The sequence below is a fragment of the Neopsephotus bourkii genome, unplaced genomic scaffold (assembly GCF_033783945.1).
Source record: "Neopsephotus bourkii isolate Nb327-2 ecotype Australia unplaced genomic scaffold, CSIRO-AGI_Nbou_v1 NB_1375, whole genome shotgun sequence".
Lineage (NCBI taxonomy): Eukaryota > Metazoa > Chordata > Aves > Psittaciformes > Psittacidae > Neopsephotus > Neopsephotus bourkii.
The window spans coordinates 450,146-522,234 of NW_026901854.1; the positions used below are offsets into that span (position 1 = coordinate 450,146).

The following is a 72,089-nucleotide window of genomic DNA, read 5'->3' on the forward strand; positions in this document are numbered from 1 at the left end:
ATTCAAACCTGTGAACACAGGGAGCTTTTTAGTACAGCAAGTGAAATCATTACTAATTCCCCACTGCCAGAACACATACCTCACTTTGTGTGTGAGCACAGCCTCTCATGTAGTTTTTTCTTTCACAGTAAGATCTGGTAAAAAGCTGCTTCACTAGGTTTTAAAGCCCACTGGAGGTGCTGCACATTAACTGAGAAGACTGATCAACCCATACAGTATTAAAAAGACATTTGTAGACTCATTTAATCAATAATGTACAGTATTAGTGTGCAATTTAGATCAAGAGAAGACAGCTGTAGGACTATGATGCATCAGCTAATGAAAATCAGAGTGTGATTCACTTAAGTAGAGAGGCCAAGAGGCAGCTCCTAAGCTGTAGTGGGAATAGTGATGGTAGCATGCACTCCTGAGTCTCTGAGGTCATACCCCAGAGGAGGATTTCTCCCACAGCAGAGGTCTGAGTGAGCTGTCTCTCATGCAGCATCCTTTCCAATGAGTATAAGCAAGAAATCTTCTGAGCCACAAAGGCACCAGGTTTCTAAAAGAGCCAGACAAGATGACAAAATCTGACCTTGAAACGTTTCAGAAGTTGACAGCCACCTGGGATATGTTGACATACACATGAGCCTGATCTGAAATCCTGTTTGATTTCAAGACTCAAGAAAGAAGGATTTCTTTGTGAAAAGGAGCAAGAAGAGGAAATTCTGCACTGTTCACATGAATTACTCTAAAGCTATATAGTAAACCCATATGATAGCTTTCAGTGCTATTCTACAGAAATGGTTATTCAGTCCTAAGCACTGTCTTTTTCTTAGAGATTTGGACCTTTCTTAATGCTAGAAAACTCACAGCTCCCTTTAGGTGTGAAGTCCACCCTGCAATGGGCCTAGCTGGCCTCGTGTTTCCATTCCTAAATCAGTTTCGTGTAATGAGCAAGCTGCCATGCAGGACTGGGAAAGTGTAGAGAAGCAGTGGCTACCTGGGTCACTAACCCTAATGCACTGTGCCTTGGGGTTAAAACCTGCTTTGAGCTGCCCAGGAGTTTCAGACAGGAATGGGACCAGCAAAAGAAGCAGGATTAGATACCTGAAGCTGGCTCTTCTTCCCATCGTCTTTCCATCTACTTCTTTACACCCCAAATATAAACCTCTCAGCCTGTTCAGAACCTATTCACAAGTTTATATAGATTTTCACAGACATTCTCTACCCAAGTGCTTGTTGCATTAATGAAGCAGATACATTTCAGTGTGCAGAACATGCCAGGCTCTTGGCAGTGACAATCGCTTCATGGATGCACCATCTGCTGCTCTCCAGTGTGACTGGTTACCTACTTTTCATGGCACATTTCTTTTTGCTGGCTGAATGACTCCCAAATCCATGAGGTGCTCTTTGAGAAAGCTGTGTAGAATCTCCTGATGTCAATACTTATGCAAACACATATTTCCATGAGAATAGCCTTGTTCATCTTCATGTTCTCCTATGGAAGTGTGATACTTCTGTCTGCAATTTTTGTTAGCAGAAGTCTGCTCCTTCCACTTGTAGGGAGGCACAGATAAAAGACTATTTTATACCACCACTGGTGAAGAAAGTAGCTGTGATTACATTATATGAACTGACAGAGATGGGAGCTTGGAAAAAAGGGAAGACTCTCTGCATTTCCTTAATCTTCTGCATAAATCACCATGTGTCTCTCTGTTGTGCCAAACATCACAACTACCTTAAAGGGAGGGACAGGGAGGGCAGGTAGACAATGATTTTTCCTGCATGAGAAAGCAGGGATTTGGACCGCTATTAATACAAGTTCAAAATAATTGGGGAGAAAAAAATCACAATCATAAAATTTCAAGTTTTCTGACATGTTCTGTAATCACTAATTCTTGGTAATGTTCACTGTCTTACTTTACATAAAATCACTGCTGATACAAGTTTAGTTTTATGTAATACTCCATATGGTGGATTCATAAAAACCTTATACAGGGAATACAACCATAAACTACTATTTTCTGCTATAAAAAATAACCATTAAAGTCCAGACATGCACAAACAAGGTAATCTGCCATAAATTCTGAAATGGCAAAAACACTACAAATGTAAATGTATTCAACTCCCATTGCAATGCATGTAATTTCCATAGCTTTAATAGAAATCCTGCAGTTGCAGTGGTTTGGCGATGGGTTATAAATATAGTAGGAATGAGTCAGCATGCAAATCCCTTCTGTGGAAAACAATTTGAGAGATTTATAGCCCAAAGCTGTTTATTGTTTTGTAAGAACGGTAATGCAAGTTCATGTTCAAAACCTGCTGAGAGAAGAATTTGCAAAACATCCTATTACGGAGCAGGCAGGAAAAAAGCATAAGACCTATGTAACAGTACTGGGCTAGAACATTTTCACATCCCATTTAGCTGATTTTTTTCTTTTTCCTCATGTACTTTTTAGTCTCCTTGTGAGATTATCACTATGTTATCACTATTATCACACTGATAGAATGAGTGCACAGCTAAGGCTTGAGATTTCATTTCTCAGTTAATGCAACAGTCCTTAAAACTGCAGACACATGGAACAAAAAAGAGGTTTCTGGAAGCTTGGTTTAAATAAAGGAATTGCAATTAATTTTTAAAGATTTGGGTTGGGTTTTGTTGAGGGTTCTTTTTTAAATATTTTTCTGTTGCTGTGATTAATAATCAGGAAAGAATGTATTTCTGATGCTTCCAACCCCCTTTATACCCAGCTGACTCAACCATTTCTGTTTTACATAACAGACTGCAATGAACAAATTCTATAAACATGACCTACTGATGTTGCTTAGGTATACTAGCAAATGCAGAAAGCTATTTACTTTCAAGGCTGTCTCCATTATGCATTTCACACAGCAGAGAAACACTTTTGATGCCAATGAATAAATAACGAGGCAGGTTCTTCAACTGGACTAGGGCAGACGGACATTTCCCAGCCCTCAGTGCCCTGTGCCAAGCAAAGAACTTCTCTGGTGTGGTCCTGTACAGTGCAATGCTGGCCCAAGGCCATATAGACACCAGCCAGGCTAGCACTAACAAAGAAAGCTGCATAGGGCTGCAATAGTTACACCACTCGAAAGCACAGAAATCTGAGCTACTTGGGGCTTTCAGACCTCTCACAAATCTAGGCAGAGCATATGTGTTCACTTACTTTCATGGATTAAATAGAGATGTCAGTGAAGCTGTAAGGATTACTTTTTTTTTTGACCAGGACCATAAAGATGCTACAGGAAGTGAATGAGTTTTACCTGTTTACATGGAGACTGGGAGAACAAAAATAACAATTAGGTCCACATTTATTTATTCATTTATTTATTTTAACATTTCAAGTATATTTTGATAGGAAAATGCAAGCAAAGTGTACAAGATTACAAGGGCAGTTTGTATGGAATGTTGTAGGGTTGTTTTTCAAAGCAACAGAAAATATGATTTTTTGGACCAGTTTAAATCAGTGGGGGCTCATCTGGTTCCTGCAATGCTTGGTCAGAGTTGTCACTTGGGTTTTCCATGTTCCTGCTTCTCTCTGTAGGATGGACACCTTTGCTAAATTACCCTTCCTGTGCAACCACCCCATCTACTGATTGTCATCAAGTGAGTCAGATACCCTCAATATACAATGACAGGTATGGCCTCACCCAGAGAAATTCACACTGCAGCCCAAATGAAATGCTAAATAAGATTTGCAAGATGCCTTTCAAATGGAGCCAGAAGGAAAAAAATCTGATTAAATTTGATTTAAAGAAAAATCAAAATGTTTGGACTCAAAATGCTCATGTTTTGTTTTCATCAAGTATAGTCTAATTTTGACATCTTAGGGCTATTTTGAGCATTTTCTTATTTTAAATTTTTAGACTGGCTTGGGAGAAAGAGTAGAATTTATTTGCAAACTGGCTGCACAATGAAACATCTAAAATACAATTATTCACTTAGTCAAAATGAAGAATATAACTTAGGTCAGCCAGATAGCTAGGAGATATAGAATAATAGAATCATAGAATAGTTAGGGTTGGAAAGGACCTTAAGATCATCAAGTTCCAACCCCTCCTGTGAAATAAATAATATATATAAATTATCTATATAACAATATAGATAAGAAATATCTATTTAGATGAAGACACTGATTTGCAACCCACATATGCAGCAGTCATAGTTATAAAAAGCCAGTTAAGCCCAAATATATAAAATAAATAAAAAAAGCCTAAGTTATAAACTTAGGCAGCACTGGAAAAGAGTCATTCCTATGGTATATCTAATTTCCACATTACTCAGAAAAAATATTTTTTTACTTAAGAACCAATACAAAATTACTTTTTAAGAACTTTCAGTTCTGATTTTGTTACTGTCTCAGAAGTATCATGACCATATATCAAATCTAAATAATAATGTTTGAGACTAAAATCAACAAAGGCCACATCTGTAAAATGTATCCAAAATGAAAGGGGCAGGAAGCCTCCATTTTCTATAAGCAGCTAACCCTGTCTAAATAACCACTATCATTACTGTAATTTCCTTCTCCAGTTTAAAAGAAAGGCATCTTTCCATATGCAGGACAGAGTAAGTAGGAATTTTTCTATTAATAAGAATAACAGGTCTTGGACTATTCCAGTCAAACACTGATCCCACATTTAATTATGTTATTAGTTTCCTAAAGAACATACTTTCCCAGCAGTAGACAGAATTGCATGAAACTCTATTTTCCCTTGTGGCAGCATGAACGCTGACTAACCCCATGGCTACCAACAGGACAGAGAAAGTGCAATAGCAGAAATCTACATGAAGAGCTGAAGGTCACTAAAATCATCGCCACTCAGTTTCCCACTTCAGCTCCCAAATTCAATAAGATTTTGCCCAAACATAGATCCATTTTGCACTTCTGCACTTCACTTATCACAGCCCTCTGTAAATAACCGCACAAAATTCCTGTTCTCAGGTAATAAAAGACACGAGGACACAAAAAGTTGCAGGTTGAAACAGCTCACAGGTGACATTCTCCTTCAGTTCCCTATTTTCTTCCAGACAGCTGAACCCACAAGAGCTATATGTAACCAACCTCTCTTAGGTCTTTCATTTCTGAATAAAATCAGCGCATGCTGGTGCTGACATCCGAAACTGCACCTTACTGAGCAAGTTTTGAGCTAATTATCACCAACACCAAAACAAGATGAATAGGGTGTCCTCATCAGATATAAAACCACATAAAATCCTATCTATTTCTAAAGCTTTCTGAGGGTGAAGTAGTCTGCCTGTATAAAACATTTAAGAAATATAAGGCCTGTGGCCAAACCTTCCATTGGATGAAGCTCTGTCTTAGAGCAGCTCAGGAGACAAGAAGGCACCTTTGAGCCAGTTTCGACTTTCTTTCCCTACAGTGTCCAGAGCTGGTCTGTATTACACTGGGTTCCTCACAGGACTGCCAGCCTGGTGGAGCACCAGGAGATGTGCCATGCACTAGCACTGCCTCTGCCCTTGACAGCCACACTTCTTGTGCACCTCCTGTAAGCACTGCCCTGCCTCCTTGCAGGAAGGCAGGAGGCTGAGAGCAGAGAAGTGCCACTGCTGCCCTTCTGCCACCTCAACATCTTTCTGAACATTGGGGTTCAGGGCCCAGGATACAAGCTCTTCTTGAAAACTGTACCACAGGAAGACCCACAAAGGTACCTCAGTTACTGACACACTCAACAGACCAGTGCCTAAAAGGTAGGCGTACACATAAGGGAGCAAGATGCCTGAGGACAACTCTGCTGCATAGGTGTAGATAAGGTCACACAGAGGTTCTCTGCAGATGTGGGAATGGCAAGACACACTCAGAAAGGTCTTTGGGGATTCTCCTTTTAGGGTCTGTTATTAGCCCTGCTATCTGTTAATACCGCACCTTTCCACTGCAAGAGACTTCAACAGAAAGCAGGCATAGACGTGAATCTGTCCCTTACAAATTTAATCTCAGTTCTCTGAGCTGGGCTCCACGAGCCATGACACTGTGGCTTAGCAAATCAGCCTCTGAAACTGGCAGGTTTCCACCACCAGCTCACATGTGTGTGAGTGTTTTTTCAGGCTTGTGTAACAGAAGTTGTGATTTCTCGTTTCTTTCCTCTTCCACTGGATCATAATTTAAGATCTATCGTTCAAGACTGCCTGATCTTGATCCACGTCCATATATCACACAGAACATTAAAACCTGACCTTTATACACAGGATAATAAATACCTATGAGTCACTTACAAGGTAGTAACTCACTCTCACAGTTCAGCAGAGAGTAAAGGCTGAACCTCAACATGAAAACCTTCAGTTGTTGCCAAATATGAGGGGGCTTATAATAATACTTTTACATTGGTAAGCCAATAAAGAAGGCTAAATGTATTTCAGAAGCGTGATGATACATTAGCAAACAGAAATGGAGCTGAGCAGTGGCCAAAACAACTGGAAAATCCAGGATGCTGTAATCTCCACCTGCATAACTCAAGGAATTACTGTATTTGTCCTAGAAGCCAGCTGGGTCGGTGTGACTTTGACACAACAGGCAGTGTGTCAGCCAACACAGACATCTGCCAGCTTCTTCACTTCTACCATCTAATACAGCAGCTGATGCAGTGACAGTTACTGTGAAATGGGGAGTGGGTTTGCAGGGCTTCTTGCTTCTCAAGATCTGCTTTTTGACACTGGAGTCGCACCAGTGGGGAGTGTGAGGACGGCTTTTCTGTGGGGATGGTTGATGCATGATGGCTGGTGAGCAGCCAGAGGGAGTCGCAGGCAGTCTCAGCATCTGCAGCTGTAGCCCTCAGACCAAAAGGAAAGATGAGCCTTGAGGTTTTTTTAGGCTTCCATCATTCAGCACTGTCTGTGAGGGAGGGCACAGGCATAACCTTTAGAACACAGCACAAGAAGAAATATTATCATGATTTAAAGGGTTGACATCCAATGGCCAGGTCTCTTGAAACTCTCTTCCACCTCTTGATAGCTATAGTTAATATTTACACAGAGAGCTCTTGAATCAAAGAAGAGGAAGGGGAAAAAGAAGCCTTGATAATGTAATTTCAGCAGCCAAGAACACCCAGTACAATATTTGGTGCATTCATCAGCACACAGTTTTAATGTGACATTAACACTCTTCCCTTTGCACATTAAAAGGGACCAAGAAGCAAGAGGGCACGGACAGTGCCTTTTTTGCTCTTTAATGCATTTCCCCAACTTGGAAGCAAGGCAGTGGCAACAACGGGTACATGTCTTTTGTGCCACCTGAGCCACCATTTTTCTGTCTTGCTCTTGTTCATGCCATGCAAATATGAGCTGAGATCACCAGCTATTCTCCCATACTTTTGGCAGGAAACTGGTAGAGGGGGAGTTACTGCTGCTCGCCTAGCAGTGAATTACAGGCTTTTGCCTCATAATTTATACTATCCTGAGAGGAGACTCAAGGAAAATTAATTTACACAGCCTAGAGAAAAGCGTGCTAAGGAGCCCCTGTCACAGGGGGCTCACTGGTGTAAATCTTACATATCATGACCAAAATCAGAGGCATTATGAAAGGTTTGTAAGTAAAAGCGGACTTTGGTTCACAGTCCCTAAATACTAACAGCAAAACACTTGGAAGAACAGGAAATCTTTATTTCTGGTATGGGGACAAGGGAAAGGAATAGCACAAAGCGAACAGAAGAAACCCTGAAGTGAGAAAAAGGGAAACACGTTCAACGAGAAGGATCAATGAGATATTGGCATGACCTGCTGAGGGGGGACACAAAACCACGTCTGGTTTGTTCCTTTCATTACTGGCCAGGGAACCTAGGAAATACTCAGAGAATTCAGTGTTGACTAAGTCACATGAGGCAAGCCACAACACCAGCCTTCTCCTGGACTCACATCAGAGCTCCTTCTGCCTGCCCATAAAGGCACTTGAGGTCCTTGCTCAGAGATGCCACCTGGCTCTTAAGTTGCAGGCAGCACCCAACAAGAACAGCATGCTGGTTCCTCTCAGCTATGGTGCTCCTCTCAGGACAGAAACCACAGGAGGGATTCTGCCTCCTCTCAGGTTGTTAATCTGCACTGCCTTTGTGCAGAAAAAGATAGGCAGAATCTCTCCACAAAGAGCAATTTTTTCACTCCAACAGTTCCTTTTCCACCAGCAAGGTACAAAATGCACCTTTTCTTCCTGGAGCCTTGAGCTGATTATTTCCTTCTGTGAGTGCCTTGCCTTCATTCTGTCAACAGAGTGAGGTGGCCTAGGCAGGCATCGTTTTGAAAAGACAGCCCCTGGCATTAAAAGGTAGAGACATTAATGGAGAATTTTGCTTCATTACATAGCCCATAAAATTATGGATCATTGAGCACCAGGGGGAAGAGACCAGAATTAGTCAACATTATAAATGCCTGGTTTCACAAACGAACATATGAAGGTTTTAATACAGCTCTACCTGCTGATCTGCTGAATGTGAGCTACTCTCACTTGAGCAGGATCTTCATTCGCTACACCACAGTAGCAAACCTCTTTGAATTAGAAAGGGCTTATTATGCATCTCAGTGATAGCACTGAGCATACTTATTGAACTGTAATGTGAGAAAGCCTTGGCAGGGCTGCTTTTGGACTCTACCAAGCTGGTGCCTCTCAAGATACAGAAATTTTCATAGGAAGATGTGCTTGTAATCTCCTGCCTTAGGAAATTCTGTAAAATCCAAAAGTGAATGCAGTGCGATTTGTTTCCCTGAGACTGAAAACATAAACGCTGTGAAACAGAATCAAACAACGAATAAGACTATAATATACATGTTTTTCAGCCTCCAAAAGTCAGCTTTTTCAGTGGTCCAGAGAATGCTCTCCTTGATGCTTTCAGCAACAACGCCGAGAGTAACAAATATTTAATTAGCAATAATTGCCTTTTCTTTGTTTCCTTTTTGGTATCACAGAACTTATAATGACTTTGCTTTACTTGAGTAATTTCACCCAAAAAACATCTAGTCTGTCCTGCTGGAACAGATGTCTATGTACACAGCTCCATTCAATGCAACATAATGTAGCTTTTTTGAAACTACTGCAATATCTATTTTCCTTTAATGGCACATGCTCAGTACTTAAACTGACCTCAAAAATCATTACCATTCATAATTCATTCTCTATTTATTCAAACTCTGTAGTAGCCTTGCTGGGCTACCCAGCTTTTTGTAAGCTGGGATGCTCTATCTGCTAGCACCCCTGCCTTCTTTTAAGCATCTAAAGCAAAATAATAATGATCTTATGAACACAAACAATATATACAGCATCAGAGAAACAGTTATAAAACAGTAAAGAGAAAATGCAGACATTCCTTTTCTAAGCATGTTAGCCCTTTCCTAGTCTTCTCTTCGTTCTGTAAATTAACATTTTTTGCAGATAAAAAAGACAAATTCATAAATTACTGCATTTGGCAGTGGAATGTAGCAATGGTGGCAAGGCACAGCTGGAGAGCTTGAAATGTGGCAGCTTTCTTCGAGGCCATCATTTTCCTGCTCCTTTGGGAATCGCTGCTAAATGTGGCTACTGCTAATGTAATGAATATGAATCCATGTAAATCTCAGATGCAGAGCTGGGAGCTGTCCCCTCACAGGCAAAAAGGGAAATTTATTATTTTCCTATGCAGATGTTGTGAGCGTGCTTGTGTGTATAACTGTGACCTTCTTTCCGCAGCTCACCTGCTCTTAAGTACCCAGGTACTGCCGAACTTCCCATTTTTCATTCTGCGGCAAACCACCAACATGCACTCCCTCCCTTTTGAAGATCCCTGGCAGAATAATACACCACCTGTTCAGCCCCCATTCCTACCCCCCTCCTTACTAATTAAGCTCTGAAACTGTTTCCAAACAAAATTGGATTTCTTTTCTTCTGCTCCCCCAGCCTTCATCCCCTGACTGCACCTTTGTAAACATTTTTGATCGGGCATGAAAGGCACAGAAACAGCCACAAATAAGAGGACCTGTCATTTCAGCCAAAGCCATTAGTGCTGCATGGAGAAAGCTGGCTGGGCTCATACTGAGTGACTGCGTGACATGCCCAGGGATGGAGAGCAACAGAGACGGTCCCTAACCGGTATCCAGAGGGGTCTCAGAAAGGATGGGGTGGATGGGAAAGAGCTGCTTGACTTCCCTGCCCTGCAAAGGCTACAGGTTGACTGACTCATCTAAAAAGCAGGACATCTGACTAGCTCAGACATTTTCCATAGAGGAGGGGGCTGTGTGAGGTATGTGTGTTCTGAGTTTGTTTCCACCACAGAACAGGCAGTTGGAATTTTAATCCATGTAGCTTTTGCCTCTGTGCTCGCACAGTGCCTCACACAATGGGTCTTTGTCTGTTGGCACAGTACTACTGCAGTACATACCATAAATAATAATTGTAATAACAGTTATAAAGCTATTTTTTAATGGTCTCTAGCTGGAAGTCGTTTCTGGGCAATTGGCGTTTTTGAAAATCAGGTCAGCTGGTTAGGTTCCTAATTCTGAATGCAGAGTCTTATTTTACCATTCATTTTCTTTAAAATAAGCCTCCAACTTGGCTCGTGTAGACAAATATGAAGTGAGGGAAAGCAGTGGAAACACTTGTCAAAATAAACCAAGAATAATCACTGGATTCCATTCACAAGTTTTTGGAGAGAAAAGATCAGGCCAGCCATCAAATAAGAACAGCTTCAGCCAAGATCTACAAGTAGAGGGACATTGTTCTGCTTGACAGTTCTTCATCAAGGTGATTAACAAGCCTGACTGATGACCCTTTGGGCTCAGATGCACAGTTAGGGTATTGCACATCAGCTGAGCTATCAGCACACTTCCTATGTGCGTGGCCTTGCAAATACAAAATTATGTGACTTGGCTTCACCCCCTTCACTGGGACTAATCAAAGTCATGTTGTCTTATATTTGCTGTCACTAAAACCATTCATGTGGCTACCACAGGCTCAGTTGTGGCCCTGAAAACAACACTGGAAACTAATTCAAGCAACAGCCTGATTGCTGTTTGGATTCATATAACCAAAAGCAGAGTTCCTCCTAAAATGGTATAGGTGCCATCCCCCTTCTAAAGTGTAAGTCAGAGGAATTGCACCTGAGAAGTGCAAATCTTTGTCTCCTGATTATGAAGGGAGCCAAGTTAACCACCTCAGGCAAGTACACTGGAAGCAAACAGTGCTACCCGGTGCAAGTCCCATCCCATTTACCTAAGCTCTCCAGGAACTGCTTTATCCTCTAACTCGAAATTTCCAGTTTGGGGTCCTATATCCTGGTTCATATGCAACAGAAGAGCCACATATAAAAAAGTGTCCTATGATTCAGTCCAGAAAGAAAGTGCTTACTGGGTTCAAACTCCTCCAGGGAACCCCACCTCTCTTTTCTTTTCTGGACTAGGGCAGAATTGAACAAGTGACCTAAGGAGAGGCCATGCAAAGGTGGTCAACTACAGTCATCTCCGCTAATACATCTCACAATAAATTTTATTTGTCTAGCTAGGATCCTGCTCTGCTGCACTTCCAAGCACAGTAATTCATGGTTCTGCCACATCTTGATTCAGAAGCCAATGTGATCAACTTCAGCTAGTTACACATCCAACTTGTGAGTTTCTAAAGGGGTTGTACAGAGCTCACGTCACCATGTATAGCTGGACCACTGATGGGAAGCAGGGTTTTGGGAAGGATATTCTCTGTGTGAAAAAGTATGAAGATAATTTCACAGCAGAATTTGATTTTAGTGTTTGTGGATGATGTGTTTTAAACCCAGCCGGTACCTCAGAGCCACGCAGTCACTCACTCGCTCTCCTCCCTTCCTCCCCCCGCTCCCAGAGAGATGTGGAGGAGAATCAAAAGAGTGTAACTCCCACAGGTTGAGATAAGAACAGCCCAGTAAGTAAGGTATAACACAAACCACTGCTGCTACCACCAGTAATAATAATGATAAGGGAAACAACAAGAGAAAAGAACACAACCGCTTACCACCTGCTGACCGATATCCAGCCCAATTGAGCAGTGAACTAGTGCTTCTGGGTAACTGCTCCAGTTTATATCCTGGGCATGACATGCTGTGGTATGGAATACCTCTTTGGCTAGTTTGGGTCAGGTGTCCTGTCTCTGCTTCCTCCTGGCTTCCCCTGCTCCCTGGCAGAGCATGAGACCCACAAAGTCCTTGGTCAGAGTAAACATTACTGAGCAACAACTAAAAACACCGGTGTTAGCAGTGCTGTTCCCAGGCTGAAAGTCAAAATGACAGCACTGCACCAGCTACTAAGAAGGGGAAAAACAACTGCTACTGCTGAACCCAGGACAGTGGACCTACTTCTGCTTCTATTGAAATTAACAGTGAAATTGCCACTGCCTTCAGCAGAGAAACAACCAAGGTCTTTATTCCACAGAAACTCTAGCAGTAAAATACAAGAAAATCATTTTAGTTATTATATTTTGGAAGGCTGACAACAGCTGCACGAAGAACTGAACCTGCATCTCCCAGGGAGACACATAACACTTAAATCACTAAGCTATTCCCTTTGATGTCCATGTTGTATTATAAAATTAATCTTTTGTAGCAATTAATTAGAGTAGTTATGAGGAAAGTCATGCAGTCTGAGACTCACATTTATTGCTCAGTGTGGCCTTGTTTGTTTAGTCAGATTCCCTTAAGCCATTAATAGAGCTGTATGTTAATTTCCTTAATGCTTCTGATCAGCATGTTCTGAATTACAACTCCACTAGGGCTTCACAGATTACCCCAATACCTAGTACAAGTAAACAAGAGTTTACTTGTAAACTACTTCTCTCTGCATGTCAGTCTCCCTGGATACCCTAATGAGATTACATCTACACCAGTCAAAATTGTTAGAGATAAGCAAATGAAACTCCTTGGGCTGTGACTGAATTTTCTGGAACATTCTGTCCTGAAGAGGTTAAAAATAAAAAGCTGCCTGGGTTTCTTGCTGAAACTGTGAGTAAGTAAAGAAAGAGAGTACATTCTTTGGCCAGGTTTCTTTTCTCTGAAGGTATTTCTCAGGAAATGCTTGAAAAGCTCAGTAAAGCACAGTCCCAATTTTCTTGAAAGGAAGTGAGCTAAGAGTAAATCTTGAGAATGACAGACCTAAAAACTAAAATGGAATTTATTCAAATGTCTTTCATGCCTAATACATAAAGCCTGGTTGCTCCATCAAAGTTGCTTTGACTCAACCCTTGGTATTTAAGCATATGAAAAACCCTAAGCTCATGTAGGAGATTTAAGCTTATGTATGTAACTTAACAACTGGCCCAAATCTCTCACTGGTCTCATATTCCAGTAGTGATATGGAAACAACCAGGCACTTATCTCAGGATGCCAGAGAATGATAACTACATTTGTTATGCTTAACTAAAGGAGTCAGACAATGGGAAAATGAAACATTACTGTGCTAAAAATAAAGTTCTGCACCCCTCAAAAACAACCGAACAAAAACCAGTCCCCAGACCAAAATGAGTGGCAATCACTACACAGCGCCCGCTTAATGCACTTGGCTATGTATGTTTTCTTCTTCAGATTCTATAGCAGCTACTCACAGATGCAGAACTGAAGGAATGATCTTCAAGTCCTTCACTTCTGCAACTTGGACTGGTAAAAATGGCAGTCTGAGACTGTTTAAAAAAGCCAGGAAGCCCTTGGAACAGCATGTAAATGGGAGCTTGAAGGCTGCAAATCTCACATACAGAGAGATCAAGATTCCTCAGGAGGCAGGAGCTCACAGTGTGAACAATGGGCGAGACCAGCGCAGGGCAAGCCTTCCAAGCTGCATCAGGCACAGCACTTTGGACCCGAGCATGGGATAACTGACTTTCTCTCAAAGCGTTTAGCCACTGGATCTATGAGTCTCTCCCCATCTCCTCAAAACTGGCAAGTCACCCACCAGTTGAATAACCTGAATGTCCACTGACATACCTGTCACAGTTTAAACCTGTGCAACTCAGCGTTACTTTTGAGAAGAGGTTTGGTCCTTAAATATCTCTTCTTCATTGAGCAGAGGACTAGCTCTTTAAACAGGCTTTTGTCTTGGTGCCGATTAGCAAAAGAAAGCATAAGTCAGTGTCTCCTTCTATATGCTGACTTCTTTATTATTTACTATGGGGGGGAGGGGGTGTTTGTCTTGAAAATGGCCTCATTTAATTTTTCTTCCCTTTTTTTAACTTCCCCCCCTAACCCTAACCCTAACCCAACCTCCCCCCCACCAAACCTGAGCTTCCTGCTTAGGGTCAGACTGGTCAACCTTACACTCTGTAGGTACGTATGTCATGTATGTCCACTGTAGTTCAAAGGCACTGTCTTTCCATCAACTCTTTGGAAGAGGCTGCACTAAAGAAAAGCTGTGGGATGCAGAACCTACTGTTGAGTAGTCCATTGAACTCTGAGATCTTTGCTCTACAGATGAACCTAGAGAAAAAAAGATGAGATGCATATCCTGAGAGAAATGGATATGTGCATGTCAGTGGTGTATCAGTTTCTAATCAATATTAAACCTCTAAATGCCAAGATCAATAACAGCTGCAGGGTTATAACTGTCACAGAGTTTCTCAAACATATGGGTCAGTAATGATTTTCGCTTTGTGTTTTTTATGTTTAGTGGATGAGGAATCTCTACTTTCATCTTTAATATTTTCAATACTGAAATTCATATATGCTCTAATGATCAGATGTCAGGGCCATAAGATCACCCTTTAGCTTAACAGACAATAAACACACCACAAAGATCCTACACTCTTTCCAAAACATAGTTCTGCAATGATGAGTTAATGTGGAGTCAGGGACTCTTTTTCAGTAATGGAGTAAGTCAGTAGGTTTTGGTTTGGGGAACTGTCCGCCAGCAACCAAAGCCATACTGCAATGGCTCAGCATGATCCTTAAATGGGATGAGTTGCTCTGTATCACTCTGTCTCCTGCACCTTAGAGAATAGTTGGAAAATTGTCACTGCCTACAGATCCTCAGCAGTATGACAGCTCCAATAGTATCTGGCTGAACCAGCCACTTAAGAATCCTTTTCACCTAAGATTTTTCATCAGGAGATGTTGATTCCCATCATTTCACAGACAAGTGAAACAACTCCATTTTCTGGTGAAGCTTTGTTGTAGCTGCAAAGGGATAGAAGTGGGCAGGGTCTAAACAAAAGCATAATAAATTTTGTGAGACTGATCACTGTTGCAGGAAAACTTGATACACTTTTAGGCACATGATTTCTTAAATATGAAGTTTAACTGGATAATGGTAATTGTTGGGCTGTCTTAGAGAAAAAATAAGTAGTTCCATTGGAAAGGAAATGGGTTACAAAACTTCAAGTTTTTCAGCTGTAGAAACTTAGAAGCTGTAGAAACTTATTCACCCAGGAAATTGTACGTCCTATATGGTTTTTGCTCATTAGATGTAATATTCCTTGAAGTCTAGGTATGGGAATGTGGAGATGCGGTGCACCCTCATGGAGAAGTGACAAGGGTTTCTGTAGTGCCCCCAAAGCAGAAAATGAAATGAATGTTATGTATTTCTTCCCTGTCTCTGCTCTCATTCTGATAATAGTGTAGCTGTGAGGGCTCTGGTTTGTCACTGTGTACAATCTACATACACAGCTTGAGAAAAAGCCCCACACAGTAAGATCTCTGCCAAATTATTACCCTCAGTGTCAACTGCTACACAGTGGAGAAGATAAGACTTCCTTTATTCTGCTGTGTCCGACCATGAAGGCATGGCACAGACTTTGTTTAAATTAATCATACTTGAATTTGGATATAAAAATGAACAAGTTTTTAAGTGGAATAATACTTTAATATAACTGATGTAGGCATGGTAGAAGCAAAGATAATTACTCCTATTAATTGTTTCAATTAATAAATGTATTACAGGAAACTGGACACAATCACCCCCAGAAGTGGGCAGTTCTACAAAAATGAACAGATCTACTTTTAATGAAATCCTCTTTTCTCTCTTATATGTGAGGCTTTGTGAAAACTAAAGCTCCCAGGAATGTCTGTAAGAGATTGGTTTTGCTCAGTTTCAGAAGTGCTTCCCTTTGTTGGCATTCAATGGTTTTACAAGAGAAAATAATGAAAGCAAGTAAAACCTGTAACCATCCCCAGAGGGACAGAAGTCAAACAACAGAAAGCTGATGTCTTTGAGCTGAGCCACAATAGACAGGTCTTAACACAGTAAGGCATTCCAGAGACTGCATTAGGGACTGTCAAACCTACCTCACTAACACTAGTTAACTAAGAGATAGGGGGATCTTAGTGTTTGGATCAAAGCCTTTCTTGTCCGGATGAAAGATCACATCAGCTTTGAAAGAAAGTTCCAGATGTCTATGGGAAAAATAAATAAATAAAAAAATTCTCTTCCATTCAGCTTGTTTTCCAGCAAATTTTGAATTACTTTGTCAAGAAGAACAAAATAATATCCCAGCTGGAGAATGTGCCAGATGTTTCATTTAAAAACAACGTGAAGTCAGGAAGGCGGTAGCCAACTTAGGACTGTTTGATCCTTTCCCAAGATTCCATTATTTCTGAGGAAGAGCTATATTAAATCATTCACTGTAATCAGTTCTCCATTTAAGAACAAGCATCTTTATAAAAACACATCTAACTGTGGTCTCCTTCATACATGGACGTCGTGGCATCAGCATGTAGTGGCTGATATAGCAAACCAAATCTAGGAATAGTGACATTACCGTGCTGCAACTCACTAAAAGGTTGCAGCGGTTATCAACCAAATTGCCTTAATAGTGCTCCATAAAAAGTTATGTGAATAGTAAATTCAAATATATTTGGTGCATTAGTGGATCAGAAAAACTTACCGGAAAACAGTCTCTGACACCATGTCCATTGGCTCATCCATTTTAGAGAGCATATAGATGAGCTGATTGCTTTAGACATTAATCCACACAAGTGCTTCATTGCTAGCAAGGAGCAGATATATTAGGGAACAGAAAAGAAATGCAGACTTTGGCAACAGAAAGCACACACTTAGTGTCAGTGGGCATTTTGCCAGGATAAGGCTGGCAAATCCATTTTGCCAGGGTAAGGCTGACTCATCCTCTGTTTACGTATCATAATTCCTCACATATGCTTGTGTTGTGAGTGAAAACACAGCCAAAGACATGAGCTTCTTTGTTATACAAGTGGATCAACAGTCTCCAGTTATTTTAGCATTTGTTGGGAAGGATTTTACAGGCCTTTAAAAATGCAAGATGCCAAGAATAAATTGTTGGAGCAGAAAAAGTGTATCTAAGCCTAGGCTTTGAAATATGAAGGTTTGTAGCTTAGGGAAAAGCACCCAATAGCTGTAGTCTGCTAGTTCAAGAGTGAATTCTGCTGTACTGTACCAACTACATTACGTTCAGAAAGTTTTGCCTCTGACTGCTATGACTGTAGGCATTATTTAGACTCCCTGTGGAAATGTATTCACCACAAAGATGGGTTTATACCAAAGCCAAAGAACAAAGTAGTCCAAGTTTTGGTGAAGTATGGATTGAATCTGAGGTGTTTTCCTCAGATTCTTCTCTCTGAGATGAACAGGAGGACGATGTTCCCTCTTAGACTAAGAATTCACCTGTGTGCAGTAATCTTGCTTAGACACAGATCAGTATGCCAGAGGCACATGCTGAAAAGTGCGCCATGTATAGTACACCATGTCTCAAAATACAAGACCTAAATTTATGGTTCCTTTGAGCTGTGTGAGCATTAAATATTTGGATCAGAAATGTGCAGTACAAAATCCTGATTTTCACATCATTTTGAAAAGAAACGAGCTTTCAGGTGCTGTGAACACTTGTTTATACGGCCTTACTGCTGCTCATTTTTGCTTTGATTTAAAATTACAGAAGCAGAAGTAAAAATATTCCACCCTTTTAAATACCAATAAAATGTGTGAATTATCTTCTAAATAAAAAAGTCCATAAAAGAACAGACTTGGAAATTTTCATATAAATACTCTGCTGTAAACAAACCAGTTGACTGAGCAAAATACATTTATAAATTTAGGGGAGAACAACAGCAGAAAACAATGAGCATTCATTCCCTTTGGAAACCAAAGTGGATAAATAGGTTTAGTCATCTGTTTCCCAAGAGAGGCTCAAAGCGTGCATTTTTTTCAATGTAAAGTGCAAAGAATTGCATTGCATTTTGAATTCCATCTTAAAACTAATTAAAGGTTTGATTGTGCCACTTTCTCTGTGCTGGAATGCACTTCAATATGTACTCAGCTTAAGGCATGTGCTGAAGGAGAACTACTCAAGCACTTAACATCATTAACTATGATTTTATGTGCTTTGCTGGATCTGGGCCAAAATGTATAGAGCATATTACTCATCTTGCAAGTGAATGACAAAAATTAATGTCATCTAGGCAATTAATGAAATGGATTTACTCCAGATCTAGGTTGCTGTATCTCAGAGCAGCCTCCTTTTCATTTAATTGAAATGTTCAGGTTAAATCAGATGCGCAGGGTTATATGGAAGACGTCAGATTTTGTTTAGAGAGACACAAAAATAGCACCATTAAAATGTATTTAGAGGCCAGGTTAACTAATGGGGGTATTTAAAATCTGTTTAATATTCTTTCCTGTCCATGCTGTATTTTTGTTTGTTACTGTATTTTAGGTTAATGTCACTTGCAATAATTAGGTGCTAAGTATTTTGATTGCAAGCAGCCAACTAAAAGAGCAAGTCACAGTCCTGATCCCAGTTTACCAGTAAGGCTTCCTGCCGTCACAGATTTCTGAAGCAGGTGCCTAAAAAGCTCTCTTAAATAAATATCTGATGCCCCCATGTGGTTACATTGAGAGATTGCAGAATAAATCCTTTGGAGTTGCTTCTCTGTTTCTTTTTATTTGCGTACAGCACTGTGTGCCCAAAGAAAGAACGATAACCAAATTGCGTAACAGCCTAATTTCGATATTTTATCAATAATGAAGTTATACATATAAGTAAAATCTAGAAAATGCTGAGTTGTTTTAGGCATTACCATGGCCTAACCTAGGATAGAGTGCCCAAAATCTGACAAAAAACTGCTTCACATGAAATTGCAGTATGTACTGCATTGACCAGTGCTTAGGAAGGCACTAGCTAAAACCTGTTCATTAATGTCTAGGCGTCTTGGGGTTTTAGGTATAGTTTAATTGAAAATACACCCTGAAGATACAAACTTAAATAAATCAGCAGATCCAGTGTCAAAGAGGGGAGGTGTGGGTTTTCCTCCTACACAAATGTTCTATCTTAGGAGCTTTGACAAAGTGGATATGACAATAGATTTTTGTAGTATATTTCTTCCCATCCCAGAGTAAAGAATAAGACAGAATGATTATCAGCATCACATCCAGGATCTGGCTCTTTGCAACAAAAAGAAACAGAAGGCAAAGATTTGGCTCCTCTTGGCCACAGACATACTTTTGACCTGTAGTAAAATCCCTGAAACTCATACTGAAGGATATTAGTAGAGACACTGAGTCTTTCCAAATGCCAAGGTCAGTTACTTCCATCAAAATCAAAAGCTTTAGGGCATCCCCTACCTCTCTATGTTTTTAAGTCTCCTAAGCACTTCCACAGCACTGCTGCCAAGTCTGTGATGCCTCTGCTCTCAGTGCTCGGGGTACAATGGGTAGATTGTCCAGCTGAGCTGACTGTTAGATGCTTATATTTATTTATTTGCACTAAGTAATTGGCAGTTACTTGTTGAGCAGAATAGGGCTGTGATGCTACAGCAGGCTAGCACATGACACTTAAATTAGCTACCTACTGTGCTCATCCTCTTTTGCTGTGATTGCCTCCCTGCCATACTCACAACTAATCAAATTAAGGGTTACGTCCATCTGTTCTGAACCAAAATCCATGGCACAGCATTAGGGGTGGCTTAGGCCCAAGACCTGCCTCTTGCTCTGGCCTGGCATCTGCCTGTGATGTATCACACTGACTCCCCCCCCAGCCTTCTGACATCCTGTTCAAGAAGCTGGTGAGGTTAACTTTAATTGAGAAATTAATATACAGCAGGGGGGAAAGAAAGAGAAAAGAAAATATGTGAAAGTGGGATTCATACAGCTGTTTGTCATACAGAGACGTGAAATTGGTAGTCATTATGCCCTCCTGCATCTGGACAAATAGTTGCTAAATTAAACAGTCTTTAAAGAGACAAAGAGAGGCAAAACCACATCTTCCTCCTTTTGCCCCCAGCCTCTGGTAGCCTGCTCCTAAAGAACAATTGTAATTCTACAAAAACAAATGCAAGAGTATAGGGAACTACATGATAGAACTAGGTGACTGTTATCAATATCTCCAGTGATGTACAGTTGTAAATAGAGAAATAAACAGCTCACTACTGTAAAGAGATTACAGGGCTCTAAATCCACCAGGGGATTGTGGTGATATCATAAACTATAAGAGCAAAAGCTCAAGTGGCCTTATGCAGTCACCACAATCCAGCAGAGGAATTATAGCCCTATAACTCAAGATTTACTTAGTTCTTACACTTTACAGAGCACAGAGCTGAGCTTTGGATCAGTGCCCTGAACGGACTGTCCAGGTTTGATCTTCTCCCCCTGCTCTTTGTCTCTTACTCTCTTCCTTCACAGGCACCATACATGGCTCTTATTGCTTCTAGCACTTGCCTTACAACAGCCACCGAAGCTCCTTTGCTACAGGATTGATCTTGTCTCTAATAAATCTGTGCAAGGTTCAGGAAACTGAGCAGCAAACAGACTTGGCATCTGAGAAGGATTTTGGGGGACACTGTCCTACAAAACTTCCCTCCAGTACATGCTTATCTGATGCCCAAACCAATACATCGAGAATTACAAAATGACTTTTCCAGGCCATTGCCAGCCCATCCCAGAAATGCTGGGCACTACAGGTGACTCTTAGCAGTAAATGTTCTTTATTCATAAGCTAAGGACATACTGTGGTGACTCTTAGCAGTAAATGTTCTTCATTCATAAACTAGGGACTTACTGTGAAACAGTTGTGAAATGTTCTCTTCCAAAACCAAGTAAGGTTGCACACAGCTGTTTCAGTATATATGGGTCCCAAACCAGCACAGCAATTAAACTTGAGTAATCCTGTCTTTTCTTCTAGATAGTTCAGCTGAAGATGGTGTGTCCCATCCTGTGTTCAGATAATAGATTTGTTCTTTCAGGACTTTGGTTTTTTAAAGTAATTTCTTCCTATCATCCTTTCCCCATTCAGCTGTCCTGAGATACCAAAGAGGAGCTGCAGAACAGCTAGTGTTGGGTTCCAGTACTCACTTGCACCTTGCCATTCCCAGTCTTCCCATTAGAACCTTTCTGATTCCACAGTCACACCATAGGGATCAGATCTTCACAAGAATCTGCCCTCTGTATTTCAGATGAACAGGGATTCACAAACAATTAAGAAAATCAAAAGGGATGGAAAGTAGTGGAGAAGTGTGACCTTTTATTCACCAGACCATAAAACCTCAGAGATAAACCAGCCAAGCTGTCCAGCCAGCCCAGCATGCCATCTCAAACTGTATCCAGTACCACATTTCAAAGAAAGCTGCACAAAATATGCAGTCATTGGACAACTGTCTGCATTGTCAACCTCGCCTATTTCCAGTCAGGCTGGTACCTTTCTTCTCAAGCCCTGCTTCATCTCGCTGAGAAGCCCTTGACGGGTTCTCTCCCTAGAAGGTGGCCCCAGCAGGAGGCTCACTCAGTGTCTTCTTGGCTCCTCATTTCTTCCCCAGGTGAGATGACAGCAGCCTGTCAAGCCCTTTTCTGGCTGCAGCTCATCTGGTCAACAGCAATGGGAGCTGGCAGGAGCTGGTGAGGAGCAGCAGGCTGCTTCTTGGTGACCTGGTTTGTCAGAGGTGAGCACAGCCCTGAGCCTGATGCAGGGAGATGTACGTCTGACACGAGGCAGAAGTCTACCCCACCTCTCCCCCTGCTCATGGTGGTGAAACGGGGACCTTCCATGAGCTAGAATTGTGAATTATTACATCTATGCAAGCATCAAAAATAACTCTCAGCCATGGCCCACGGCCCCATGGTGGTGGCTGTGCTCCTCCACATTCCCTTCACGATGTAAAGACATGTTATAGGCCTTGTGAGTAGGATTCGGCTCAAGGTTAAATAATGTCACCATCAGCTCCTTCACCACCATATGCAAAGTTCAGTACTTCCCAGTGAAATACTAATTCCCATTCCAGGATACTATCTAAAGTCATTGCTGTAAAACAGCAAGGATGAAAAGAACAGATTTTTCTCTCCCCTTTTCCCTTTAAAAAGCTACACTGGGGAAGGGGGTGTAGAGGGAAAGGGGGGGAACAAAAAAAAAAAATGAAAATCAACCCAAAAACTGGAGAGAAGCTTTGTTTCAAATAAGCTGGACCCGCTTCTCTAGTTCTGTCAGTAAAATGCTTGCAGCCTCTTTCTCCCTCCAAGAAACATCGGTGTTTCCCTTTCATTTTTTTCCTCTCCTAAATAGTTTACATTTTTTCCTAAAGCGAGTTTCAGACCCTGCATCCCACAATTCAGCTAATAAATAGTGCAATCCTCGCGCTCCTCTGTTTATATACAAGGCATAGGGGAACTATTAAACGAGCCCAGTATTTCTAGGAAAAAAATCATTCCGCAAAAGCGGAGAACAAGGAATGAAGGTGTCTGTATCTATAACTAACACAGGTTCCAAACTGAAAAAGGGAAGGGGGAACATGGAATAATGAATCTATTAAGAACCCCTTGGTTAATAGTTAACTTGAATAAAAGCTGCTAATGATATTTTAAAGTCCTGAAGGAGCTTTTCAAGACATAATTTAATGTTGCATTTTTTTTCTCATGCACTTTCCATTGCTGCCTGTGGACCCTAGATTTAATCAGATTTCCCATTCTCCTAAGACTTTATGAAGTCCTTCTTGATTTGCAGCCAACCAAAGCACTTTCAATAATGTATGGTAAAAGGGTTTAATTTTTAATATACAAGAATGGGCTAGAGCTGCTACACATTGTAGTAGATTGGTAAGTACAGTATTACACTCTGCAGAGTAGTTAGTAAAACAGAAGAATGCATTTATATCCCAAATGCTATTGAAAACATGTTTATTTTATTAGTAACAAATGTATAATTGAAGAACCTGTCTAATCCAGAATTACTGTTCACACCTTCTTTACCAAGATAAAGTCATTTTCAGCTTGTTACCATAATAACTCAAGCCTCCCATGGTTTTCCGTCTCTCATGCTGCTCTGCTGCTCCAAAAGCTCAAGGAAAAAATAGAGAACCTATTGAAATGTGAAGTTACACATTCATATCCTGGATTCAGCTAATCAAGTGGGAAAATATCTTCTAACACTGGAGACCAATTCATAGGGCTTAACCTTAAAATAAGATTATTTGTACCTTGATATTTGCATGCATTTTTCCTTTGTTTAATACTACCCAGAAAACAGGAATGCTCAGAGCTACATATAGATGAAAATCCAGTTTAAAACTGAGGGTCTGACACTGCAAATCAGAGAGGGCTGTTTCATAAAAGTTGCTTTCCTTTACCAAGCTATAATACACAAAGAAAGGGGCTTTCATAGTAAATACCCCTGTTATTCAAAATCCCCAAAGGTGAACTAATGCTTCCTTAATATATTAATAAGATAGAAATTATCACTGTGCCATAGTAACTGTACAGATGCTGAGGCTTTATACCTGTGGTAATTCATCTGAGTCATTCCTGATTTATTATTGGTTTCTTAATGAAATGAGGCAAGTCTGTTTCTCTATGCATAAGTGTGCGCCTGTCAGTCACCCTCGATAACTTTCAAGTCTAGAAGCCAAATTCAGTTGAACTGGGGAGGGAGAAGTCTTGCTGAAATTCCACTTCATGATAACACGCATGGCAAGAGAGGATAGACACGCTGCTCATGCAGGGATCCTGCAGTAAGGTTAATCCTTACTGGACCTCAGAGAATATACGCTGTTGTTTACTCGTCAATCACAAAGTCATTGGAAACCAAGCTTCACTGGCTTCCCTGATCACTGAAATATTTACTGTCAGTAGGAGAGGGACACCAGGCCTACATTCGAATACAGTGTCAGGGTAGTGAGTGCAGTGGAAGTATGACCGTCTGCTTAGAGCCATAGATATTTCAGGGAAATACACCTTGGCTTCTGCACCAGGACTAAGCACAGCACAGAAAAGCCAGCACAACCCACTGCATCCCATAGGAAAGCCTGGAAAATGAACAGAATTGCTTGCCAGTGAAAAAATCATACATTTTTAAATCTTCTTACTTCAAAATAAGCCATAGATTAGGTCACATGCTATATAATGGCAAAATTAATATATTATGAATGATTTATCATTATGGAAATATGCAGATGCTTATTGGTGACAAGAGTCATATACAATTTTCACACAACAGGTTGTTAATAATGGATAAGGATTTATCAGTATATCCTTTTCTAAAGAAAGAGCACTATTAAGACTTGTTCTTTCACTGGAATCAAATAACTTACTGTGCATTGAGTTGCTTGTGAAATTGAGCTACTTTTGCCATTACTACTAATTACATTTTAATGTTGAATATCTAAAGTAAATGTACATCAAATCACTGCAGGAACAGTACTGTTACGCCACTAAGTCACAAACAATGTTTTTCCTGTGCCTACTTACACTAAATTAAGAGAAAAAATGAAGCAAGCACTACCTTGTCCTAACTTGTAGCATGTTCCTGGTAGGAAAACTCTTAAAACTGGTCCTGCCTGTGAGGCTTGTTTCACATGCACATGGGAGGATTTGCTCTTATTTAACTAGGAAATTTTCAGAACAGAAGCTCAGTTATGGCTAAGTCCTGTGGATAGCTGGGCTGATGAGTGATGTACCATAATGAGACAAGTGTGGGACAAGAGGCTAGGAACTCAGCATGTGTTCTCAACAATACTCAGAGCCTGTTCCCCCTCTTATGCCTTAGTCAGACCCTTTGGGATCAAACTGGAGCAATTCAGGAATAGTCAGCCCTCTTCTCAACACTGTTTGCTGCCACCAGCAGAGGTGTCTTCCCTCCACAAATAAGCAATCTTAATACATCATGCCTCAGTTTGAAGCTAGCAGAGCCATCTTATTCTCTGCTGAAGATGGTCTAAACATAGCAGAACTTGCAGTCACACTGATGTGTGCTCACATCATCCATTCTGGCACTTGGGTGAGAGGTTCCAACAAGTCCTTCCTCAAGAAAGATGAACAATCATAGTAACTGCTTGAAATTTCCAAAGAGTTCCTGCTGTAAGCCTTCAAAGGCAAATTAATCCATAAGAAATGCACAGGGACGTACAACTCTCTCTCTGCATGGCATGCAAAACACCTGAAAACTTCACTTTGTGTTGATTAGGAAATCAACATACATACAAGACAAACCGAATGTCAAGAAGGCCTGATGTTTAGACAACAGCAATACATTTTCCTATCCTGTCTAGGGAAAACAGAAGTTGTATTTGTGCCAAACAATGCAGGAGAGTTTTTGGAGCTTGCCAATTCCATTTAATTTAGAAAGCAAATATCTTCACACAGTTAATTGAAAGACCATTGATCAAGAAAGGTTCATAAACCAGCAGCTAGGTAAAAGGAAAGCCCAATGGTAAATGACCACATGGTAGATAGATGTTAGCGCATGAATTGCATTCATTATTGTCTTTATTGTTGCCATAAAGAAAAGGAATTTGGAAAATCCATCTGCTCCCACAGATGGAAGCCCCCTGACATGAGGCTCCAGAGAGTCAAGAACTTGCATTCAGTCCTCACTGAAAAGAGACAATTGCTGTCCCTGACCTACCAGAGCACTAAGAGGACATGACCTCCTTTTAGAGGTCTTCTCCATTGACAGCCTCCTTTTATTCCCACTGTTTTCCAAAGAATTTGACCCAGATTTGCAAATACAACAATTTTAGCACCCCCAAAACTCCATTTCCCTGCCAAGAATATTTATTCTTTTTGAAGAAAAATGAGAAGTCACTTACTCTGAGAGGAGGCTACCAAGGTACTCTGAGGACTGATGATGCTTCCTTACTTCCTACATACATTTATGTATGTACATACAACCACTCTTCAGGAATCGTTACTGGTCCAGGATCTTTCCCCTCCTCATCTACAACATCCTACTCTAAACATGTAGAACAGTCTCAGGGAATACAAAGGTTATGCACTGTCCCTTGAGACTATTCAGAATAGTGCTTTTTCCCATCATAGGTCACTTTTCCAAGCAGTTTTCTGAAGGAAGCACCAGAACTTTGAATCCAGCCAGAAGGATTACATACAGCTAAGAAACAGAGGGGAAATTAATGTAATTACTGTGTACAACAAGGGAGAACAGCACATAAAAGGCAGTGACTGATTAGAAGGCATTCTTTTCTCATAGGGGCTCCTAATTAGCTCACTAATACCATGCTTATCTATTTTAACAATTTAATGGTTTCTTGTCACATTAGAAACGAGCAGGATCTGTCACACCCTCTCCACCTGGAGAAGTTCACCTGAGAGAAACTGTTTCCTTTTCACTTCCAGCTATCAATGAGATTTCCATCTTCCCTGGGAAGGGGGATGCTTCCCCACACACTCTGTGCCAGGCAGGTTCACCTCAGGAGCAAGCTCTCCCCACATAACTCTGCTTCCAGATGTTACCTCTAAATCCGGCTCCCAGATCACCACTTTCATCCGGTTGACACCTTAGTCTAAGCCCCACCAGAGGATAGGCTAGCATGGCAAACCAACCCTTTAGTGTCCAAAAGTATAGTGGTCCTAATCTCAGGGATAGGATTACTCCTGATCTCTGGATTGTTCAAACAGTAATGACCTTAAAATGACAGAGGGTAGATTTAGATTAGGTATTGGGAAGAAGTTCTTTATTGTGAGGGTGGCAAGACACTGGCACAGGGTGCCCAAAGAAGCTGTGGATGCCCCACCTTTGTCAGTATTTGAGGTCACATTGGATGGGGTTTTGAGCAACCTGGTCTAGTGGAAGGTGTCCCTGCCCGTGTCAGGGCGGTTGGAACTGGATGATCTCGAGGTCCTTTCCAACCCAAACCATTCTATGGTTCTGTTATTCTATGGCCCAAGCTTAAACAGGGACTTGTTGCTCCTCCTCCTATTGGATAAGAATTAAAGTTTGGGAGAGGGAAAGAAGGAGAAGTTGTTATTTCTCCTAGGGAGACCATTAATTGAAATTTATTTTTCTCATTTTTCACTTTAAGTGGATCTAGTAAGCAATGTGGGTGATATGTTTAGTGTCTCCCGCTATTTGAGTCAAGTTAAAGCAAGAGTCATGTCAGAGCAGTTTCAAACACACCCGTGGTTCTCACGAGTCCAAAAGGAGGTATGAGTATTTTGTTAGATCTAATACAATGCCACTTAATGCCTGCAGGATCTCATTTTCAGAGAATCTAAGGCAGAAATTAATCCATGCATGGCATACAGCTTTAAACCCATAAAACCTGGCAACTTGATTCTAAAATCGGGTTACTTCCAAATCCCTCAGCTTCACAGTGCAGTAAACCCAGTAACATACTGTCAACAGATAAAAAGTCAATACTATCCATACTGCCTACAACATAAAACATGTTCTCTTGGGACAACTTTGCCAGTGCTTTGACAGAACGAACATCTTAAAAGCCCAGTGTTTAAATGCAAAAGAACTTGTCTAGAGTTCAGTTTTTCAGTGTATTTACAATGAGCAATCAGATTTTCTCCTTGTGCAGCTGATTTTAAGTACTACCATATGAGATGAAGGCAGTCATTTCAAGAATTTAAGACTAACAAATGGAAGAACACCACAATATGCCTTTTTTATGGCAGCCTGGCTCACCAGCTTATCTAACAACCAATTCAGTGTGCACTTTAAGGGCATATATAGTGTGCACCCTGAACCCCCTTTGGGGACAGAACACACAGTGCTTTCATAGCATGTAGCAAAGGGGCAGGTGCCTTTTTAAAAACTGCTATTGGAAATTTGGCCCTAAGAACATAGATGCAACACAGCCTTTGAAATTTCTGGAAACTTAACTGATGGGCAGGGTTTTAAAAGCATGCTCCTAATTCAGCCTGAATGCAAATTAACATGTTCAATTTAGCACAAAGACACGATGTAAATCAATAAATGTCATTGATGCATAACATCTCTTATGACCTGACCAACAACTTCAGTAGATACCACTTGATTTCAGTAGGCCAAATGTCTCCAGTTAAACATAAAAACCAAGCATTATATGATCCAAAGGGATCACTTAAACAGAACAATACATATATGAAGAAAGCTTCCTTTCACAGTCCTTCTGAGGACACTAATACAAAAGAAACAAGGTGTTTTCTTCTGCTGGTGATGGAACATTGTGGCTGTTGTAAGTCCCTATGTTATGGCTCTTGAGTTTAGCTAATTAGGACATTTCACCAGAGGAAGATATTTGTAAAGACAGTGTGTCCCTAACAAGAATCTATGCTGCTTAAGAGGGCTCACAAAACAAATTCCCAACATTCTTCAAATATATTCAAATTACGTCCCTAATTAAGAATTGCAGCTTTGGAGACTGATGTCATAGGAACAAAATCTTTTTGTTTTCTGATCATATAAAATGATGGCAGTTTTCTTTTCTGTACAGATTGTGAGCTCCTTAAGTAAGTGTAATTTGAGAGAAATGAAATTCATTCCAATTAAGTTTGTTCTGTTTGCTTTAGCTACAGTGGTCTTTCAGACATCGAATACTATGTGCCTAGATGAGCTGATGAAGTCCAGTCTGCAGAGCACAGAAGATGATGCTGATAAGTATTACAAGGTAAGATCTGTATTGCTATGAATTATTTGGAGGAACTGTGGGTCAGACCTTGAGCGCTTTGAAATCTTTGGCAAAGGCTCTCCTAACCCCACTGCGCAGCACTCAGCATTGCAGAACTAGCAGTATGAAAACAGCTTGTTGGAAGAATTCTCAGGAAATTCATTTGCTTGAACACATATACTGTGTAAATCAATTCATGTTTCAATTTTCTCGCAACACAGCCTTGCAATTACATTGAGACTTACTCTGAAATGTTTCTTGCTTACATAGTGGGGCCTGAATTAAAATTCCTGTCAGGCATTTTATGCACAGAATATAACAGATATATTATTAATCCAAAATTAATAAAGGCATGCTTGTGATACTCAAAGAATAATGATAAACAGGGAACATTTTAAATCTAATATAGTTAATGGTTTTAAGATTCTACTCTGGAAATTGACTATAAAAACATCTTTGCAGGGCTGCACATTTATTATGTCTCAATAGATGCCAAATTAAATTTGTACAGTTCATCTGTATTATTTTTCTTGTCTACCCTACAAATACTCCCTGGGAAAGGAGAGCCAACCTCTCTTTGTGACTCATCATCATTGGTGTAATAAAGATCCTTCAAACCAAAACACAACTTCAATTATGTTAGTGAACTCCTGTGGTCTTCAGCTCACTGTCTTTCATATACTTCATAAGGGGTGTGCAGGTGCAATCAGAGGGATAGTTTATTTAATGTTTTAATCGTGGAGTATGAACTAGAATGGCTCATTCCCCTTCACTCCGAATAGCTGGAAAAGTTCCCAGGAAGTCACCAAACAGGGACAAGGAACTGAAATGAAGATTAGTAACATTTGTGTCTTTAACTGAAATTGAAAAACATATTTGTACCTATTTGCTGTTAAGGCTTGGAAATCTAACATTGCCATAAAAATAAGTGACTTTAATATGCCCAGGGAAAGAACACTGCCATAAGGTCATGTTGATACAGCTAGTTTTCAGGCAGCAGCTGCCCTTTACATCATGAGACCAGAAATACACCAGGCTCAGGTCTTCATTGTATGCCAGCATAGACACAGAATGTAGATTTTGTGCTGGCTGCACAAAAATTAGGAGCCCAGGAGCTCCTAATGCATCTTGTGTACTAGCGGAGGACCAAAGCAACCTAAAGCTGAGGACAACATCTATGCTGCAAGGCCAGAACAGGCATCATATCAACTTGACTGAAACGCTTGCCATGCACTTCCCTGGTTGTTAGCCCAGCAGGATATTGGGTCAAAAGCATCCATCAGGTGCTTAGGAAGAAATGAGCTACACCTTCAGGTAGCATGACCCATCCTCCTGTTCATCCAGACTAGATGAGTAAGAGGCTGGGTCTGTGTCAAGTTACTAAACATAGGCAGCATCTTCCCCTGCAGACAACTTCAGCTGGTGATGCTAGAAAATGTGGACCTGACAGTGCCTCCTGTCTACACTTAACTGATGGTATAGGTACCAACACCTATGCCCAGAAATATTTCCAACTGACACCATTTGAACAGTTACAGATCCTGATGTGGAAATGCACTCTTGAGTCAGTGTACTGGAAAGGTAAGCAGGACAATGTCTGCATATGAAGTACTCCACATTACAATGGAGTTTAGCAAATACATCTAAAAAGCATTAGATACCCAAAAGAGAGTGTTACCTATCAGCTTTCTAAGAAGATATGAAAATGAATACTTTGTGTGATTGGTAGCTGGAGTAATGCCCTATAAAATGATAGTATTCTTTATTTAATTATTTTTATTTAGATTAAAGATATCTTGGAAGAAAAGGAGAGGAGTCTCAATTTTGAAGAAATGCAAGACTGGGGATCGAAAAATATCCTTAAAATGAACCCTTCTACCATAAACAAGATGCCAAATTCAGCTGCTAATTTACCTCTTAGGTTTGGAAGAGGTTATCCAGAAGAAAGAAGCATTAAACCAATTGCTAATTTGCCTCTGAGATTTGGGAGAGCTTTTGGAGGTAACATACCTGGTCATGCTCCAGAGGTATCACACAGGCCTGGGAGGTCTCCACTTATTAAAAGTTCCAGTCAGTCACTTCTAAATTTTCCACAGAGATTTGGGAAGTCACTGTCTGTCAATCTGCCTCAAGAAGTTCAGGAATCTGGACCAGGTAATACTATACAAGTGTTCAAGCCATATATTAAAATGCATATTAAAACATAGGTTAGTGATGATCAAATACAACCAGATTTTCTCAAAGGATATTCCCTAAACATTTTGATGAGTCCAGTTTGCAGTTCATCAAACCAAAAGGCATCATCACAAGTACTAGTAGAGAGTCTCTTTATGAAATCTTTTCTAATGAGAAGGTGCCAAATAGCCAAAGCTGCAAATGTTCATATGACAAGATTAGGTTTAAAACCACTTTTTTAGATCAGTTTTTACTTTGAAAAGTTTAAAGCTTTGGTGAAAAAGGTTCAGGATTATTAAAATATCTCATTTCAGCATGATAAAGTGACCAAATAAAATTACCCTCCTATTTTCTAAATTTGTGCAAATTAGAGTTAAAAAAAAAAGGACAACATTCCAAGCTGAATTGCAGCATTTTGAAAATGATGGCAGTTCTCATGCAAACTTTTGGTTTTCTTCCTTCAGACTCCCTTACTGAGGCAAAGTTTAAGATTTTGATTTTTCCAAATTAAGATGAAAAATTTGTTTTGACATCTCAGAAATTTTTTTAGGATAGGGAAAAAGTATTTCTTGCCTGTTACTGGGAATAATTTAAAGCAGCTCCTCAATATCAGTCCTTCATATCGTATCTGCTGCTTTATACAAACTTCATTTGCCTTGTAACTGAGTATCTGCTGGCTACCCCGATGTGTATCTGCTGCATGCATGACATAGAAGTTCAGGCCAGGAAAGGTAACTGATATATTCAAAGGAAGGTTCTTTCCTGTTTAATTTGATTCCTATAATTTCTTTCTCAATGCCTCACCTGATTGTAACAGATTTTGTTTTATTTGTCTGATATTTTTAGGGATATGAGTTCTAACAGTTACGGTAATACTGGAATGAAATAATGAAGACAGAACCTGAAAGACTCTGAAAATCTGCAATGTGTTTTCAAAACTAAAGGTCATGAAAAGGAACCTATAAGAACTGAAATGCAAACCTGACTTCATGTTATGAATAATTCTGTACAAACCCTTGATATATAAGGCAATGACAATTGTAGTGACTGTTGTAGCAGTTTACTTCAGTGGCAGTGTAGTATAAATCCTGTTTACTTCTGTGTGACTTATACCCTGTTGGTTGTAAAACCTAATTTCAGAACAATGGCTGTATAACTGAAAGCATTTTAAGCAAAATTAAAAGAAGCATAGTATGAATAAAGCAGCATGGTACAAATAAAATGAAGTCTACAATATGAATAACAAACAGGAGCAGGATCAAAACCACTGGTACTCTTTGTGTCATATGCAGCTAAAGAAAAAACAAGTAAAATGTAGAGAAAGCACTTTTCCTGTTGTTTGAGTCATGTTAGACATAAATCTGAAAGGTAACTTGTCAGGAATTTGTCACAAATAAAACCTACTATCTTGGACCCCACTGAGGAATAACATCTAACTAAAGTAACATACATTGTAATGTAATGATCTTGGGCTTTATATCTGAGATAACACCCTCCCTAATGCTCTACAAGATCTGCCCTGTGGGTCTCCCACTTTCTCTGTCAATGTGAACGACACGCACACATACAGAAGGGACTACTCCATTTAAGCCTGTACTTCTATTTCATACTTCCTATCAAAACCATTCTCTTCTAAATGGAATATCACGTGTTCAGGCTTTCTCCAAAACTGAGTTTTCAGTAAGCTTTGAAGAGAAGCTGAATTTGTACTTGTTACAGGGAAGCCAAATCTAGTAGACTACAGGATCTCAGGGATTCTTTCTTCTGATCCTCAGATGCTGCATTACTTTTACACCATGTCTGGCCAATGGTGGAAATAGGCATTCCCCCCAAAACCAGACCACATGTACAAACGTGTATGTATGTACTTGAGAGTTACACCTTGACAGTCACAACTGATTACCAATCAACAACAGAGCTGCATCATTACAGTCTCTAATTATATACCAACAAGACCGACATAAACACACAATGGGCTGATCCCTTTATTACTCATAGGTTAATAAAACTGAAGGTTGCTAGTAGATCTCCCACCCAAACAAGGCAAACAGGTCCCTTCAGTAGCTCTTCCATATCTGTGATCTCTTTAGCATCTGGCTTTCAGACCCTTGATCACTCCACTGTCCTGACCTATGTTCTTCCTGGTAGCTGGCTCCTCCACCTCTCATCCTGCTCACCACCTAGTCCAGCTTTAAATTCATATTAGAATCACACACACAAATGGGTCCCTTCATCAGCAGCTGTTAGATATTCAGTCTGTTGAAGAGCTGATATCCAGGCAACTCATCTCTCCAGTTGCTAGCCCTCAGGCTTGCAGGATTCTTCAACCCTTGTTCTGTATCTCCAGCTGCTGGCAGTCAGACCACTCTACTCACCAGCTAACCTGGCTTGAAATCAGCTAGCAGATCATGCACATGTGTGCATGCAGAACAGAGAGCATACTCACACAGGAAAACATTCAATTATCGAGTTTAACAAGAAGACAAGACATCCTGTGATGATCAGGCATAGGGCATAGCCTGACAAAAAAATGACAGCAGCTTGACTGCATGCAGCTGACCTCTTTTATCCCCTCTCTTCTCCATTTTCCCATACTTGCTCCTCTCCCATGTATCTTAATCCCTGCATTTGACTGGTTTTGGCTTTTCCCTAAACATCCCAAAATAAACCCAGCACTTTCCCACATCTCTTGAAACATCCCATAATAAATCTTATGTGATCCTGCAAGGCCTTTTAGATATCCCATTGTAAGTTTGCTGTTTCCTATGAGATTCATGATAACCAGTTACAGAGCTCTGGCTGAACCTCCTCAAGGCATTGAGTGGTTCCTTAAAGATCCCATCAATCAGTGATCTAAAACTTCTGCTCTTTGTTACTGTCTTGTTATCTCTTCTTCCTTGGGGTTTGGGTATCTGAGAGTTTAATTTATTGCTTCTTCTGTCTCTTGTCTTAGTCTTTTATGCTGAATAACCAGTAATCAGATATCTTTACATTCCACATATCTTTAGAAGAACCTGGAAAAAATCCTAATCAAACTGATCATTTTTTATCAGATAAATTTATACTTGGGACAGAGCCTATGGTGCTGTTCTTCTACAAACTTAATGAGGCTACTTGAAACAACACTATTCAGCCTGTGGCTGGGGAAATCTAATTCAACCCAAAGTAGTAAGAACACACTCTTGAAAATATCTAGTCCCTCTACTCAAACTTGAAATATCAAAGAGCTAGGGCCACCTAAACAGATTATAAACAATGAGATCGTACATTTTGAAAGTAAGAAAGAGTCCAAAACCAGTCTTTGGGCTTCTCAGTCTCACAAAACTACCTAACAAGTGCTGGTGAAAGACCAGGTTTGCAGTGTTACTTGGGTACTGCAGCCAAGTTCGTGATGAAGGACACTGGTCAACAATTTGTGGAAGGGAAAGTTGAAGACCCAGCCTATGAAGTAGAAATCTTGTCACTGCCTGCCACCAGAACAGGATGTCATTCTTTCTTTAGTCAGGAAAACTGGGATCTTTTAGTGATTTACAGTCAAACGAACAGCAGAAGGAGGTGCCCTGAACTTTGTGTTGTGTTCTGGTTCTGCAAACCACACTGCATTGCACATCATGCGACCCAAGAGCAAACAAGATTTGTGAGAATGCCTGAGCAGCAATAGAAACTGCTTTTGCAAGGAACAGATCACCTAGCAACAGGAAAAGGGTACATATCAATTGGCATTAATGATGGCTACTATGGGAGGAAAGCAGAAGCCCAAACACTGGCCCAGCAGCAGGTAAAATTAGGTTGCCCTCTTATTGCAAGCTCCACAGCACAGATAGAGGAGATGGCTGTAGATTTATTTTCCCTCAGCAGAGGAAGAGCTAGGTGCAAAGTACATAAAGGAGGAATTATGCTATGCTCTGCAAAATTTCTGTTTGGCTTGAGAGTGGGTGAGCCAAGAAAACAATCACTGCATAGTGCGATGGGAGGAGAAGGGGCACGACAGGCAACATACATTGCTACAGCTGTTACTCACCAGATTATTTACTATCCGTATACAGATACTATTCATGAATTGGGAAAAAGCAAGGAAAGGACTCACGTAAATCAAGTGACAGACTATCGAGGCTTACCAGCATGAATTCTAGAAGGGTTCAGGAGCTCCCAGCCTTCCTTGTCATCCATGTAATATTTATGTCTGGTATTAAAGCCTTCATGCAAAAACAACACCAGGCTTATTTTAGATTCTGACTTAAGCTTATAGAGAGGACACTGACAACCCACTGATTAATTTATAAGTCCGAGAGCTCATCATGCTGTTGATTTCAATATATCATTTGGACAGATTTAGTGGAATGTAAAAAGACACTCACAGAAGGAGCCAAAGACTTGGGCATCTGGCATTTAAAATCTCTCAGTCTTAGATTCATTTCAACTGCTTTTTTAACCACCTTTTGCATTTTCTGCAAAAGATGACAACTGGGCTAGCCTTGGGCATCACAGGCCACTAGAAACTTCCAAACCCTAAACAAGACATTTGAAAAATTGCCCCCTCTTGAAGAGTACGCATTATGAGGAACTGGAAATGTTTTCATTAGTGACACCCACTAAAATATATCTAGCACAAATGCATGGAAGCCCGTAGATACCTAATTCACACTTGTGCTGCTTTTCTGATGACACAAGGTGTAGAATGGCTTCAGCTAATGCCACTCAGATCTTTAGTAGCACAAAATATGGATGAGAAAAATCTGTGCTTTAACTCTTTCCATCTTCTGGAACTCACTGACCACTTAGCTCTTTTCCCCTATTTTGTTATATTTGATACCCCTGTTCTGGTTTTGGAGCTTTGCACTGTATGTCTTTATCTTGTCTCTGATGCTCATAACAATTGACTTCTACCTCACTTAATCAATTACCATGTTCTTTGTCCTTAGTATGACATCCAGATACTTTGCTCTTGCAACATATTGAGAACTATAGGCACAAGCTTCGCCATGGGCTGCACCACAGGCTGCCAGGGAATCTCTGCTCTGGCACCTGGAGCATCTCTTGACCCCCTTCTTCAGTGACCTTGGTGTCTGCAGGGTTCTTTCTCTCACATATTTTCAGTCCTCTCTCTGGCTGAAATTGCAGTTTTCTTTCCCTCCCAACCTTGACTATGTTATCCCAGAGGCACTAGCACTGTTGCTGTTGGGCTCGGCCTTGGCCAGCAGTTGAGTCCATCTAGGAGCCGGCAGACATTGGCTCTATTGAATGTAGAGGGAGCTTCTAGCGGCTTCTCACAGAAACCACCTCTGCAGCCTGCAGACTAAAACCTTGCCATGCAAACCCAGTACAATGCTGAACAAAGGCAGTAAGGTCTGATGATCCCATGTGCTCTTCATTCCCAGCAGAGCTCAGCTGACTCGTTTAATGAATTAGTGAAGGAGAACAGAGGGGAACTTCTTAAGATCAGATGCTTCTTTTAGCTGCTCAATTCTGTGGGTACATAAAATACATCTTCATCTTGGGGTAATAAAAGTTTTTAGTTAACTATACTATATGACCCATACGAAGAATTGATTTCTAAAAGAGTAGAGACAAACTTCCTTTGAACCCTGCTATTGAAGAGACAGGCTCAAGGAAAAAATAGAACCATATGTTGGATGCTTAGCCTGTCTTTAAGTGTGGTTACCTTTTTTACTAAGTACCTACTTGCCCTTAGAGACCATCATCAATTCTAAGAGCTGCAAGTTTGCCTCTCTCTCAAGAGGCATCTAAAATGAAACGGTAGCGCCTAATGCATCAGCTAATTTCTTTTGGCAGCTATGAAAGAGAAGTTTCAAGTTTAATTTAAATACCTGTGAAGAAATTAAATACCAGTGAAGGTAGACCAGTGTACCTATAGTATAGTTATACTAGGATCACATATGGCTTATGGGATCTTGAAAGAAGTGTGAATGCAAGGGATTCTTAATTGCTCTTGAAGTATCAGTCCTGTGTGGAAAGAGCAGGGAAGTGAAAAGAGGAGACCAGCTTCAGAAGGTACTTCCTGTGCCAGCTCAACCACTGCCATACGCTTCTCAAAGTTCTGTATTTCAAGACATTTCCTTAAAAATGTATTCTTGCACACATTTACACTGCATATGAATTTATGAATCCCTGGGGTGGCCTGGAGGATTGCAGAGCCCACCCCATCTCAAATGTACAACTAGTGGTAAACTCTTCCTGGTCTTACTTCCTTCCCCTGCTAAGCGCAGATGGTGCACGGTTTGGCACTAGCACAACAGCAGCGCAGGCTGTGCCTGTGCAGTGGGGGTTTTCCTACTTACCCAAGAAAGCACAGAGATGAGGAGATGGTAACTTGGGCTGACGGTGAAAGGGGCACATAGGCGAAAGTTAGCAGGTAATGTATAAAGTAATGGCTTTCTTTTTCCATTTACCAATGTATAATAGCAAAATATTCTCTTTTATTAGTACTACCTTGACTGTGAATAATCTATTCTTGTTTTGTATGATTTCTTTCTTAAATCATTACTGCATTATATGCTCTCACACGCCTGCTACAGAATCTCTTGTTCAGATCCTCACCAGCTAACAAGCACTAGAGACATCACTGTACTTGCATGCATTACCTACGCTGGCTCTGTGTACTTGTCAGAAAAATGTGATAAGCAGCAGTCTTAACTGAAATGATACAACCATTATTCATACAAGGGATAATTAAACTGTATAGGATCCTTGTAAAATATAAACAGGCAGTGTGGCCTGATCCTGACCTCAGACTGGGATAAATCTAAATCAATCAATGTATTTACTGATTGATTGACATGACATGGAAACTGAGTGCAATTTAACTTACAAGTAAAACAAAGAATCAGTGAAAGCATAAAGAAGCTGTCACCTGCAATTATGCAGCATTTTTCATGTAAGCAGGCCAAAAGTGAAGCACAGACCATTGAACTAAAATTACCTTAGTTGCTAGGAAAGAAACGAGTCTTACTTGGTTCTTTGAACATGCGAGTCACATCTTCATATTCTGGGTTATGATGTAAAACTAAGAAAATTGTGTGTAGCTAATTTGACAATCCAAATAGCCAACTGCTGTACTCAAATGAAAGATATACATAAGGGCACTGTATACAGAAAAAACTGCCTCAGAGATACACAATTTTATGTGTGTTCTCTAAAGTATAAGCAAGACATCCGAGATTACCAAAACGCAATGCAGACCTGAAATCCCCGTCGTTGCAAAACTGCAGGACTGACCTGTGGCCACGAGAGGGCAGAAAGAACATTCCTTGGAAAGCTTGATTTTGAGGCGCGTCGTGAACAGAACCCGGGCTGTAAACTGCCGTAAGAGGGAGCTGGAGGGCTTAGGAAAATGCAAGCTGCACGGTTAGCTGTACAAAAGCTACCTCTTGGACTTTCGATGTTAACAAAGTTTGGTCATACTCAACTTTCCACCTTTAAATAACTACGCCTAGAACAAGCGCAATTAAGAAAAGAAATCACAGTGGCATTTGACATAAAGCCTCAATAAAGCATTTATTTGTACTAAGCTGTATATCAATGCTTTCTAATTTCTGCCTTTTAGCACTGGCTTAAGGGTTAGAATATGTATCATTTCTCACTTCAATAAGCAGCTTGCTTTGGCTCCTTTTGGATCCAACTGCATGTGCAGTTCTCACAGCATCATAGATATCAAAATCAGTGAGAATTCCAGAGAATGACAGCTCAGTCCACTGAAATGCTCACATCCCTCTAGTTTCTCCATCACAACTAGGGAGGAAACATGAATCAGGTAAATTACTTTTCACCCTGTTTAGCTGAACTGTTCTCACTTTATCTCAGCACACCACCACAGAGGTAACAGAAACACTCAGTTAGAAATGATCCATTTTCCCTTTCCACTGGCTATGTCACATTACACCACCTGAAGCATATAATTTTTCAGTGTAGAGGAGGTACTGGTTTAGTAACTACCTCTGCAAATCATCATCTTTTCTGCATTAGTCACTTGGAAGGTTAAAAGAGCTCTGACCTGATGTAGCCTGATAAGGGAGCTAGAGAGAGGTCTCAGGGACCTTAGTCCTCCCAATTAGTTGTTTCTCAAAGAAACTCACTAACCTGGAGATGCAGGTGACAGAGATACACCCAGCTTAGGTACTGACAGATTTACATGTTGGATAACCTCTTCTGTGTGAAGATTTAGCAGGTAGAAGTGATGCCCTAACCCTTTTTCCTCCAGCTAAGCACACCCTCTATAGTAACAACTAAGGCAGGCCAAGGCAGGTCATTCCCATAGTATCTTAAAACCACAACTCTAAATCTTCCAGAATATCTTTTTTGGAAGGAAATAACAGAGTTTTTCAACAGCTGAATAATTAATGAAAGAAGGAAAAGGCTCTGCTGAGCCTTTCCATGCCTCCAGCTCCAGATACCATGAAGCGTGAAAAGGAAATATAGAAAATACCTTTTTTCTTTTCAGAATATATTAAACTTGTGAACTCTGGGAATTACTGGTACAGCTGTATCACTTGTACATGGCACAGACATTAAAGTGTAGTTCAGTTTAATGTGACAGCCAACTCATCCATGTTAAAAACAAACCAGTGGTCCAAAATCATAATAAACCAATTACTGGCTCTACTGGATAATAGCAATACAACAGTGCATTTAATAGGTATTCAGAAAAGCTATTTATGTGTTATCACTTGCCAAAAGACTTACTTCCAGCTTTTTCACACTGCTTTTCCAAGAAAAGCAGGACTTCCAGCTGATTTTGCCCTGTCTGGTGAAAGAAACACCAGAACAAAAACACTCTTTGCAAACACATCCATTTATTTTGATGCCAATTCAACTCAAACAAAAGCCACATTGAGAGGAAATATCAGCAGAAGAAAGTAAACCAGATCAAAATCTATCACCACATCTGTCAAACACAAGAAGGCAGAAACATCCAGCAAGTCAATTAACCGGAATCCAAACTCCACCAGTGGCCAGGTCCAACTGTTTTGAAGGATGGTGTGAAAACCCCACACAAGAACTAAGCAAATAATACTGATCTCTCCAAGAATGGGAATAAGAAGTGGCAGTTCATGGAAGTCCTGCTGATGTGCTGCATGCCTTATTTGAAATGTTCTTGGCTCAGGCGGTTTGTCAAGAATTGAACTGACACCCACATGACTTTACTCAGTTCTTCCCAATTAAACTTTCTGTAATGAACTGGCTTTTGGTTTGGCTTGTGGCTCTATTGACCATTTTGCTCAGGAGAGGTAAAACAGCACATCACCTACGTGTGTCTCGGATCCCAGCTCCCAGCTGTGCTCTAACATCCTCCCTCTCACTCACTAGGTAACCATCTACTGCCATCACCAGATGCCTCACTGTGTATCTCACCTCAAATGATCCAAATACCCTCTCATTGTGATATCAAATACTACCAGAACACAGGCCAAAGCATACTCACAGTGCACTGCACTGAACAAGGACATAGGCTTAGTTCACAGTTCTGCCCTATTATTCTCAAACTAAAGCCAAAACATAGCACTGTAACAGTTTCTAGGAAGAAAATTAACAATCCTAGCTGAAACCAGGACACACAGTTTCCCATTAACCTTTTCTTCTGAAGACAGAGAGACAATAAAACTTGAGATGAGAGCAGCTACTCCCCAGATACTGTCTCCTGTTTTGGAATGATATCTCTTTGGGGCGCAGTAAACATAATATTTGAAGGCTGTTCAATTCATCAGCAGGTGAAGACATGAAGGTGTCATTCATCAGTACATGAATGTATCATCTTCCTATACATACCTGCTTTCTCCCACTGGAAGCTCCTCCTCATCAAGAGGCTCATGGTGAGATAATTCATTCTCTTAGCCATGGATTTCTGAAAGCTCTGGGGATGAAATGTGAATCATCATGTTTCCTGCTTTGGAGAGATATCACCCTGGCAACCAGTGATTTCCTTTGTGGGTGATTTCTCCTGGATGAATAAGGACTTGGAACTTTGGTCCTGCCAGCACCTGGCTCCACCTGACTTCATCCTCTTTCTTCCACTGCTATCTTCCCCTACCTATTGTCAGCCCTCTGGCTGGAGTGGCCCCACTGCACTATAACCACCTTGGCTTCTTCTGCCAAGGGACTGGGCCAGTTTGCCAGGGAGCAGCAATGGACAGAGAGTGGATGTCCTTCTGTATGCATTGGACAGTGTCCAGAGAGCATTGTTCATAGGGATGCCTTAACGCTTGATCTGGATCCTACTGCTAAATGCAGGTGTCAGGGGCTGGGAACTTGAGATTCCCAAGCCAGACACCTGGAAATGCTACGCAATGAACTGTTTCTGGAACTGAAGGCAGATTTTAGGATTTGTGTGGTGGCTTTGGACTAGTGCAGCTGCAGAGACATGGGATGTATGTGTTCATAACCCTTTTGATGAAGGGGTATGGACTACTACCCATCAGTGGAGCTGGTGTTGGTATGATGGGTATGACTGCAGATGGGTGTAAGTCTGTATGTACATTGTGGATCTGGTGGTATAGATCCCTGCCTCAGTGGGTGGCTGCTGTGATTGAGCTGCAAAAAGGAGCTATGAACTGTGGCACATCCCTATATGTGCAACAGGCAGGGACAAAAAAAGCTACTAGTCATAGGCCCCAGGTGTAAGTCTGGCAGCCAAAAATACATTTACCAGAAAGCTGGATATATAGGAAATTCTGCTAGCATGGCCTCAAAACTGCATTACATTCCAAACCCGCAGCAGTCCTGCTGGAATGGAAGCCTGGCTTCTGTTTCTTGCCCACTTCCAGATCATGAATCAACAACTCTTAACATTTGTCTCTTTGCAAGCCACTAGTACTTGAATCTGTCATCAGTATAAGATTCCCACAGTGCTCATGTAGACACCATAGCAGACCACACAACACTCTAGAACCAGAACTTGTAAAGGTAAATGATTCCATTCAAACTATTTGATATCCATTCACTGTTACTAAAAGTATTTTCTAATGGTTACATTTTTCTAGCAAAACACAATTTTTTCTTTCTTTTTTAAGGAAAGAAAATGCTTCTGCTATGTGCAACAGTCTGTCAGTTCCCTGGGAAATGCAGCTGAAAAAAAAGGACTGCTAAAATATGTTATGTATCTATATATGCATGTATATATATGTAGGTTTAGGGCTCAAAATCTCCTGAAACAGCACTCATAAAGAATAAAAGCATGTGTATTGTATTTCTAATTTGGAGTAAATGAGGAACTTTCACAAACTTATCATCAACATTTATCATATTATTCTTTGATAAACTCCTCTTTTGAACTTTCTTCTTTTCCTCGATTACAAGTTGACCTACAGTGACTGAGATAAACTTTAAAGTTAGAATTTAAAACTACAGGAAGCTGCATTTTGCTTTCACAGTCCTCAGTGTGTAATCAGGAAGTTTCAGGAATCAATACGCTTTTACTGTACTTTACAGGTGAAATTATATTGTTAGCTAGGGGGCAGGATATGGCAGAATTCCTGCAGTATTTGAAGTTCTGGAAAGGTGAATCTTCCTGGTGCTTAGTACTCTCGGGGTGTTTTTAATCTAAATTTCTGTATTTTTTTTACATACATATCAGTTTCCATCATTAGCCTCAAGTCCTCCAGTGTCCTTTCACCTGAAATTTTATGTTATTTGTTAGCAAAATCAAATCTTAGTTTCTGTCTTACTGACAGCCTTCTGGTTCACTGCCATTGCCAACCTCTTCCATTATTTGTAATGTCTCATATCCAACATCTGAATTCCAGTCAGAATATTTTGATACTATTGGATTATCACACTTGTCAAACTGCATCTTGATGCCTTCCACTTACGTATCTTCCCTAAGGCAAGTTTTTGTTGCTTTCTTCGAATTAGAGGAATTTGGGTGGAATTTCCATCTGAACTGTTTTTAACTATAGACAGACTTGAAAGTTTACTGCATTATAGGCCTGATCAAGATTTTAGTGAATGTAAAGATTCATGTTGGCTACACAGGACAACCCAGCAAAAGGAAAAATTAAGCTCAGGCTGCGATGTTGGGATCTGAACGCACCAGCAAATCATCTTTCAGATGACAACTGTGTTAGACCCAACTCTGAAACACAAACAAGAAATAAGCACAGCCAGTCATAACATTCTTTTCTCTGTGCATGGGAAAGTCTGTACTGTAACACAGTCACCCAACTACATTCTTCTGCTAATGAAAATACACACTCATATGAACTCATCAGTTTATACTTGAAAAGAAGGGGGTTGCATGTTTTACAATATCGTACATGTTTTTACAGTGGTGCATTTTTTTCTAATCACACAATTACAAGCAAATGAATAAACAGAACATCTTTTGTTCTTGAAAAGCTTGTCAGCTTTGAAAACTAATGCATGCATGACTTTTATTATATTATCATCTTGGTCTAGGATGAGGCATCCCTGCCCATGGCAGAGGGGTTGGAACTAGGTGATCTTAAGCTTTTCCAACCATAACTATTCTATGATTCAATGATTCCATGGACTAGTGTATTTGTTACCAGTATTTGTATGGATAAACAGCACCCCTGAATAACCAGAGGCACATGTGTGTGTTTGTATAATGCTAGGTTACATATACACAAAGAAAGTACCCTAAGGATTTTCCCCTATGATCAGACAGTCAGATTCAGTGGTGATACACTAGGAAAATGTATATATAGTTATTTATATGCTTATTGGGCAAGTATTAATAAAAAAAAGTTCAGCTATTCCCACTCCCAAAAAATCCACTGAATTCCAAACCAGCGTGTGCTGCTCAGTGACTATGTCTATGTTGGCAAGCACCGCACAGTACAGAAGATGTGTAGAGTTAAACAGTTGGTGCTCAGGATCCGAGGTCCATAAAAAAATGCATTTCAGGTGTTCTTTACCTCTGGTGTGATTGCAGGGATTGAGGGTCCATTTGTGGCTGCAGTACTCTCCTGGAGCACATCCAGAAGGAACCCAGACAATGTACTCCAAGACCAAGGCACTGCAAAACAGAGACCATTGGGAGACTTATGTCAAAAGTCCACTTCTGATCCAAATTAAAATGCCAGTGTGAATGCACCCTATGTGAACTCATACAGAAGCAGGTTCTAATCCTACCCCTTTATGAACTCTCTTTCCACAGACCTTCTGGAAGCTGTTGGCGATGCACCCCCTCAGATGTGTTGGCTTCATGCACTGATCAAATCAGTTACTGGAGCCCTTCACAAGCTCACAATCTAAGACACTTTATTCACACACTCTGGTTTAAGCTCCCCCTGCAAAACAAATTTGAGGGGGAAATGTAATGTTTAAAAAGTAAAGAACTAGTGTTAATTTTTTGTTTGTTTTTTCTCAAGACAAAAGATCAAGAAAGCTGGAAGTTGGTTGTCAAAATGCAAAATAAATCTACAGTTGCGGAAGTTAGAAATGGCAATAGTTTCTACTAACTACACTGAGTGTATTTCTGAGGTTCTTACCGACTGCTCATGATGCACTCTAAAACTTTGTTCACCCTAGCCCTTTTATGATATTCTCTGGGCAGAGACACTTTCATCTGTGTCCTTGAGATTTTCACTATCACTGGATCAATATTAGCTATAAATGTTTCTTTAGGAGAAGAAGACTTGGAAGCATTTTAAGCTTAACAGAGTCTGTTCGGGCTGAATGGATGATCTGATGTTTGTGTGCAATGCTTCTCTTTTCTGTCAAAGGACTGCAACTTAATAACCTATAGACAGCAGTCAACAGGAATGATTTATTAATGTTTTCAGAGAGAGTCAGCTTAATGAATACAAACACCACAGCCATGCAGGTGACTTGGCGTCTCCCTGCCTACTTTCAAAAAGGGGAAATAAGGCTTTAGATAGAAGAAATGGATGATTGAGCTCCTTCAGAAACTTAAAAACAGAAAAGCTTTCCGATAGTCTATAGCTCATCAGATTCATATTTGGTTCATTGTACAATGCAAACACGTTGTCCTGGCAAATAACTAACGGGTATCTCTTCCTAGTCGAGCTCAATGACATATTTCTTCCAGGCAAGAACTATTCTTTTAAAAGTTCTGTGATTTTTGTGTCCATCTTTACAACACTAAATCAAAACTATGTAAGGTGAAGAGGCATCTAAACACATCAAACTGCTTGATCTCAAATGACACGGATGTGTGGAAATGTACTATCCTCAGCCACTAGCACATCCATGTGAAGTGCCTGACACAGCTTGCATTCAGTGTGAATTACAGCTACTAAACAGTGATGTTTCTCATGCCTCTCTAGAGATGGAGAGAGCAGCTTTTCAAAGGCACAAATAACAAATGCTGAAATCAGTGTGAATTAGATGCTAAAGCTTCCATCTGTGTCATTCCATATATTCACTGCCCATATGCTAGTTTGAGTGCAGTACTGAAGGGACGGTGCAGGTATTTACATGCTGGCAGCTAAGACTCAATTACACTGTAAGATGTATGTGCTGCACATTTCTATCACCTTTCTTCCTATCACTGATCAAAACATAATAGACTTGATTCAACTTCATTAAACAATTGCCAATCACCACTGTACTTACTTCTCCTAGTGACAGTTCACCATAACAGAATGAATAATTCTCCCCCAGAATAAGGCTGAGATAACTAAGAGCCAAGAAAATCCAACCAAGTTGTCATTGTTCAAAAGATACCAGGTAGCCATCACTGCTGCTTCCATTAAAAGACATTTTAGTTTGTGTTTATTTTTTTCTTTCAGATATGAAGAGTTCATGGAATCCCTTCACTTTTGCAAGCTTTCCTGGGGAGCAATTCCCATATTGCCACAGGACAACAGGGCAAAGGATAAGCCTCCATGGACTTTGTTAAAGAACATGGTAGCCTTATGATAGTGGTGTAGACCCTTGGCCAAGGTCTTCTCACAGTCAGAATGTTTAAGTCAAGTGTTTTTAACAAGAACAGCAACTGACAGCTAGCAGGTTAGACCGAGATGTGCAAACATCTGCGTTCCAAAAATGGGCAATTTAGGAATCTACTCTTTCCACAATTCCCAAAATATTAATGGGGAGATATACTAGTACCCACAAATCTTTACACGGTATTTTGCTGAAACACTCTGCACTTTGCAGAGACACTGCTCCAAAAGATGTCAAATCTTTTGGATTTCATTAGTATTACTTAGCAAGCCAAGCCATCCAATGCATCAAACACGAAAGCAGTGAAAAGTACAAGCACAGTAGTCAAACTAGGCAAAGGCTGAGCATTTCCAGGTTAGTATGTTTTCATTTTAATGCTGGAAGGAGAATTTGTGTCATGGCAATCTTACGCATACATTGATCACCCCAGAACAGAATTCAGACCTCTTAAATCCCTGAATTTGGCTCTAAAGTGAGCGCTGCTGCACCATAGAAGCACCCTCCTGTGCCACTGTCATAGGGGAGTACCCTCAGCACCAGCTGTCCTGCCAGAAGGGTGCAGGGCACCTGGCGTCTGGGATGGAAGTCAGGTGCTACCATGGTGTGATGGGGCAGAGAAGGAAGGAAGGGAGTCTCAGTGAGTTTAGTTTAACATGGAGGTGCTCAGCACTTCTGAACACAGCCTGGCACAACAGCTGGAAGACTGACCTCTGCATTGCTCAACTGACAGCACCGTGGCACAGAAGCACACATTATGCTAGACTGTGTTAATATGGGGAAGTCCTTAAAGAGGAAGGGAAGAATAGCCATTCTGAACTTGCGGTTATACCTGGAATATTATGAGCATATTCCTGTTGGATTGCTCTAAAACCCCCAAGATTTCGGAGCTCGCAATCCAGACATGAAAGTCAAAAAAAACCTTCTGGTTCAGCATCATTTCTCTCCCATTCTTGCAACCAGCATCTTTTCTTCATCCATGCAGTGAAGGCCACACATTTCTTTCAGCAACAGACACTTGATTACATGCTTTGGGTGAAGCTTGGCTTTAGCAAGGCCAGGTCAGACCAGGAAAATCCTACTGGTCATGACTGATTTTTCCAACTGCATTTCCTTCATTTTGACACTCCCATTTGCTCTCTTCTGTTGTGTTGGTCTTTGGGGTTGTTCTGGTTTGTTTTTTTTTTTTAACCTGATGTCCCATACTAACAACTGCTTTCTTTCCATGATTTAAACTCAAAGACATATTTGGTGCCATCTGCTCTTTAGATTGTGTTCAGTGAAAAGCACCATGCCGTTTGGCTGGATTTGGCATCAGAAAGAGCTGAAAGTGATCCTTGTAAAGGAGGAATAACTCCTCACAGAGCCAGAAGTTGGAACACGCATCCATTTGAGGCATTCCCACAGCTCCTACTGAGTGTTAGGTGTGCATGGGGTGCGGCTGTAAGGGCCAGGCTTTCACAGGGGGAAATTATCTCAGGAACTTTGGATTCAGGCACCTCTCAAGATCCAGTCCTGCATGACTTAGAGTTTGAAACCCAGGACACACTTCCACACACCTATGAGTTTTGATATTAAGGGTTATCTGAGAAATCAAGACAAAAACATATCAATTCATTTATAAGCAAATAGTGCATAAGCTTTATACATTTATACTTTCTTTTTGCACAGAGGCCTTACCACTGAGCAACACTGTCACTCAGCAGAATAAAAGCTACATGCATAATGAATGGTGAACTATATGTTTAAACTGTGCGTTAACCAGATTGTGAATTTAGTGAATATAACAGCAAACTGAACATTCATTCCACTCTGGTGACAGTACACAGATGTGATATGAAGTGCAGATACCATATGAAATCTGAAGGGCCATGTTCTCCAAAAACGGATCAGTAACAAAGCAGAGCAAACACAGTTGGGAAGGAAATTCAGGGTATGGCATTGTGACCCTCCAGTTTAGTGTCTCTTCAGCAAGGGTCTCTGAGTTTGCTCTGCAGGTTGTCCATACTTACCAACTAGGACAATATTAGCCTTTCCACTAGTTTAACTGGGTTTAACTAAAAAAGTTAACTGGTTTTAACCAGTTTTTTTTTTTTAACTGTTTTTAAACTCAAAAAGTTTAACTGGTTTTAACGCAAAAATATTAGCCTTTCCACTAGTTAGAGTTCAGGTCAAACTGAAGCAACTAAAGTAACCACAGCACCATGTGCATTTCAGACCATGTTCTCTGGTGTGTGTATATATACAGAGAGATGTATTTTTGGAGGAGGTTTGGCAAGGAATATTTTCCTCACTGCTGCTGTTTTAAGAGATACCAGGTTGCGAATTTGGGTGCTGCTGCAATTCTGCAATTCAACATTTTGCCACTTGATGTCACCAGTAAAATGCTTAAATTCGATGAAACTACCGAGATTTTAGATTGAGGTAATTTTAACGTGTAAAGGTAAATTTTCAGAAGCAGAAAATGAACCAGTTATACCTCCCATATTAACAGTAGAGCATATTAGAAGCTCGAAAATAATTTTGCAACGAATTCTCAGTTATCTTTGCAATAACGATGAGGCACATTGACCCCATTGCTCTCCTTTCAGCCCCTCAGCATGCAAAGTACCTGTTCCCCATCCTGTGTAAACGCAGGCACCCTAGAAAAGCAGGAGAGCTAACGATAAACAGGCTGCAGAAGGTGCACAAGGAAACCTGTGACCCTGCTCTTTGTAATCCACTGCTTTTTGCAGGCTTCTCTCTCTATTACCTCATTACAGCATGTAACACAAGCAGAAATGACTTACCTATCAGTGTGTACAAGCCAAAACTCCTTTGTGCTGGGACAGCTGAGGCCTTTGACCAGCATCACACCTGAGAAGCACTAGATGCACTCACTGTGCTGCTTCTGCAGAATTTGATTACATGCTATAAGGAAGTAGCAAGTTTCCCTGCAAGTTTCTTCCCACAAGTTTCCTATGAGATAAGTGACAAGAACTGTCACATGCAGTTTTGTAAGATAATGGAGCACTTTTAAAGCTGTTTTAAAACCAACATCCATGCAAATTGAGCACTCTCCTGTTGCAGAGTCAAGCTGGGTGGTTCCGTTTTGCTACTTACTTGATCCTCAAGAAAACTCCATTGACTGCAATGGGATGATGGAACAATTTGATCCACTGGAACTTGCTAGTGGAGTATTCTCATATGTGACTTTTATATTAGCACCCCTGAAAGAGCAGAAATACGGACAAATTGGAGAGTAAAATTAAAACGCTCTGTGCATGGCTAGGAGGCCTTCTGTGTTTTCAGTTGTGCCTAGGCTGGCCAACCTCAGATGCACCTTGGTTAAGGATGCTCTGGGACTCATTCGTTTCATAGCAAGAGCATTTCTTGTGCCAGCTGCTCAGTAGAACAGATCATCCATGCACACAGGGCAAGGTAAAGATCACAGCACCTTTCTGGATATCTGCTTCCTTCAGAGGAAGCCAGCAGGGACTGCTGTGACCCTATGCCAGTGTGCTGCTAGCTGTATAAGGAGGAAGGAACTTTTACACAGGAGCAGATCAAACTGTGTCCCTGAACATGCTGAAAAGTACATGATCTTGGACTCTGGTTGTTTGATCAACAGCACACACATTATTTTGCACTCACAACTTAACTTAAAACGTGCCAGGTATCTAAAAATATTTTATGGTCTATGCTTTGTCCTAGTTTGAGTGTTTTCCGCTTCTATAAGGTTGTATATTCCTGATCTTTGAAAGACTTTTAAATTTAAGGAAAGAATATACGCTTTAAATCAAAAAGTGAAACACACACATGCAAAAACCCACCCTTCTATGTTCATAGTCCAAGGACTTTCAGAGCAAATAAGCCTTCCTGCTGCCAGGGACTAGTAAGTGGTGACAGCCACATGAAACCTGTCCTGAAAAATACCCTCCGAGTGGTGCTCTGCAGTCCTACCTGGGAGCTATTAACACTCAGTTTATTCACCTTACAGCCTGTGAGGGCTCCTTCGAGCCATTACTGTCTTTTGTGGGAAATGAATTTGCAATAACTGTGTACGCTTTCATGGAACAACTATGCCTCTGCCTTAAGTAAGCACGCTATGTATCCTTGTGCAGTTTTGCACTAGAATGAATCACTGGCTTTGTGCAGATATGCTTTTAAAGTGCTTTAGCAGTGGGCCACATACATATGACCTCCCAGTTAAAGGTACTGGAGGAAAGTAGTTGCTTCCTGTCTTCTAAAGGTATAATGAGTCCTCAAGCTCACATCAGTGACTGCAAAAATCATGAAAGGCCTTGAAAAACACCCTTCAGCCCTAGAACTCTAGTTATACACACACACACCACACCAGGCTAGAGCATTTGCAGCTATTCTTCCATGGACAAGTCACACCAATGAGGTTTTCAGTGGGTGTAATGACAGCACAGAATGAATGAAAACTGGCTTTTTTCCATTCAGGTTTTAATCTGCTTTCACTGGTTATCATATCACACAGCACTTACATTCCTCTGGCTGTCCTCCAGCTTCTCAGCCTCTGGTTGGTCTCTGACCTACAGCTCCCTGATGAAGCAGGTTTTAAGGTTAAGCACAGTAAGTGATTCCCTCCCTTTGCAAGACGGCTGCAGAGAAAGCCAATTTACTAATGTGAAATGTTTTATTCTCCAGCCATAATTTCATTCCCGTTAAAATCTGCAAGTCTGATACATCTTATTCTCTTCATAATTTACTGAGTAGGTGGGAAATTAACAGGAAAGAGACACAGAAAAGTACTCTGACCTGATCTAGAAAAGAAGATGAAGGTCATGAGGCTCCCCACACTGCATCCCTTTCAGGCCAACACCACACTTGAGAGAAGAAAAAGTTCAGAGGCTCTTACCATGTGTCAGAGAGAAGAAAAATAGTGGTAAGTGGGAGCCTCTCACAAAGTTCATACAGGTTCCAGTGTGTCTTTTATTACCGTTTCTGGGCAAGTGTGTCTCTGCACCTCGTGCTCCGCACTACATCCAGAGGGGAGATGCAGAGCTACTGCAGGCAAAGCCAGTGTCTCCATAGGATACTCTCACATGAAACTGGTTTATATCTGTTTTATCTAAAATAGGTTTTGAAGAGTGCCCGCAGTGCACTCATTACTGAGGAAATGGGATGGTGACCATCTGGACCACTCCCTGGATTTGTATGAAGATAAAACCCCTTTGAAAATGCAAAGCTTTGCTGGCTCTTACAACATGAGCTCACAAAGCTCCTGTAAATCATGGAAGAGCCATGAAAATGCATGTTCATCCTTATTTTATTGCTGCCTTAAATTTGGATGTTATAATGAAAAGCGCTCTATAAAGACACTTAAGTGTTTCTGCCATGCCAGACCACAAAGCAGATGTGACTGTCCTTATTTATACCTATTTGTATCAGGAACAATGTGCTCAATGAATGCAGTGAAGAATGTGTCAATTCACATTGTAACACGGTGTGAATAGAAATGGAAACTGAAAATACTTATGTTTCTTTTCAATTCACATTGTGTTACTCTAATAACTGTAATATTTGCATTGTAATTGTAATATTTAACACAATGTGAATTGAAAAGAAACAGTAAATGTTTGCAGCACCAGTAGACCTACGGCACCAATTCTAACTGTAGACATAGAAGCACAATTAAAAGTATCTCTGGAATAAACTTTTAAGGATTGCTGTTCCGTAAGTATGGCTCTGTCTGTAAAAGCTTTCCATTTCCAAGACAGACACAAAGTTTGAATCAGAAGTACCGGGTTGTTATAAATGTCACAATGTACAAATGGTTGTCAGAATCCAACACTTTGTTTAAGCCGTGTTATCTTCATAGCATCACACATTAAAAGTAGATCTTTTGTTCAGCTCAGCTGAGGTGTGAGTTATGCTGGCAGGGTAATTTGTGAGATATCACACCTTATGTTGATTGCACTGAGTCCCATAGCATCCCACCAGAGATTTCACAATGAAACGCATGATGTCTGTATGTTGTATCAGTACGTATGAACAAAACTGATCTGGCACTTAAACTTCAAAGTTTATTTTCAAAACACCCACATCAGTATGGTAAGAACTAAGCAAGGAGAAGAATTCTTCTTTGCAACTGTGCAACACCTACTTTTGTGGAGGATAATTAAGTGATGGAGTGGCCAAGCTGCAGCTCTTGAGTCACAGATTACCTGGAAGAGAGCTTAGACGCAGCTCCTGTGCCACAGCTATTAATCATTAGCCAGGCTATGGAGTAACCCCCAGATGTGGAAGCAGAACCCACAGGAACTGCTGAGGCTGAAATGATTGAGTCCCATGGGGCCTATTAATATCCCATATGGTTCTGTATTCAAACTGGGCAAGGGCAGGGGCCCTGAGAAGTTATCACCATCTCCTGCTTGGGAATGCATCTGGACATCCCTCTCCTCACTGAGAAACAGAAGATTTCTTTTTCTTTAGCAATATGAAGATTTTGGTATATGGCCTGAAGAATCAAGAAATTTTGTGTGATCACAGGGCAAACAGAAAAGCCTACTCTCCTACCCATACACGGTAATGAACCTTTCAAGCAAGGCCTTGTAAGTAAGCCTTTCTCATGAAATACATAAGATTTTGGAGCTCCAAACGAACCACTGAGATTAGTGCAGTACGAATACACTGTTAGTTCAGGGTCTTTTTAACTTTTTTTCACTATGCCACAAAGAACCATTAAGCTAATTAATTATTGTTTTAATCTTAGATATTTTTCTGACTTGGCACAATTGCCAAAAGACTCTGAGCTAGACTTGGTGATGAAATTCTTGCCCTTTAAAGTTAGTGCTTTCTTCTGATTGCCTCTCTTCGAATTTATTTGAAGCATAAAATAATTCAGCAGCATGGCATGGATACGTATTTTCTCTGCAAGTATAAACAGGAGTCTTTTTGTTTTGCATTACTGATAAAAGGATATATTTTTACTAATAGCACATATCATTGTTAATTAACATAGAGCTTATTACACAAAAGTGAAAGAGGCTAGATTCTTTTTCCTTTCTCCTTTTAAAAATACATTCTGCACATCACTTGTTCCCAGTGTCTTTTCAGACTTTGGCACCTGGCAACACAAAACATTCCTGATGTAATGAGTGGTATCAGTAAGAATATTGGCTGCACTGCTTACATTTTGATTTGTCCCTAACGTATACTGATTACAGTGATTCAGATAAAGTGTGGGAGGTACAAATGAACACAGGTCACTAGGTAACTTATTCTTCCCTAATTTAGACCAGGCAGTTTAGCTAAGGAAGCACATTTCACATACATCTTACTGTCCCTTAAGAAAATAAAAAGGCAAGTTGTTCTTCTTATGGCCATAATCGCACAGTGTAGGCTCCTTGGCAATAAGCAGCATCAATGCAACTAGGCAAAAATACCTCTCTCAAGAAGCAGTTTAGCAGTACTTGCCTAGCATACCTGCTCTCCTAACCAATTCTGATCTTGCTGACTTGCCTATGGGCTAATTGGGTTTTCTTGGCTGTGTTGTTCATGGCCTCTTTACCTAATGGGAGTTAAAGGGCTTGGGAGCATCTACCAAGCACAGCTAACGGATCAAGAGCATGCATAACGCAGATTTATGAGAGAGAAGCCTCTGAAAAGCCCAGTTTGGTAATCTTGTTATGCCATGATCCACAGCCTCAGGACACCAATGTATTCGGCTCCTGTATAAGGTTGTGACTTTGTTTTATCCAGCCAGTGGGGAAACGTGTTTGTTTTCAGTAAGCTGCTGCATGCAGCTCTGGTAAAGCGTAGAAGAATCCAAACGGGGTGCTAAGCTCTCTTACTGGAGTAAACTAATGCTTTCATTTTCTTCAGAAGATTTCAGGATTCCCTGATTTTAATAAGTTTTTTTAATCATTCCATCATGAAAAATTGAAAGCTGAAAAGAACAGCTACAGGAACATGGGCACTCCATGAAATCCTGGTTCTCAGTACCACATAAAATTCCCCATTTTAGCTTCATCCTCCTTCCTCCCAGGGAAAAACAAACATGTCTTCTTTGAGGCAAATTTTGATTTCACAAGCACAAATTCAGTTACTATTAATCAGATATGAATCAGAAGTCCGTATTCTCCTTCCCTCAAGCCACATGGAAGTAAATGTGAATTGGTATGACTGATTCTGTACAAAAGCTGCAAAGGAATTATCATTGTGAATTCTTTGCAGCTAAGCAAGAGGATTAAAGAACTAAGATGTCACCTTTCTGATTCTCACATCTCTCCCAGTTCTTACAGTGTTATATTTAATGTTAAAATCTGAAATGCAAAATAAGGAAATTATCTTTCTTCCTGTTCTTCTTCCTGACAACTCAAACCAACCCAGTTTCCTACTTCTCATCCCTATCAGACACACAGCTCTAGATACACCATGTTCCCAAACTCCAGATCACCTGAGGATTGTGACACTGGGATCGATGCAAGCAGTCATCAGCTTTTGCATCCCAAAATCCCTACCAAGGCCAACGATGTGGTTGTTCTGAGGAAGACCAGAGGCAAGACAGCAGTCTTGTGGCTTACCATGTATTCCTGAAACCTAATTAGAAACACTACTGAACTCCTGACTCTCCTCTACTGCAGCTTAACAGAGCCAAAATCTTAATGTAACAGTGGTCAAGCTAAGCATTATGGCTTAAATTAGATCTCTCTGTGTTGATAGTTGCAGTCCCCATGAGGATATCTTCAGCACTGAAAATGATGAATAAACCCAACTCATGTGACCACCTTGTAGCCTCAGAAGCCAACAGAGCTACTAACATTGCTCCTAATCTCCACAAAAGCAAGATGGATTATTTAGTGTATCTGATCTCTTCTGTCAGAGAAAATCATTCTCCACAATCCAAAACACTGAAAGAGAAAGGAAAAATTGCATCAGCAGGATCAAACACGAGCAATTTTGTGGCCTAAGTCATGGCTGCCTTACCTGTGCTGCGGACAAGAGATAGTCCCGAAATTGCAGCCAAATATTTTAATATACTTTATTATTACACACATGGTAGAACAAGGTCCAGGGAGAAAAAACAGCTCATCCCTTACGAAGACTGAGATGAAACCCTAGACATCCATTATTTACAGAACACCATGTAAGCCATCACGACACGTCTGGGTTTAACCGCAGCAGCATTTTACCCTCAAAGTGTTTTGCATAATATACTGGAGGAGAAGGGAATGAAATATTTGTTCTTATTCTGCTTTTCCCTGGAGTCATTTTACGACGTTGGGATTTTGACAGGTGCTTAATTTTGGAAGACTTCAAAGATCACCTGCATGAACCGATGAGGAGTCCTTGGCAGCTGCTGACAACTCAGGGTTATGGGGAATTTACACTGGAGAAAGCCAGCAAGCACCTCCGTGTGCCATGGCAGGGTTTGCCAGGAAGGGTTTGGCAATAACTCTGTGAAACAGAAAAAGCATACACTGGCATGGATAAGAAGCTTTTCACCAGAGTAAAAGCTTAGAGTGTTAAGTAAGAGGCCAATTCGCACTCATTAGCTGCCATTCCTTAGTCATCACCACAGTGCTGTACAGTTATGTATGTAATCAGGTACAGAAGCCCTGTTTCATGGAGCATTTGTCCATTCAAACTTAAAATCTTTCCACAGAATTTGTCATGCTAGGAGTGGTCATTTTTTAGTCAATTTTCATTTATCATTGGTCAGTTTAAGAAACACAAATCATGTGTGGAGGTGGACTTACAAAGCCTATTTCTGCACAACAGGGGGATCATCAGAGGCCAAGACCTATTTCCAGCAAAGCTTAGCAGGTTCAGAAGTACTAGGCTGAGGCTGAAGTGCTACCACTGGCACCTAGAAAACACATCAACTTCATTTGCTGTTCCCTTCATACAGTTTGGTTTCTTCTGACACCAGGACACCCCAGCTTTCAGTGACCAAAGAGAAACCTCTGGTCAGGTACAGATAACCCAGGCCACACTCAGGTGACCTTTACCAGTGGGAGGTTGTATTTAAAAGCTTTGCAACTATTCTACATCTCAGCTTTACAAAACTCAAGTGTAGCTATTATGTAGTTAATACAGCACTATTGTGAGGTAAATAGGGAAACTGAGGCAGAAAGCCTGGGAAAAAAAAAGCAGTGATAGACCCAGGGTCAGAAATTAAGCTCTTCCAAGTATGCAGTTCAGTTTCATTTTTCTAGTGCATCTAGTAGCACTCGGTTATTCCTCTGATGGTGACACGATGAGCTCAGAGCCAGCTTTACAGTTCCTCAAGCTCTACTGTTTATTGCTGCTCTTTGTAAAAATCACACACAGAAAATACAAGAAGAAACTTCCCTGCTGGTATGTGAATCACTCCAGAGCTCATGGAATTGGCCATGGACAGATGGCCTTCTGCAGAGGCAGCTTTATCTGGTATAAGAGCCAGCCCACAGCTGCTTGTCACCACCTCTCTGCCTGAGAGAACTCACCGTGCAGATCTGGTGATGCAGATAAACCCATTGGGTGCTTCTGAAAAGACGGCTGGGTTAATTTATGCTGATTAAATGGGTGATTTAATCTAACCCTGCTGATTTTGTGAAGATGAATCCTGTCTGCAGATCCATGAGGTCAGTGTCCCAAGGTAGAAGAGACATCAACAGCAGCTCACAGAAAGAACCTCTTCCACCAGCACAGACATCTTTTTAGTGAGCATACAACTGCAGCTTAAAATGCAGATCCATCTGTCATGCTGATCAATGATGTCCTATTAGAGCATGTTAACTATTTCTCCATAGGTAATCCATGAATCCATAAAGTTGTCAGTACTTGCTCTGAATCTAAGAAGGCTGTGCACTGGCCAGGACACACATACTTACAATATATAGTTCATCTTGAAAAGAGCAAAATAGGGGTTTTTGGTTTTTTCAGGTTTCTTCTTAAACTTCTCTAGGTATATTTTTACACAGAGAGCTATAATGAAAGACTACACTGAAGAACTGGATTTCAAGTTATTTAAATTGAATTCAGCTGAATTGTGTACCTGTTGAACCTTCCACCTCAGGAGTATACCTTACTGAAGGCATTTTTCCACCTAGCATTTACTAAACAGGTAACTGGGGAGGGGAGGGCAACAAGACACATGTTATTTCAGTCCTTTAAAACAGCCTTTTCCATCCAGCACACATATTTGGTTTATACTTTACCTATTTCTTCTTATCCTTCTGCTTCCTAGGTTTGCTGAAGGAAAAGGTTAAATACACTATCCAAATCCACCAAAGATAATGGCCCCCAACTCCACTTTTAGAGCCAGAACATAACCTCTCTCCAAGAACAATATGGTACAGAACACTGAAAGGGCTCTGGGGATCACAGCATACAGTCAGGCCTTCACAGGTAAGCATTTTTGGTTATATTAATTTACTTGGAATAGCAATGCAGGACGACAAAGTGTTAGCCCCTAGACTTCTCAGTGAAATTCATTAAGGCCACAAGAACTGTAAATTATCTGAGATTTTTCAGGGGACTGTGCGTTCTTATTTCCCTAACCTATAAAAATGTGGGACAATAAAATATATCTCCGTTAAGGAAGAGCTCCTATGAATCCCCTTATCCTAGACAACTATCACATGAAAGCAGCTGGCAAATTAACTGGAGAACTAGGTGAAGATGTGGAACTAGTTAAGTGATGCATTTACTAAGAATCTTGTGTTTCCACCACATGTAATGCTGGCAAGAGTATTACCAAATTCTTCTAGCAGAATTAAGCCTTCCCTTTGATAATACAAAAGCACAGTGCAAGGCTCACTCTTAAACAGAGGCACAAATTCGGTACACTAAATCAGACCTGACAGATGGTTGACAGAACTTCTGTAATGAATTAATGACTTGTTCAGGGTTTGCCAGGGAGGAAGTTACTGTTATTAGCTGCTTATTTTTTATCTTATTTAAAGTTGCCACCAACACATGACAGCAATTCAAACAACCTTTTGCCTTGAGAAGTATGAGTAATAGCTTCCATAAAACAAGCTGGCAGCTCTCATGTGAATCGTGCAGCACAGCAGAGACTGAAACATATTGGCTAGATGTTCAGCTGGTGTTGTTCAGGACAACCCCACTGACCTCATCAACTGACTGTCTTTATTCCCCATTGCGCATTTGATAAGTGGCCTATTACCATTGCAGACTATTGCTTCCTTACTAACTATACCAGTTTGGCAGAGTTTCTATGATTCACCCTCCTCCATTTACATGATTTGCCTTTCTTCCTGAAGAGTCCATCAGGAACATTATCAGATTCTACTTTAATGCAAAGATTTACTATAAAGAACATATAAATCTATATTGGAAAATGACACATTTAATGTTCTCAACAATTTTTACATTCTGTGGCCTGTATAAAAATGAGAAGACACTATCTATATTAAATGCTACTCATGCAAATGAAGAATAACACGATATATAAGCATAGCAAATCAAGCTGAGCTGCATTTTGCTCATGCAACATTACCTGGGCTGGCTTAAGCCATTCAATGACACCTACACATTTGTCACGCAGAGTACATGCATAGGTCTAATTGATTGTAAGTGACTAAGCAATTCTGCAGGTAAACAGAAGGAATGGATTCCTGCTCTGCTGGCTTTACAGCACTTTCAGGTTCAAACTCCACAGACATACAATTAGCAAGGCAACTACGATAGATGCTGTTATTTTCTTAGTCCAAAAATGGACCTGGATAGAAAGTCCCCAAATTGTCCTGGTTGTTGGTTGGTTTTTTTTTTCTTCTATTGGAATTAAAAAAACTCACCCAAACAAACAAAACACCCAAGCGAACAAAAACCACCCAAAACAAGCAAACAAACAAAACCCAAGTGAGGACATTGCTTCTGAAATGGCATTTACAAGTTTCCAATAATTGAATGCCTGTATTTGAAAAGGAAAAGCTGTCTAGCTTTTTCTCCAGTGTGATGAAAAACGTTTCACATTATGATGATGGACCCTTGAACGCTTTAAAGAACATTTTCAACAGCTTGTCCCTGGAAATGAAAATCCAAACCAGGAGTTTACATTAATTCAAAAGTGAGCAGTTTTATTACCCTCTGGCTTCAAAAGTGAGATTGGCAGATGCCTAACGTGGCACATGCTACTTTATCTGAACAATATTATTCCACTTAAAACACCATACCATAAATACCAAACACTTGGATTGTTCAGCACAGTAACTGCTGAAACCCATTCTTTGGTTGTAGGACTCAAAAGTAGTTTTTGCTTGAACAGTTCCTGTGTAATGTGGTTTTAACTCTGCACCAGTATCTGAAGCCTCAACAGTACAAATGATTAATACAGGGTAACAGCATTCAAGCAGTGAGTCAAACTGTAGTTGAGAAAGCTAAAAAGCCACACATCAGTGAGCATCCTCAGTCTCACTCACAACAGTTCCTAAAGAAGTTAAAAAACACACTAATGCAAGTCACAGTTTATACGACCACACTGCTTATATGAGATCAAAAATGGGAAGACAAATGCCTATAGAAGAAAGGAAAAGAGAACATGAGACACCTAAACCCATTTAGATCTCATGCATTGGGGTGGAGCAGAGTATTTTCTTTTCCAAAGCATAAAGACTGACTCTAAGCTCCCTACATGCCAGAACAGTAATACATGTCTGGGCAGCTTCCCTTTACCTGGGAGACTCCTAACAGAGCTATTTCACTAGTTTCAGACAACAGTCTGCTAAAATAAGTAGTCCCTGCTAAAATAAAAGACTCAGATGATGAGGCAAATCTTGTGACTTCCTCCATATAGAAAGAAATATTTCTGCCTAGTCTCTCACAAGTAGGACCTCTTGAAGGGTGCACTGTGTATTTGCTTCAAGGTCAATGTCCCCATGAGTCAATTCTGCAAGAACAGTGTTCAGATGCCTCTGTCTTCATTCAGGGTTTCTACTGTCATAGCCAGCTACTCAGGCACAATGCTGTGGTCAGCCTAGGTCAGCCTAAGTCAGGAGTGTAAAGTGACAGAAAGCACAGGCCAGAAACGGGATGTGAGCCAAGGGCAGGCCACTGTATGAGCATTACAGTCTGACTGGGAATAAACTTGGGCTGGGAATCACAAGATGATTTTTAATGGTCACAGCAGGGAGGTTGGGGAATAGCTCTTCTATAGATGAAGAATCAGGAAAAAGGCTGCTTCAGAATGCAGTTTATGAAAGGAGTTATAACACGGTTGACAACAGCAGTGGGGGATCATAGTTACTGCCCTGACAAGGCCCTTTGCAGGCCCTCACAAGCACCAAGCTTCCAGGTCAAAAGGATCCTCTACTACTCTGCAGGGAATTGAAGGCCAATATTGTTAGCAGTACCCTGTACACACAGGGACATAGCACACTCCCAAACCTTCCATGCATTAAGGTTGACCGTGGCCTGTCCAAGCCTACATTCCTACGTCAGACCTATTGTAGCTTCTATTTCAGACTCCTCTTTCTTTTTTTCCTCACCATCTAAGACAAGAATGTTTAAGAGAACTGTAAAGGCCATAGAGACTACCTAAACTACAATGAAGACTGGTAGAGACAGAACGGGATTTAGCAATCCCTGCAGGGCTTTGAAGGAGCTTTAGAATGAATCAGGTAAACTGCAGAAAACATGTATCTGTTATTAGGAGTTAGTCCTAGTACAAGTAGTCAATATAGTAGCTGATTAAGAGCAGGCATTAACTTGGTGGTTATAAAAATAGTTAAGAGCAAGAGAGAGGGACAGAAGAGTGCTGCTGTGTTGTGCCTACTGAGCTGTTTAGGATGCCCTAAAGTGTGAACAACAACCAACCAAACAGAAACATACCCAAATAAAATATATTTAAACATCTTGTATCATTTTTGTAAAGCCTTTTGAAAACAAAGAAGTAGCAAAGGAAGATTTAATGAAAAGGTATCTCGCAGATTAGCAACTGGCTTTGCAGAAATAATGCAAAGAATCAGTTTAAACTGCTATTTTCTATGTGCTGGCAAATAAACATTGCAGCTACCCAGAATTCAGGAACATTGCTAATATAGGTTCAATGAATGTCTTAAGGACCTGCAGCAAAGTGGGGATTAGAGAAGCAGAAATAGCACATCAGCATTCATTGTGTTGGGGTTTTTAACTGCTTAATTAAATAGGGGATTATTCAGTTAACTCACAGAGGACCTGAAGAGGGAGCAAAATACCATTATATTTTTCAATGAGAGTTTTTTCATTGCAGCCTCCTAAACCATCCCATTAAGAGATCAGGCATATTGCTCTCTCCCTTCAAGCAAATCACCAGAATACAGGAGACTGCCAGGATCATACACTGAGTATACGGCTTGAAGAGAACCACGCTTCCAGCCAGTCTTATCCACTTTACAGGAAGAGATACTAGGAAAGAATCATGTCAGAAAAACAAATTCCTGATTACTTTATTCATGTGTGAGATCCTCAGGAGGCCAGTCAGGACACAGTGCCCCAGAAATGCACTATTTTCTGTGCAAGTATTCAGAGTACAAAGGATACCCTCTGTACTCTGAATATATAAGGATATAAGGAAATAATGTGGACCTAAAGAAAACAATGTGAAAGGAGTCAGTGAGCTTACTTTCCATAGAAACTGGGAGGATACTCACTTTTTATCCCACCCTTACACACCGCAGAAACAATCAGACTTTTGGTTCTTAAAACAGAGACAATTAATGAATTTATTAGTACACAAAAAGAGTACAGGAGACTAGGTAAAGGAATTAGTACAAAAGTAACAAAGCAGAATAACAACAGATGAAATTTAAAAGTGAAGTATGAAGAAACATGTTTCAAAGACTGTTGAAGACAACTCAGCCACAAACGGGTTTTCAATTAGTTGTTACCTACTGGAGGAATGATTTCAAAGTAAGTGCAGAATCCTGCCTTTTGCTCTGCCTCTAGTACTATTTAGAAGAGACTGATGTTAAGCTGCAGAGAAGACAGAATATTATGTTATTTCATAATCCCTGTGTATCTTGCATTTAGTTTTGTTCAGCACATTTCAGAAGTAGCAAAAAAGGCAAAAAAAAAGTCTGGAAAAGAGAAAAAAATATTAAAAATGTGGGGTTAGTTATGCCCAAGAAAGACTTGCGAAATCTGAACTTAATTTTGGGGAAAAAACAAAACCCAAAACCAAACCAAACAAAAACCCACCACACAAACAAACAAACACCACAAGCAAACACACAAACAAAACAAAACCCAAAAAACCTATAAGCTATAACTTAGCAATGAGTACATTTACAATAGAGTTTCATCAGTCATTTGTATCATGTATCTGTGAGCTCCTGAATGCAAAAAGCTTTGGGACTTTTTGTTTGGTTGAATTGATCAGACAAAAGAAGAAACTTAGAAAGTATGCTTCAATTTACCTGTTTAGTTTTCTGCTTGGAATATGATGAAGGCAAAGATCTTAGTATTTTTATAAAAGACTTAGAGCACATCCCAGCAGCATAAGAAAAGCATCTGCTAGTAGTTTGGAATAAGTGTTCTCAGTGCTCTCAGACTTCATGCTGTACAATAATAAGCTCATCCTTGGTAGTTTCTAGTGTCTGCAAAGCATCCAGCATTGATCATTGTCACAAACAGCGCTAAATGCCTCATCTGCTCTTATATAACACCTGACACCTTCCTAAAGTCATATGTAAAAACAGGCAGACAGTGAAGCTGTGATGTTAAAGCCCGACTCTAAAACTACCAGCCCTGCAATTACAAAAAGTCTCGAAAACTTGACACAACAGGCAGCAAAAATAGTATATGATCTCTGCAGGGAAGAATCCCACCTCTTCACTGCCAGAAACATCCCATGGGTGCTATCACTTGCAGCAGTGATTTCCTCTCAGTGAAGGCAACCTATGCATCTATGAATCATGAACATGTTCTTATGGCTTAGTAAGGCTTCATATTCAACTGCTCCTCCTGCTGCTATGCACAGAACCCTCACAGCTCTGCAGAGAACTGGGTATATACTTAGAAGCATTAAGCCTGCCATAGCATACAAGTTTTAGATGGAAGAACAGAGCTAAATTTGCCAGTCTATGGCGTTATTTCTACTTACATTATAAACAGTTTCTACTTTGAAAATCCTCAGGTAAGCAAAGCTTTCATTTTTTAAGACTCTCATCTGAATAGTGAGGCCATGCAAGTGCTCTTGTTTCATGAAAGGTTCTCCAGTCTGGCCTACAGTTTAACTGTGGAGGTGTTAGAAGATTACATTAGATTAGCATACCATCATTACATAAGGAAGCCCAGCCATACAAATCTCTTTACAAAAGCAGTCTTAATTTGGAGCTTTTCTCAATTCTAAGTTGACGTTTGGAGACTAATTTGACAATATATTCATTAAAGTGGCTGCAGAAGTACTTCCTCCTCTAGGGTTTGGATTATTCGGAAGCTAATGTCCCAACTGATCATGTAATTGAGAGGACAGTATTCTTTCACTCCCACAGATACACAAAGCAAAGGTATTACCACAGTAGGTAACTGTCATCCCCTCCAAACAGGATATAGCTGAAATTCTTCTGTTTGATTCATTAGAAAGAAAAATATGTTTTTTTTTAATTTGAAAATGTGGTATGTTTGGGAATGGTTTTAAATTTAAAGAGGGAGATTTAGATTAGATATTAGGAAGAAATTCTTTACTATGAGGTGGTGAGACACTGGCACAAGTTGCCCAGTGAAGTTGTGAATGCTCCATCCCTGGCAGTGTTCAAGTCCAGGTTGGATGGGGCTTGGAGCAACCTGCTATAGTGGAAGGTGCCCCTGCCCATGACAGGGGGTTGGAACTGGATGAGCTTTAAGGTCCTTTCCAACCCAAAACATTCTGTGATTCTATGATTCCGTGCCTCCTAAAAATAGAAATTGAGGCCAGTAGAAATTACTGGTCTCATAGCGTGTTTTCTTGTCAGATGGAATCATATTCAGACAATGCCCAAGGACATTTATTATACCTCTGCTATGTTAAGCTTTCCAGTAAAAATAGCAAAGAGACTAGATTTCAAGTTAAAAACACAACAGATTTAATAAACAGATACCCTTTAATTTGTTGTTCAAGTCTTGAGCCCTTAAAGTTCTTTTCCAAAAGCAACAAAACTATGTTTTTAAGAAAAGCTGAACTTCTGGCAAATTGCTAGGTCCTGAATCTTTCAGATGTGAAAGTCCTTGTGAGTTAATTTGATTAACTTTGGCCTTGAGTCCAGAAATGGTCTTCTTTTAAATTATTATCTTGAATCACCTGTCTTTTTAGCCTACTTTCACTACAGGCACTGGCTTATAAGGATTCAGAATGAGTTTTCTGACAGTAAAATAGAAGTTGAGGCAGTCCTATCCTAGGAAAACTCTTGATACTTGCAAGTCCTTTTTTGCTATTCCCCACTTCTCTGCAAATTACCTGACGTCATGCATTTATGTTTTGTACTTGCTACTCCTCTATACTCATTCAAGAAGATGCCCCTGTTGTGTTACTTGCCTCAAACCATGATCAAAGAAGTTGTTCCCCACACTTCTATCTTATAGTGATGTCCAAGGCCTCATTATACTCTTCTGTGAGTCTACAGGTAACTAGACATCTGACAGACCACAAGCAGCTCCTAGAACAAATGATTGAGCAGGGTATTCCAGCATCTCAACACAGAAAAGACAGGCACTGAGTCAATATGCTGAGCTGGAGGTCTAAGTTGACAAAGAGTGACTCTGAACCCTGGATTGTCTTATCTATCCAGCTCCCCACCAGCCAGATGCTGGGAATGGCAGAGACCTTTTCCTACACCAGTCTTGGACACACCTCACCATAAAAGAAATGGCTGCCAAATCAATCTACATACCTGTGTCATAAATCCACAGTGTCAAATAAAGGACAAAGTACTTTGCATTTTTACACCTGGTAAATTCATTAGTAAATTTATCAGTAAGTCATGGCATTATAAAGGTTGTGTGAGTGATTCAGCCATGAAGTATTCTGGCAACCTCCCAGCTGCTAGCTCTGGCTGGATTGGCTGGTGTCTCTCTGCCTGTGCTCCCTGTCAGTTTTTTGGTGCTTATTGCAATGGTGAGCAGCATTGCCTCACCCTGGGCATAACTGGAGTCTACAGAAATATCCTGGCCATGCAATCCTCAGCCTCTCTCTTCACCTGAAACCTCTTACAGTAGGATATCCTGTCACTTTCCCCTAGTGTCAAGTAGTTGCATCCACAGCCCTACAAAACCCTCTCCAAAACCACAGCTCTGCCTTCATCTGCTAAGATCAAATCCTTCAATGGCCACTCTGCACTCTGGGGTGCAGAAAATACTTCTATATCCCACTCCCAAATATTTAATCTTCATAGAACACGCATGTGATGATGCTGCAGCAGTTCTTTTTAATTTGAGAATAGCTTTCATATTTTCAATAACAACAAATATGCATTGAATGCAATCCACATATTAAAAAACTTAAGTCATGATGTTGTCAGAGACAACTGCACAAAGCATAAATATGTTGCCACAGGATATTACTACTAACAGAGCTTAAAATAAAACCAAGACTTGCTTGATGAAAGAGTTACACAAAAAGTAGATGCTGTGCATAAATTTAGCTTTCTCTTAAGAAGGAGCCTAATACACAGTGGTACTGCAGCACCTCAGAGACTCTGCCTTTCCAGCTGTTTCAAGCAGTAGCACATTTAACCTTTCTGTCTTAGACTGTATAAAACACAGCAAACAGAAGAGATTAGAGGCACACCATTCATCAGGCATTTTTATTCACTCTTCAGTTTATAATGTTTCCATCTGTGTTCCCATTTGGATGAGCAGGTTCCTGTCTTCCATCCAAATGCCCTGTTAAAAGACATGAATAACATAAAGCCATCTGTACATTCCAAATGAACAGACTTGCACTGTTATTGTGTTGAAAAGTAACCCTCAAAGCATACGTTTGCCACTACAGAGTATTTTTGAAGGGTGCTAGCATCAAGAACTTTTCACCACCAGCCTAGAATCACTCTTTCATGTTGATAAACCAGGCTTTGAAAAGTTATGGTGAAATACACGTTTCTCTCGAACAATTTCATAGGCATAAAAGAAAAAAGAAGTGCAGGTCTTCTGGACAGCCTCAGTATAATTCAGAAACTACAATGGTGCAAATTAGTACTATCTTGTGATGAGGTAAGATTTATGACTCAGATCATAACTCAAGCTTTTTCTTAAAACCAGCTCACACTGCTGTGACTGCAGCACAAATCAGGGACTTATCAACACCAGCACAGTTAGCTGATAACTAGTAACAGCTCAAGCTTTGGCTCACTTCCCTAGAGTAAGAGGATGAAAAGAGGCCAAGGCACTCAAGCACCTAATCCCTGATGATTTCGACACAAGAAATAGGTTCTGAGGTATTTGTCAAAGACCAAACAAGAAATTTACCACATAACAGAGGAAATAAACCCAAAACACGTGCTCCTGAGTTACAGTCTAGGCCCTTAACAAGGCCATCTTCTTGTATCTGCAGTGTACCTTTTAAAGAGAAATTGCCCGCTCTTTTGCCATGTTTCCTTTCATGTTGGACTTTGCACATTTATTTTTCCTTCCTTCAGGACATGAAGCAAAAATAAATTACATAGCAGTAATTCTGACTGCAAAATAACTACTGTTCCAGCGTGTAATGGTCTGAGGTAGTAAAAAGACAAAAGCTTTTCAGGTGTAACCACAGTGAATAACTGAAGGACTAAAATATGAACCTTCTAGGCAAACCACACCAAGTCTAATGAATGTTAATACATGTAGGAAAATCACAGAGCGTTGAAAATGAGCCCTGGGTCATTTTAGTTTGTTCCAGCGATTCAAATCCACAAAGCCAGAAAAGCCCTGACTTTGAATTTAGCATTGCCTCTGGAAGTCCCACAACATACTGTGTGCCACAGGGGAAGTCATACAACACATACAGGATTCACACATATATACACTACAGATGTTTATATGTAGCAAAGAAAGGTAAAATTTCACTATTTGTCTGTCCTAACAACCACAGAATGTTTCAAGAAGTCGAATACAGAGCGTCTTGAACAACACCCTCTTTCTTGCACCTTCTATTTATAGACCAGTTCTTAGCGCTGTCTTGCTCCAGATTCACACTTAGTAAAGCCCAAACAGGCTAAAACAAGAAGTCAAGTCCTCTCCACTCAAGATACTTCTTAGTGGTGAAAACACATCTTCTAAACTAGTGTATTTTCAGATCAAGCAGAACCTCTGCTTCCACTAACAATACAGTCTGCAAACCCACAAATACATTTGTATCATTCACACCTCCATGGAAGGGTATTCCACCATGCCTGCTGGCGCTCACTCACACAGCAGACATCTGCATGGTCAGGCGTGGAAAAGCAAACAGTTTGCTTTACAGGCTGATTGTTAGTACACTGATCTTCAGTGCTGAAAGCCATTCCGCTGTCTGGAATTCAGACGCAGTTTTCAACAACAGCTTCCTGGAGAAAAATTAATGTAACATAGCTACAGTGTCCCTCCACGTGCATCAGAAAGGTTAACCATGAAGCTCAGCATGCAATGCTCAGTATGAAGCCTATCTACTTGGAAGGCAAAACCCAGCAGAAATCAAGAGAGCTACAGAAGCTTGAAGTCTGTCTTCTGTGAAGAAAGGGAAAACATTTGAACGGCTGTCAGTGCCCATCAGTCCACAGCAAATGCTTAAAGAAGCTTAAGAATTTACACTGCTATAATTTCTTAAAGCAGCTTAAAAGGCACTTTCAGCTCCTTCCTCTTAAGGATAAGAGACCGGGGTCTTATCACAGGTCTTGGTATTAGTTACATACATCTGACTCCTAGAATCATACAAGACATGGAAGCCTTACTAAATAAAATTACAGTCCTTACAATCATGGTAGAAAGTCTGAAAACGTGAGTGAAGTGCACCATGAAGGCCAAACGGGGAACAAAAGAAACAGTGAATGCCTTTAGTTTTTAAACTGGTATCTGTCCATTCAACCTCGTGATTCCAGGAGTCTGAAAGGATTTGAGATCTGAGTTGAGCAACAGCTGGAGCCATCAGATGCCCACTTAAAGCGCTTCCATTGCACACTCACTCACTCCCCATGAAGTACAGGCAGTTAGGTGTGTATCATAAGAAATTGGTTTTATTGTGGTAAGTGCACTGTTAAGAAGATTACAGACATGTGAAAGTTGAGGAGTGGATTAGCATTTTATATATACCTGGTGAAATGTTTCACAAACGTTTATGTCATGGTCAGGACACTGTGTGCACTGGAAAAAACACAAACTAGAAGTAACAATTTAATGGACATCTCTATGAATTGCCTGCAGAATTGTGCCACCCTCTGATGGGGTTTCACCCTCTCCTCATTCCCCCTTCCTTCACGTTGGCACCTGAGGTGAGGCAGCTACAGGAAGCCACTTAAACCCGCTCTAGTACAGCACAGGCGCACACAGGGAACTGAAGTATTTTAAGTGCCGGAGCGTGGGAGATGCTCGCAGTGCTACTGCCCGCAGCTGAGGCAAACAGCTCACTTCTCTTCCCCACTGGGTATGTGTCACCACACGAGGCCCTGCTACCGGGCGGGGCAGAGCTCTCCTCGGCACCCCTCAAGCGGACCCCCTCCCTCCCCTCCGCAGCTGCCACACTCAACAGGGGGGAACGGCGCCACGCCTCCCGATTACGTCACGGCCCAGGCCCCGCCCACAGCGCCGCCATGCGGCCATGCGAACCGCGCTCTGCAGCCGCAGTCCTTCCGCGGCCCCGCGCGACCTTTGCTTCGCCTACCGCTCTGCGCATGCGTCCAGAGCCCGCCCGCTCCCGCCCGCCCCATCGTCTTTCTGCGTACCAGCTTTACGTCTGACGTCATGCCGTAGGGAGTTCGCCGGTCGCAACCTACCCCGCTAGCGAGCAGCGCCGTGACGTCATTTAGTGGACGGGTGCTGTAACCAATCAGAGGCCCACAGGCCGGCACTCGATTGGTTGTCACGCCGGGAGGGGTGGGCGGAGTGCCGGCTTAGCTTGGTTGCGGCAACACCGGGTTACATAGGGGGAGTACGGCGTGTCCTTGGGCTCAGACGCCGGACGGTACCGGAGTTACCCAGGTTGCGGTCACCGCCGTGAGCGCAGCGTCAGAGAGGCGGCCGGTCAGGCAGGTGCGGGTAGTAGCTGGCGGGACAGGCCCGGGTCGGCCCCGGGCTCGACTCGATGGTCTGGGTCCGGATGCGGGCTTATACCTGGCGCGAGGCCTCAACGGAACCGTTATGTGGGAGCGGGGCGGTGGGGCAGCCGGGCGAGAGGGCTGAGGGACGGGACGGGGCGGGCGGTGCTTTCCTCTGTCCTCAGAGGTCGATTCCCGCCTGCGTGGGCCGAGGCGAGGGAGCCTGGGGCCGCGGCCTAAGGAGGCGTCCGGGGCGCGGCGCGCGGCGGAAGGTCACCGCGAGGCCCAATGGCCGCGCCGCGGGAGCCTGCGGCCGGGGCGCCGGAGGAGCGCGGTGGGAACCCGGCCTGCCTGGGCTCTGCCGGCTGGGGGTGACGCGGAGGGGCCCGCCCAGCGCGCCCTTGGGAGAGGCGGCAGCCGCCGCCCGGGTGCCGTGCCAGGGGCCCGCCGCTCGCTTGGAGGGTGCCCCGGGGCCGGGAGCTGACTTCCCGCTTCAAGGTCAGGTTCCGCGGGGTTGAGTCAGGCCGAGAGGTGCGGGTGCCCTTGGGAGCTGTCGCCGCACCACGTGCAGATAACGGCGCCGGTGGCGGGTGTTCGGGGGCATGCGGGCCCGAGGCGGGGGGAGCCGGGCGGCGTTGTGCTTGCCCCCGGCCCCTTCCGAGCAGGGGTCCCGGTGCGTTTTTTCAGCAGGAGAAACGCGTGAACGGCCTTGACCCTTTATCCAAGGTTGGTTGTGACTGGGAAACTTCCCTGTTACAGATACACAGGCTATATGTGGAAGTCGTGTTTAACGTACACTTCAGCAATTATCTCCTTGCTGTTTAAGTGCCGTGGGGCAGTTACATTGGCGGGGGGGAAGCTTTTCCTGCTCTTAAAGCATGTTTATCGCCTTGGTGCTTTTTACATAGTCTAATGAATCAGTGCTAATCTTCACACCCAGGAGCTAAAGCTTGTGGATAGAAAGTGTGCTGGAGAATTACTAGGCTGGAGGGCCATACATACCATTTTATAGACTATTAGGATGCTTTTAAAGTTCCTGTTGAATAGGTGACCTTGAAATTGCAACACTGACCTCCGTGTGTATTCTTGGTTTAGTGCTGAAAATGGGAGATATTGAGAAGGGCAAGAAGATCTTTGTCCAGAAATGTTCCCAGTGCCATACAGTTGAAAAGGGAGGCAAGCATAAGACTGGACCCAACCTGAATGGCATATTTGGACGCAAGACTGGGCAAGCTGAGGGCTTCTCTTACACGGATGCTAACAAAAATAAAGGTAAACTTAAGAGCTGCTCTTCTGAATCACTGGGGACAAAAATGCTCAATTCTTGGTGATACTTTCTGAAGCCTGACGAAAAGTGAAATAACATGGAGTACAAGAACATAAATGTTTGTGATTTTAAAGTCATTAATTATCCTTTTTTAATTCTCTCTAGGTATCACCTGGGGTGAGGATACTCTGATGGAGTATTTGGAAAATCCAAAGAAGTACATCCCAGGAACAAAAATGATTTTTGCTGGTATTAAGAAGAAGTCTGAGAGAGCAGACTTAATAGCATACCTCAAAAGTGCCACAAAGTAAAAGTTATCTGCTGCCTTATTTATTTCACAAGGGAGATGGTTATGGAAGTGTCTGTGATGAGTTTGGTTTTTAAACTTTCTATTTTTACATATACTGTGTCTAACCTTAAAATCTGTCTCGCCCATCAGATGACATGCTTATGGTGGGTCACTGAAGTACACTCTTGGCAGCCATTAACTTAATGGAAACTATGTAATTGGGTTGATTTAAATGACGATAATGTTCAGGCATTCTTGATCATAGAATTAAAAAAATGTATATAAATAAACATTTCCTGCCTCTTCATTGTTTTAAAAAAGTATATAAATAATCAAATGAACACTTGTCAACAGCATAATAGCTTTGACAAGCCCAGCTACTTCAGGGTGGTTTTTGGCATCTTCCACCATACATCTTCTGTTACATTACTTTAAAGATTACAAAAAAACCAAACCCCAAACTGAACAAAGCAACAAAAACTTTAAAAAACCCCAACAAATAAATCACCCCAAGATAATATTTTTCTAAACTTAATCAGTGCTAAGTGTTGTGGTATATATTAATCTGTCTAAAGCTTGCACTAAGAATGCATTTCATCTGACTTAAGTACTATTTGTGAAATGGCAATTGTGCCCAGCCACTTTTCTTTTATCTAGGGGAAGCATGTTACCTAATTTATCCAGGCTGACAGCTGCATGCACCAGTAGAGTACATCTCCCCTTCAGAAACAGCTACAGTTTTGAAATGTGACTGAAGCCCCTTTGTTCAGTAAATCTTCCAAAACAGCCATTCTTAGCGGAATGAGTAGAACAAGAAAGCATCGTTAGTGCTAAAGACCAAGCTGAGTGTAATTAAATCTTCTTAAACCAGCATAAATGCTCACTTAAAGTCTATTGTTACAGGCAATTTCACATGAAGGGGTGCCAGAAAAATGTGCTGGTATACTGAAGGTAAAGTCTTTATCCATGCCTGGCTGTAGCCAATGTCATTACTTCTGAAGGTTCTGTTTTGCACAGTGTAAAGTGGTATTTTTAATGTTTTAACTGCATTTTTTTTCATACCAAGTGAATTGTTCAGATGAATGTATTTACTGTGTACCGACAGTAAGACATAACTCAGAGCAATCAGTACTGTAAAATTAAAAAAATAAAAGTTGTTTGCTGTATGTGTCTGAAATTCAGTGAAAAATGGGGAATGTAGACAGAAGTTTGGGCATCTAGCTTTCCATCACTAGGAAACGAGACAAGCAGAAGCTCAGCATGAAGAGAAGTATGGAGTTGGTGTGAGTACTTAACACACATGGCAAAGCGAGAAAGTATTTTGCACTAGAATGAGCAAAGCTGAGCTCTTTCACTGGTTTTCTCTTTAACAGCACTTTTGCTGTGTTTCCTGAGTGCGACAGGGCAGAAAACTCAAAAGTAGCCTGAAAGCTGTAGCTGTGCTGTATGATTGCCTGAGTTTGAGTCATAACAATTTAGAATGTTGTGATTAATAGCTGAGGTTCAAAGGGCTGTTATGCAGAATTAACGAGTGAAAAGAATTAATGTTTCAGTGAGCAATGAAACAAGTTTCAATGATTGCTAACCGTGTGTGTTG

The 72,089-nt window shown here is 41.0% G+C and overlaps 3 protein-coding genes across 3 annotated transcripts; all 3 read left to right on the top strand.

Annotated features, from left to right (window-relative positions):
• The first annotated feature begins 21,409 nt into the window (after positions 1-21,409).
• NPVF (neuropeptide VF precursor) lies at positions 21,410-32,463 on the top strand. Its single transcript, XM_061367275.1, has 4 exons — positions 21,410-21,699; positions 28,664-28,761; positions 30,546-30,915; positions 31,783-32,463. Exons 1-4 carry the CDS (start codon positions 21,468-21,470, stop codon positions 31,788-31,790), a joined length of 708 nt encoding a protein of 235 aa, XP_061223259.1. The 5' UTR covers positions 21,410-21,467; the 3' UTR covers positions 31,791-32,463.
• A 2,440-nt stretch (positions 32,464-34,903) lies between these two features.
• On the top strand, positions 34,904-59,779 carry SPMIP4 (sperm microtubule inner protein 4). Its single transcript, XM_061367274.1, is given in 8 exon segments — positions 34,904-34,974; positions 45,666-45,786; positions 45,788-45,830; positions 54,143-54,328; positions 56,565-56,646; positions 56,993-57,162; positions 57,355-57,446; positions 59,573-59,779. Coding segments are annotated over 8 exon segments (972 nt in total).
• Positions 59,780-68,782: 9,003 nt separating this feature from the next.
• On the top strand, positions 68,783-70,776 carry LOC133219773 (cytochrome c). The gene is made up of 3 exons (XM_061367291.1): positions 68,783-68,931; positions 70,032-70,208; positions 70,369-70,776. Exons 2-3 carry the CDS (start codon positions 70,040-70,042, stop codon positions 70,512-70,514), a joined length of 315 nt encoding a protein of 104 aa, XP_061223275.1. The 5' UTR covers positions 68,783-68,931; positions 70,032-70,039; the 3' UTR covers positions 70,515-70,776.
• Positions 70,777-72,089: the final 1,313 nt, after the last annotated feature.

Coding starts and splice junctions, on each gene's coding strand:
- LOC133219773 (XM_061367291.1), top strand. CDS start 70,040: ATGGGAGATATTGAGAAGGGCAAGAAGATCTTTGTCCAGAAATGTTCC. Junction 70,209..70,368: donor GGATGCTAACAAAAATAAAG/GTAAACTTAAGA, acceptor AATTCTCTCTAG/GTATCACCTGGGGTGAGGAT.
- NPVF (XM_061367275.1), top strand. CDS start 21,468: ATGCCATCTCAAACTGTATCCAGTACCACATTTCAAAGAAAGCTGCAC. Junction 21,700..28,663: donor GCTCCTCATTTCTTCCCCAG/GTGAGATGACAG, acceptor TGTTTGCTTTAG/CTACAGTGGTCTTTCAGACA. Junction 28,762..30,545: donor ATGCTGATAAGTATTACAAG/GTAAGATCTGTA, acceptor ATTTTTATTTAG/ATTAAAGATATCTTGGAAGA.